Consider the following 72,089-nt stretch of genomic DNA (forward strand, 5'->3'; position numbering starts at 1 on the left):
TTTAAAATATTAAATTAGAAAATAATTAATGAAAAATTGTACATGTAAAAAAAAAGGGATAAAAAACTATCTTATATTTTGATGTACCATAATTTTTTTTATAAAGGGTATTATTTATTGAAAAATTATATTTATTAATTTTCATAATTGTGATACTACAGAGATAAGCTGGCTTTCCATAACAAAACTTACGCTGAGGGTGACACAAGGGGTTGAGAAAAGGATTCAACCTATGAGTTTGTAACTACTCTTGATAACGAATCAAAATAAATTCCAACTATTCGTTCGAAGTGAAAGACCAAGCGCAGATCCAGCCTTCGAAAAAGATTGTGGTCATACCCACCCGAAAATTGGCCAAATGCTAGTCGGAGTATGAACTTAAACCTTGCGTTTCTTTTTCGCGAAAACGTTGTGTCATTGAGACCAACCAAGATTTTACTCTGCAAAGATTAGAAAACGATCTCTATGCGGGTGAGTTGTCAGTATTTGTAAGAAAATTTTGATGTTAGGTTACAAATCTTAGTCGCATGCTTTAACGAGATGAGCTACCAAATCTGGCCAGAACATCGTCTATGATGAAATACTTCGGTGCGTTCCGAATCACGCTCGAATCTTGTTAAAATTGTGGACACGCCCATTGTGAGCACAGCGATGCGATGGATCACGCTTATCTAAAACTCGATTTAATTTATACAAACAAATTATTTAAATGAAAAGGAGATATGAAATCGAGAGAAATATCATAAAGAAGTTTTACTGTGTCACCAGGCGATTTGGCCACAATTGGACCTCAAAGACCGACCTCCTGCGTCTTTACCAGTGACCAATGGGAAGGTAGTGCATGGGGTCTGGAAATCGAAAATATTGTTTATACTTAACGTAGCATATTTTATGGAAAGCCAATCAATTAAAAATTGTTTATGCAATCAGGATGTAATCCTCGATTATCAAAATCGAATATTTTATTGAGGGTAACTTGCTGATTATATATTCCTCTGTTGTACGCAACACATGAACTTGTCAAATTCGAAGAAATGTAGAAAGAGACTGACAACATTGTGGACGAGTTCATGAATGAAATAAATTAAAAATGACATTAAAAAATTATTTTTTACCAAATGCATAAATATATGTTATTTGACATTGTAAGTAGTTTTTATTTATTACACACAAAAAAAATAATTTACCGAATTATAATTATTTTCAAATAGTAATCATAAATTTGTGATAATAAAAATATTTATAAAATTACTATTTTTCATGAAAAAATTCAATCATACGAATCTAATTATAAAAAAAATAGATAATACGAGAATTTGGTTCGAAGTTATTTTTCTACTTCTATATATTGTTTGTAAATATATTTGTCAGTAGTTTTAATAATAATAAATAAATAAAAATATTAAATTAATTATTTATTTTAAATTTTTTGTAGTTTTTCTTTTCATTCATTTGTTCCCACCTAGATAAAATATCAATATTTCGGAGTTAGAAATAATTTTTCGTAAAATTCTTTATACAAAATCTCTCCCTTGGGTAATTAAGATTATTATCAATATAAAATTAATTATTTACTTTATGTGTTACCCCAGAACTTTCGACTGGTTGAACCAATTTTGATGATTCTTTCTCTATTTGAAAGCTGATGCTTCCCGTGAGGTCCCATTTAATTTTCCAGTTCTGACAATGGCATCCATGAGAAAACCATAAAAGTCTTAACTTTGCATTAAGTATGCACGACAAGAGGACGAATAACTCAATATCACGCCAACCGATTTCGATGATCCTTTTTTTAGTGACAAATTAGTTAGTGTACTTCAGATTTACTAAAAATCACAAAGTAAAAAAAACTTTTAACAAAAAGAAAACCGACTTAAGAAGAAAAACTTTTCCAAAACAAATTAATATGCACTAAAAAGTAAAAAAAAAAAACGATAATATAATGTAGTTAAAATTATTGTTATTTTTTGGAGTTGGTGTTAGCCAAGCTAATGTAGCAAACTGTTCTATCATAGTTGTTTCCTTGGCTGACACCGTCGGTGTTACGAGTCGGCTAAACACTAAGAATAGGCGAAACACCACAAGTATAAGCTCCGTTCTTGTTCCTCGCCCGACATTGTGCTACTTCCAGTGTGGAGTAGGCTTTTTTGGTTGGGATAGAAAACGATATGCCGTCAGCGTTTGAGTTGAAGATTTGCTTTCTTCTTGGAGACTAGTAAAACTATTGAAAGGGATAAATAAATGTTTAGTTAAGAAAATAACAGTATTTTATTACAAATGTTGCAACAATGTAGAAAAATATAAACAAATAATACATAATTTTATTTAAATAAAAATAATTATTAAAAATAATATTAAAATAGATTTCGATTAACAATAATTTAAATTAACACCCCTCCCCCTCCCATCCATTTTGATCTCATCGTGAATTTGTAAATCGCTTGTTTTACCAATCACTTTTCGTTAGGTATGTTTGCATATTAGTATCATTGTCGTCTTACGAAATCGAGCAATATCATACAATTTTTTTATAAACAATTTCATCTAGAATTGTTTTAATCATCAACAATTTCCATGGTGATATTTTAACGCCTATAGCATCAGAACGCTTGGAGTTTTTGCATACGGTTAGATTTTTCGCTTCAGAAAAATATTAAATGGCATAAGATTCACATTTTCTGCCTTGGGTTAGGATAAAGTGGCTGCCTGGGGATGAGATACACTTAGACTATAGGTCCATTGTGCCACCAAACAAGGCTTGATCCATCCCCGGCCACTACTCCGTGAACCATTTGGAGCTGTTTAGGAATAGAAAGAGTGCTTGAAGTCAATGGACTTTAGGTCGGATAGGTCGTCAAAGACAGACTGGCTCAAGCAAGTTCGTCTCCTTATGACAAGAACTGGACAGTAACAAGAAGATGAGATATCGTCTCCTAATCTTCCCCACTGTGGAGTTCAGTCTGCCGCCCAGTCGGTGTCCTGTAATAGCCACAACCGTTTTGATAATAGAGACCCTTGAAAGCGAAATAACATCTTCGGAACGCCTACATTTTCTGCCTACTATTAGTATGAATTTCAGCATTATATGGTTAGATTTTGTGAATGCGACCACCCTCAAAGTAGGTGTACAACTTAGCGAATGGAATATGGCCGTATCTTTTTAACCAAAACCGTGCCATTTTTGTGTAAGATTAATTTGGTTTATTTTCCGAGTGCTTACTTAATTCTATAAACCACGGTATATTAAAGACAAAACTTTAATCTCCGAACTGATTTACTGAGTGAAAGTTGTTGATTATAAACATAAATCATAAAAAGAAAAAACTAATGTTTTCTGATTTATTATTTTGATAATTCTTTTTATAGGTCACTTAACTATTTATCTTTATATGACCGACCCACTGCATAAAGTCATTGTAGATCGCAAGCCCACGCCTAAAAAGATGTGTTCTTAAATTTTTTTTTACAAAAAATATAATTCTAAATTACCGACTTAAATCTATAATTTTCTTGTGAGCGACGCTAACCATATCTTTAGATAAACATATATTCATTTGCGTCGACTTCAAAGCGTTATTTATAATAGTTTTCAAATAACCAGTTAACGCAATCGCACCCAAGTGGCAAGCGAACTTCACTCTTTCTTAATTTCAAAAAGAAAATAACCCAAAGTTCAATCGTTTTAAAATAAACTTTTTCGTTGTCATTTTGTAAGCCATAATAATCTAAGAGGGACATGCAAGTTTTACTCCTCGCGAACAAGCACGTGAATTTTTTGTTGAAGGAAATAAAGATTCAGCTTACTCAAACAACATGCAAAAACGTGGTTGATAATTTGGGAAATTGTTATAAATAGTGTTAAAAACATTTTGATTTTGTCAAATCATCAGCTAGAAATCCGAAAACATCTGCTTTCCAAGACACTACCAAGTAGAAGGATTGATCGGATACAAACAACATTCCATTTAGATCTTCTGTCCCCGGTTGCTCGATTGTTTGAGTGAGCTTAAATCTTTATTTTTCGCACCTGAAAATTTAAGTTTTGTTTACTAGTAATGCAAGTTTTACTAGTCCCCCTTAGCCTAAGAGGGACTTAGAAGAGAGCCTAATTGGCCGAGCGTCTAAGGCGTGTGTATTAGATTGTTTGTCCATTTAGACTTAGGTTGCGGGTTCGAATCCAGGCAGCGGTAGTGTGAACAATTATTAATGAGGACGGTAGAATTGATCACATTGTCGTCGTTTCGATAAGAACGAAGTAACCGACTCCACCCACATCAAAATGTAATTGTAAATATGTATGTAATTAAATAAATAAAGATTAACAAATAATGATGCGGGTGGCCTCTGTTATAGGCGTATATGTCAGATAAACGGAGGTTAAACCCCATTATTATTAGTTCCTCTTGCTCTATAAGTTTTTTAGACGTGGGTTTTCGGTCTATTACGAAAAAAATAAAATAATAAATATTGTCATACCGTATGAATTATATACATAAAAAAAAACGAGATCATTTTAATGTAATATATTTGTTTGTTTATAGACCAAACAAACACCACTTAATTTTAATTATTTTCTTTGCAAAACATTAAAGAATCATAAAAATTGTCTTTTATTATTGTTGCAATCGTGACAGCAACGATTCAGGTCTTTGATAATTATTAGGTAAATGTGTGACATTGAATTCTAATTTCTGAAGCATAACACTACTGTTACTATTATCTTCGTTATTGTTATTTGTATTAATGACACTTCTACGTTTTCTACCAAGTACCAATGGCATTACCATGGCCATTGTAGCTGGTACCATACCAGCACCTACTGCCGCCAACACAGCTGTCGTATCTGGACCGTTCGTTGCAGCTTGTTGATTTTGTTGTGGTGTACGATGCACACGAATATGTTTTCGAGTATTATTCAATTTTAATTTTCGTATAAATGCACGTCGTGATTCATCAACTGTCTCAAATGTTGAGTCAACTTGTAAAAGTCCGCCATGTGATGTTGTCATATTTACATCTGATCCATTTAACGGCGGTAAAACTGTTAATTGTAAACTTTTCCGTGCTGATAGTACGCCAGGATTAATATCCAAAGATCGTTGACGATTTTTCGGATATTGATAACCTTTTGTTGTGGATAATAAAACCCATTGTCCATCACCGACATCCGGATATGTTATCGGGCGACTTTGAGAGGGAGACGGACGTAAAAAGTCTGCATACGAAACTTGAGTAGGTCGTTGTTGTGGTAAAGCTTGAGGTCGCTTTGATATTTCATTATATGGGATGAATCCTAATGAATGGGTTGGAAAATTCCCTGGTCGTCCGTCTGTTATAATTTCCCCACTATGATCTTTCGTACAATTTCGACTATCTTTTGTAGGACGTCGAACATTATCGTAAAGTGACCAAGGATAATCGGATCCATAATCAGTATTTCGATCCCATAATGGTCGTGATGGTACATCACTTGCCCAATCTTGATGATTATTTGATTGTCCATAATATTTATCATAATATTTATCATCAACGTTATTATACGTTGGTCGTAACGGTGTTGGATCGAAATTCGTTTTATCACCGTAAGTACTTGTTGGTCGATGATTACTGCTACTTTGCCATTGAATATCAGGCCATTGTGGTGGCGATGCTGATGAAAGTGGTTTTATATTACTCTCCCATTTGGATACTTTACTTTTGGACCATGGTACAGCGTCTAATGTTACCCATCCGTTACGATCATCATATGGACTATGATTACGTTTCTCTTCAATTGAATCACTATCATCTAAAATTAATTTCGATTTTTCATCGACATCATAATCATTTTTGGTTGGACTTTCAATTAAATCCACTTTTTCCATTACAACCGATTCACTACTCGTATCTTTATTGAATGGAAAATCTGGATTAACACGTTTTGTATATTCACTTAAAAATTTATTTAAATCCGTTGCTGTAAAATCATTTTTCTTTTTTTCATTATCATAATTTTTTTGGCAAGCAATTCCATAACATTTATTATTATTATTATTATTCGAAATTATCGGTTCATTAAGGGTTGTTTTCGTTTGTTGTGTTGTGGTGAATAAATTTTGAATTCGATTTGAAAATTTATATTTTCGTTGTGAATTTTTTGAACGATTTTTAAACACTGTACGATGTTCTTTATTAAATGGTTCTGTTGATGTGGAAATTGTCTGTTGTTGTTTCCATAATGGTTCATCCGCTTCAATTATTTTGATTGGATCGGATCCAGGTACTTGTAATTCATATGTTTTCGTTGTTAATTGTAAATTTTCCGTTGGGAAATCATCTGAACGATCAATTAACGGTGGTGGTGATATTGTATAGAAAACTGTTTTTGTTTCGATTAACATAATATTTATAATAATTAAAATGAATATGTATTTAAATTTCCACATTTTTATTCAAGAATTCAGAAACCAAAACACACAACACAAATCGATTCAGACAAATCTTTAACGTAAACTGAGATAATTCTTTTAAAATTCTCCCTTAATATAAAATTTTTAAATTATGTTGCTGTTTTTTTTCATGCTCCCTCTCCTTCAACTTGACGCGCCCCTATAATAATAAATAATAATTGTTTTAAATGCATTTAAAAAAAAAAAACATTTCTCTTCATCTCTGATGCAAAAGAGTGGTAGGTACGTATGTTTTTGTTTTGCTTTGTTTTGAAAATCTCTTTCTCTTCAATATATTTTGTTAAGATATTTTTTTTTTAAGTTAAAGAGTTAACCTCATTTTTCATTTAGTTAAACATGGCTAGTAAAGCGATTTTTATTTGTCGAGTGTGTTTAACTTTTAAATAATTTTATGCTTCTTGATTTTTAATATATATTTTCCAAAAAATATAGACTAAAGCATTGTATCGATGGTGACCAAGAAGGCTACTTCCCAAAGGACGTGCTATGGTGAAACAGCAGGTATAGACTGATAAGCTCATTACCACTACTTGTGTAACGCAGTCAGGTAGGTTAGATTAGGTTACGTTAGAGTGGCTGTCCTGGGTTGGGACACACTTAGACCATAAGGTCCGTTGTGATACCGAGAAAGGGTTGGTCCATCCCCGGTTACTACTCCATGAACCATTTGGAGCTGTTTAGGAATAGCAGGAGTGCTATGATGTCAACGGATTTTGTCGGAGAGGTCGTCAAAGACAGGCTGGCTCTAGCAAGCCCGTCATCTCATGACAAGAGCTTGGCAGTAACAAGAAGATGAGACATCGCCTTTCTCCTCCACACTGTGACAGACCTTGCAGTAGTCATGATACACTGCCAGTAGTCGTGATACACTGCCAGGCCCAGGCGTTCAGCATGTCTGCCACTCAACCAGTGTCTTGTAATAGCCGCAACAACTTTGCGAACAGAGGCCCTTGGAAGTGATATAAGATCTTCGGGACGCCTGCGATTGTACTCAGACCATATCTGTCTTGTAGTACCACAAGTACGTTCCTCCCTCCATCTAAAATTGGCCCTTTTTAAGATATCCTCTTTGAAAAGAACCTTGCAGTTTGCAAATATCCAGGAACTCCCGGGTATTTATTGATGCTTGTGTCCGGCAGCCTTGTGCTATTTCTGATAAGAAATATATAATGAGGGAGAAATATGACTTCAGTGATGGAGCTTCACTACTCTTTTGAGTTTTATTTTTTAATTATAAGCATAAACATGCATCTAATATGTTATATTAGATATTTGTGATTTGATAACATATAAAATTATTGTAGTATTTACTTGTTTGTGCATGTGTGGTATTAATTAAAAAATTCATATTTTAATATTTACAATAATTTAAAAATGTGACAAAATGAAAAGAAATGATACAGATATTTTTTTCTATTAACAACAAATTAGATAGGCTTGATAGTTCTGAAAATATTTATCTATCGGATTTATCGCTACCTAATTTGACTATACGCAATAAACATAAATTGAATGACAAGGTAAATCGAGAGCGCAACAATAGGTAATAACATGCATTCGTAAGAGCAAGTAGATTGTGGTTAACAAAACAGTCGGGGGGGTGAGGTTGAGGTTACTGAAGTGACCTGTTTGTAATGGAGTGATTATCTAACTACACCTAAAAACAATTTTTCAATAAAAACAAGAGTTGAGTTTTCAGATTTTTGAACAAAAATTTGATATAAATACTCCTCTGTACTCTGTTCCGTTATAGTGTCTAGATCTTGATGAATAAAATTTCTGTTCCAAATTTTTGAGAGGTTGTTTCTGCAAAATGACTGACTGCAGTATTAAGAAACATTTGATACAAGTTTTGATATTAATTCGAATTTGTTCTTCTATTCTTCTGGAAAAATAGAAAAGATATAAGAACCTTATACAATATCTAAATACCTAAATACTAGAGAAGAATTTATTATATTCATGCATCAAGTAATTAAGTTTTTTTCTTTTTTTTTTTTAATTATTCTAATTATTTATGAAAGTAACAAATATTATTTATTTCTATCCATTATTTTCTGGTGACAATATGCATATCATAATTTTTTAAAACTCAGAGTGACCAACAAAACTGTATCACTAAGATCATATTTTCCCCTCATTAAATGCTTCTATAGTTTTGAATTGTATAGAGCAGGTATGAGCGAGTTATTTTAAGTCGAAGTCACCATTGTTATAACTTTATTGTGTGTCATAAACTTTATTGTGTGTATCTTTATCAAAGTTCGCATTACTCATAGAGAAGGATGCGAGACGGGTATACAACTCTTCTACCTATCTCAGTTTCTCTAATAGTCATGAGATAGACAGAAAAAAATATTGTCTTTCCGTCTTACTCGTATTTTTGGTTGTCGCTGGTTAGGTTGTCACTGTCTTACTCGTATTTTAAGTGAGGAGTTCGACGGACTTCTGTAAGTCCCATTTGCTCATGCCTGATTCTGTAAGTGCCATTTGCTCATGCCAGAGGACGTAAAAGTGAGGGGAAGGAAAGTGAAGTGAAGGCTATAGCACTGTAGTCTTTCTAGAGGATATAAAACCCTTACCCGTCACCTTCAACAGAATGCATAAGTCTATACTTACGGAGGAAATAGGAATAAAAAATATTCACACGTTGTGAAAATAAGGTTATTATCAAAATATTAATAATAATAAAACAATTTGTTGACTCAAGTATGACAAAAAAAAAAATTTCGTTAAAAAATGTGAACGATTTAAAAGTGATTACTTGCATAAAATCATGTGAAAGTATATATTTCTTCACTATCCACTTTTTTTTTTTAAATCCAAGTTCAATTACGGTTTTTTTTATGGGAATTACCTTTAAATTGTACCTAAATGCTCGCTTTATATGTTGTATATGTTTATTTAATCGTCAAAAACACGAAAAATATGAATTAAAGATTTTCATTTACAAAAAATATTATAAAATAATGGAATAATTTCCTCCATAAGAGGTTTAAGTGTAAAGCCTTGCCCGACTTCACTAAAAAAGCGGTTTTTTGTACTCGCAACACTAATCTTCCACGCAAGTACAAGCGAGTTTCATCACATTCTCATGATTACTTGTGTATTTCAAAAATCTCTACAGCTTGCATGTTTTTTATTTCATTTTTTTTCTGAAAAATTTTTAAAAATTATTAAGAAAATGGTTTTTGAATTGGAAAAATGGATTTTCTAAACTGTAAATTCACACGGCAGTGACGTCAACACCTCCATATCGCACTGAAAAATGGTAAAATAATATGCATAATGATAAATGGTTTCTTTCTCGGCTGGCTTACACAATATTATTACGTAAATTTCCATAGAAACCGATTGGGCCACAGCCTCAACGGAAGTTATTACGTCTCTACCGTTTTATTTATTCAAAAATATAACTTTTTTTATTAATAATTAAATGGAATTATTAATTTTCATAGTAAAAGTAAATTTTAATAAAATGTTGATATCAAATTATTTATCGATATGGTATAATTATTAAATAAAGAAATGCACTTGAACTTTAATAGTAATAAACCATCTCTTTAAAAGTGTTTTTAAAAATGTAGGAAAGTGTTATACCAATCATGCATAACAATTCAATTGAGATTTAAAAATGGTTGTTTTCATGGTTGATCAGATAGTACTAGAGATGTAACGAATATTCGCATTAGCATATATTCGCCAAGAAACGATCTGCTACTAATAAAAAATTTCTAATATTCAAAATTTTATTTTGGCTTCAATTATATATTTTTGCATTTTATCGAATTGTCCAAGGAATTGGAGCTATTGCTTTTGTATTGATAGTGGAATTTTGGAAAACTTTCTTCAAATTGCTCCATTTCCTTCGACAATTCGAAAACAATTCGCAAAATTCTTCAAATGTTCATCGATCCTACCTAGTAACTTTATATATATATAGATAAATTTTAACGATGGTTATTTATGACAACTATTAGGTAGGATCGATGAACATTTGAAGAAATTTTTCCATTTTAGCGAATTACCGAAGGAAATAGAGTAATTTGAACAAATTTTTAATTCATTAAAAAAAACATTAATTTATTTTAAAAAGTGAAAAAATCAAAAAACTAATAATAAATTTATAGGTCAAATAAATAAATATATATCTGATTAATTAAAGTTTTTTATAATGATTGATAAATTAATAGTCATAAATCTTTTAAAAAAATTATTTATTTTAGTTAATTATCTAAATATTCAATTTTGTCCTTCAAAAACAGAAATACAACAAGCACCAACGAAAGTTTATATGAACATGTCAAAAACTTTGTATTTTCAAGATATTCGATGATAAAATTTAAAATAGGAATGGGAAAAACCACAATAGAACAAGCAGCTCCCAATTGGCAGATGGGCTGGGAAACGCTTTGGAATGGGAAACCTAGAAAAAGAGACCAAGAAACAAGAAAGAGGTGGATTAGGGAGCTCCGTTATGAGAGAAATACTGCTTCATAATGTTTTGATGAAGTAATGACTGTTGATTTAACCAATATGACGTCACCAAAATGGATGACAGCGTTTTTGACAAAATAAAAAAATGTTTAAAATTTAATTTAATTTTATGGCAAGAGTTTTTTGTGGCTTTTTAATAGGAAAATCAACATTTTGAAGTACCTTTTCACACATAGTAGAATACTCTATTAGAGCTAAAAGTTATTAAAAAATTGAACTATCATACTTGAAACCTTTAAATATCTCTTAGGAGACAAAAAAAATTGCTTGGGATTTTTTTAAGATTAAAACTTGTTAAAAGTGGTAAAATTACATATTTTTGACGAATCATTAGGGGTTTAGAGATTGCATTTTTTGCGGGTTGTAAGCATGAAATACGTAATCACTGACCCATAAAACTGCTTGATTTTCATTTTCTAAACCAAAGTATCAAATCATTTCGTTTGACAATCAATATAACGGAGAGTCGTGTGACTGAGAGTCCGTTGACACTTTCAAAATTCCACTTTACTGAATGTTGGTTAACGGGTACCCTGTTTTATTAAATGTGGGATCTTTCTGTTAGATTAACAAAAGTTATTTATATCAAGACCGATGTTATGAACTTATTTATGATTCAGGGGCGTATGAGATCACGTCGATTATCAGTGTGACTTTTTCTTTTGAGTTCAACAGACAAGTTAAGTGTATTAATCCAGAAGAAATCGGCGTATGAAAATTGACCTCGAGTAAATTTGTTCCCAGGTATCGGATCGATCAGGACTTTTTAGATTTCATTTATGATGGTGTTATAAACAAGTCTACCATCTGTGAGCTGGGTGCGAATATTTGATCCCCCCCCCCGCTTTAAATTAGAATTAGAGTTCCTCTAATATTTTTTTTTCGAAAATCGTAAGCTTTCCGAAAAAATGCTTTGATAAAAATGCTTTTGCTATTGCTACATTTAATCGAACGAAAACACGCTAGCAACAGAAAAATGCTTCAGCCAAAAGTTGTCAAGGGTATTCGCTAGTTTCAAGGTCATTTGACCTTGATCTTCAGCCACGATCCTTAAATGATCTTGAAAATTTACCCGGGCTTACAAGTTATTGACACAGACGAAAGATCTTTATTATCCTTGATAACTTTCGTCTACAAATTTTTGAAGCTAGCGTATTTTCTTTTGATTAAATGTTAAATGACATATATTTAAATCCCATTTTCTCCGAAAGCTCAAGATTTTCGAAAAAATGTTTGTTTTTTCTGAGAAACAACTTACTAATTTCTAGTGTTATTCTAACTCTTACGTTTTAGGATCTAAATTGTCAAGCTGATTGATTTGTCGGTGAAAAATCTACATACAAAACAAAGTGGGTTCAACTTCGATTTGTCTTGGTTGGAATCCGGGTTAGCCCGTTTAACAAATGTATAGTTGTTAAATTTGCTACATCGAAAAAAAGCAAATCAAAAGAATGTTTCTGAATTCGCTCCTGCACGTCATTGACATCTGCACTTTAAAATTTGATAAGAATTGGTTTTTTTTGTTTATTATTATTAGATAATTGTAGAATAAGAAGAAATAAAAAGCCTTATTATTAATCAAAATTTGTCAGTTAAAATAATAAAATTTTTATTTTTGTTTTAATATTTAAATATAACATAAAGTTTTTTTATTGTTACCACTTTTTATGTTATCAAGTTTGTGTTTTCAGAAGGTAAGCCTAAAAAAAATTTTTATAAGAATAATGAGTGAATGTCAAGGATAGATCGGGTGTTTTTCCCTATATTCGTGAGTCATTTTTCGATCTTCACCATATACTGAGAGTTTGCCGTTATTTATTCGCAAATTATTCGTAAAATATTTTTATTTGGCTCAATTATTTAAAAAAAATTGAGCTAGTCGGCTAAATTAATGTAAAGTTAGCGGAGTAATTGCTGTTTTATATTATGGTAAAATTTCTGAAAACAGAAATTTTTGATACCTCAATTATTTGATTAGCTAATCAACTCCTGAAAATTAATTGATTATAAATGAATCTTTTCAATATTTAATTTATTTAAAAGGTAAAATTTGCAAAATTCGGGATATTTAATAAAAAAAAAAAGGGCATATTATTATGGTAATTATTTAAGTTTCTGAGAAAAAATCTAATAATTTCATAGATTTCATAGAAAATTGAAATTGCTTGATCGTATGATGTATCGTTTTTTGAGTATTTGGCGGTCACTGATGTCGAATTTGATTTGAAGTAAAACCAACGATATTATTTTTTCCCGGAAAATCTGTGGAAAAATTCTTGTTTTCTAACATTTTCTTAATATTCGATAGGATTTGAACGGGCATAGAAATTAATTTATCAAAATAAAAATATTTTATGATAAGAATTTTTATAATACCTATTAATCTAATTTTAATTATTTTTGATTTTTGGACTGCGAATTTCTTGATTGAAAAAGCTTGTACGGGAACTTTTTTAAGCTCATTTTCAAAAAAAAAAAAAAAAGCAAACTTTTAAACAACAACATAAACTAATATAACCTGAACTATTGCCACTTTTTTGATAAAGTTTGAGCATAGTTTAACGCAATTTCTTTACAAATAAGTCAGAAAAACTCAAAAATAATTTCCTGGAAAGTTTTTTATATTCCTTACGACAAGTATTAAATATGGTAATACCTACAGTAATTAATTTTTCGAACTCTTAATTTATCTAAATTTTCATGAAATCTCTCTCTGAAAAAGTTTTCTAGGAGAGTTCAAAAACTTGTAAAAATGTAGTCTTCAAACTGCTTTTTAAGTTTTACATGGATCTTTTCATACTTTTTCAGAATGCTTTATTACTATTCTAGAATTGTTTTTCGGAACTCTTCAAGACTAAATTTGATTATTGACAGAAATATTTCCTTCAGGGTATGTATCCTCGATTATTACGTTCTCCAAGTCTAAACCTCCCACTATATTTTGATCAGAACCTTTTCCTATTTTTGCGTTAATAATGCCAAAATGATTTACCCATTTTTTATTTGACATTCCTGGTAGAACAACAAAAAGAAGGATATCCATCAAGTTAGTAATTGTAGGCTTGATGCCAGTGCCTCAAAAAAGCGGTTTTCTCTTGGGAATGTCTTTATGAATTGCTAAAATGGACTTCCAATATAATTAAATCGATTTGCCTAGGAGAGTACGCTGTATACAGAATTGTAGCTCAATTGATCCAAAGACTAATTACACATTTGTTGAATTACACCCTAAAATTAAAGCTGCATTAACTTTAACATATATTTTGTAATTTTCCCACAGGTCTTGACTCAATTGTGCACCATGGAGTTATAATAAACTAGGAGTATCATAATATTTTGATTTAAAAGCTGTAAATCAAAATGTTGAAACTAACACCAAACGAAAAGCCTTTATCTTTAAAAAACAATGAAACAGTTCATGAAATTTATTATTTAAATCAAAATGAAATTTGTGTTCGGCAAACACGTACTTTAAGTGGCTATCAATATGACGAGTCAACAAAAACTTGGATACAAAAATGGACTGAAATAATATTCAAAACACCAGGCGATGATGACGATTATTCAATAAAACGTTATCCTTGGTTGATAACGGATCAATTACTTGCTGATAAGAAGATACTAATGCTAAGACATCCAGATGGTGTGCAATTACACGAATTACATGACACAGGTTTCAAACTTTTAACAGATGATGATAATTTTATATTATCTGATTATAAATATATGCTATTTGGAAATTTTTATGATGAAAAAAATTCAGTAGGTGTTATGACCGTGTTAAATGATGGAGAAGTTAAATTTTATATCGTAAACAAAGAAAGTTTTAAAGAGGATAAAGATGACCCGTTGCTTCCATTAGATTCAGAAGATAATAAAATAGAATTACCCAATAATTGGCATTCAAAAACAACACAATTTTATGTAGCAAAATTCCAAAATCAAGATGTGGTTGCATTGAAAACAATATCTGATGAATTAGAATTCTATCAACTAACAACAGAGCCGAAAATCAAACAATTATTGAAAACAACACAAATAAAGGGTGTTAAAGACTCGGATCGATTATTTTTTGTTAATTTAACAAACCAAAAATTTCAAGATATTGTTACACTGACCCAAAATGGTTTGCAAGTTTATCAATACGACGCAAACAGCGAAGATTATAAACTACTTGGTAATGACGTTGGATTTACTTCGGATCATGGTTGGACATCATTATTTTCGAAATCAATACATTTTATGGATGTAAATAATGATCAAAAAGATGAATTAATATATACGGGAAAAGATGGTTTAACTGTAATCACGTTTGATGTAACAAGTCGTAAATGGAAGGAATTGATCAAGCCACTGTCAATAAATCGAATTCAACGTTATGGTCAAATGATACCAATTTTAAATCCTAATGTAGCAAAAAATCCAATAGTTTTTACGAAAAGTGCAGATGGTTCAGTACAATGGGCCCAAGTATTACCAGCGGAACAAGTAATACCTACTTCTACAACCGTTGCTCCAGACATAACTACTCCACCTTCAATAACTACCGAAACAAAATTGCCTGTTCAATTGCGTAAAGAATTACGGGAAAAACCAATTTTACGTCTCGCTGAATATATCGATGAGGATTTTATTAAGAAAGCTATCGATATCGGTAATGGACAAGTTGATTTTAATATACCTTTGGTGGATACTGTGGAGTTAAGTGGGATACCGTTAAAGTTGCCATTGAAATATAACAGTCAGGTGGTATCATCTGGTGAAGTTGGGATTGGTTGGTCCTTTCCCATTGGAAAAGATTTTATTTATGTTGATTATCAAGGAAGTATCTTTTTAGAAGATGCAATTTTTTTTTTAGTCATAGAAGGGCAAAAGGTACGTTTGGACTTGAAGTCCGATACGGATGATAGCATTCTAAAATTTGAGCCTTCACAAGAAATTGCTGATGAAGAAATAACTATTGAATATAATAAATCAACAGAAACTTGGATACTAAATGGTAAAACTTATCGGCGTGTTTACGGCAAAGCCAATACTGAAAATGCAAAAGATTGTTTACGATGGAGTTTAAGTTATCCAAATTGGCGTGATGCCGGAACCAGTGACAAGGGTTTCGAACCAATTGTTATTTCATGGTATTTAAATGAACATATCGATAAAAAACGAAATCGTACCTTATTCTATGATTATATGATTGATAATAAACTTTTTGGAGATAATTCGTACAGCAGTGCAATTTTCTTGACAACAATTCGGAGTGACGCTAACTTTAAATTAACTTTGAATTATGAGAAAAAAACAAAAGATGAATATACAATTTCAAATCCGAAAAATGATGATGGAAAAATTGAATTTCCGGTATTGTTAAGAGAAGATCGTTATCTAACGAAGTACACCATACAAGCCGATAATTATCAACAATCTATTCGATTTCAATATAAATTAAATGATAAGAAACGATTATTAACTGCAATTGAACAAGAAATCTATGCAGAAACTGAATCAATTTTTAAATTTAATTACGAGAATGTTTTAAATACATTTGTGTTATCCGAGATTACGTTGGCACGGGGCTCAGTAATGCAATTTAAATATAATTCGAATTCTGTTTTACCTGAAATCCCAAGAGATCGTGAAAATGTTCGTACGTATCGAACAAATAGTGAAAATATTAAATTTAGCTACAGCAATGATTATGCTGTAATGGCCTACAATACAGATTCATATGTACATTTAACAATATTAAATCCTGAATTAACTACAGAAATCGAGTCTTTAACATGTCCTGGAACCAAAATTAAAAACTACGAAGTGCATTCCTACAAAAATTATATTTTTGTTTATGTTTTTAACGACGATATTCAGAGTTTGAATGTTTTTAAATATAAAGATGAAAAATGGATGCGAGATGCAACAAGATACCAATTCGATAAAAGTGTATCCATTCAATTTGGTGATGTACTAATTGTTGCAAGTGATATTAAAAGGCAAAAGATAAATTTATTTGATACAAAATCGAAAAAATGGAAAGGTCCAAAGGTAATTACTGATCTGCCTTTCAAGGCATTGGCTGTACACAAAAAATATGTGGTCATGTACGATGATAATCATATATGGATTATGTACAATAAATCGGATAAATGGCATCGGGAAAAATTACATCATTTACCAGGACTTTACACTCAGACACAAGAAACTATAGAAAGATTTGATGTTAAGTCTGATACACAAGAGAAATTTATCAAGGATTTTACGGAAAGTTGTTTTAAAATCATGAAAAACATCATAATTCTCAATGCACTTCAAATAACTAATAACGACCAATTAACGGCCAAACTGCACCTATTAACAATCAATGCAAATCTTAAAGTTGCAGATGTAAAAACTTACGAATTTAAACGAGAGCACATTCTCGATTTGTCATACAAATTGGATGACCAAAACAAGACTAGTAAGTTTCATTTAAAATACGGCGAGAATAATGGAAAATATCGTTTAAAGGTGTACGATTTTTCTGGTGAAATGATGGATGAGTATAAAAAAGAATATAAAAATAAAAATAAACTAAAAGATGCTGTTGACGAACAGATAAAAAAATTAAATGAAGCAAAAGGATTTCAAAAAGTATTATATGAGCAATATCTGGTTAACTGGCAATCATTGCTTGTGCATGCGACATATCAATTCATTCAGCATGGTATTAACGATACCATACAAATGACTGGTACTGGATGGGAAGAAAAGAAATTAGATGAAGATTTCACAATTGATTTAGGCCCAAACTTTCGAATAACAAGTGTAGATGATGAGAGAAAAAATTTTACTATGTACAAAAACGGAGAAGCTGTAAAAGAGTTTAAATTGTATATGGCAGGATTAATGGTTAATCGATTCCCAATGTATTTAGCTTACCAGCCTCGCGAGCACGACGTAAATATTATAGTTTTTAAAGAAAATGGAAAGGAAATAGATCAAGAAATCTGTTTTGAAAAGGAAGGTTTAATCAAAGAAAGCAATTATCAAAATTTAATAACAAGAGCAAACACAACGTTAGTTGAAAAAAATATTGAGCCACATGAATGTTTAATTCGACCAATTGCAACTTTAATTTCACAGAAAAAGCAATATTATGTAAAAGAATCAATTTTAAATCTTGGTGAATTTGAGCGAAAAATTGTATACCGCCAATCATATAAATTTGATTCGAAAAAATCAATATATACGCAAACTATAACGATGATTCCAACTGGTAACAAGACTAACGCAGGATGGTCTGAAATCAATTATTCAAAAAATGTCCATAAGGGTACAGTAACAAAAACTCATTATTGGTATAATTTAAATGATATTAAAGTAGAAGAATCTGAAGAAGTAATTCAAGAAGATCGTCAAGAGAAGCAGAAAAAGGAAAACCCATTAAATTCAACGTTGTTAATGGATCGAAATGAGAAACTTGTAATTTGTGATTTGCGTCCTTATAATTTAGCAGACGAAATGATTTCATATTATGGCTTTGAGTCATATGAAACAAATAAATATTGGAAATTTAATCAAAAAAATGTTGTTGAAAATTTAAACGCATTTACTGGTCAAAATTACTTGGTAATAAATAGTGGATCCCGACTCGAAGGTACACTTAAACCACAAGATCAGCACATAACATATTTAGTAAGTTGTTGGCTACGAGCAGCAAATGTGCTTAAATTAAATGAAGCAACATCAATCCTAAAAATGAACTTACGAACCAGCGAAGGCGAAAATATATTTACAAGTCTTGGGCAAGTTAAACAACAGTCAAATGATTGGTATTATCTTGAGTTAATTATTGATTTTGAGACAATCAAACAAATGTACAAAAATTACATCGATTATTACAAAAATAAAACTTTACCAGCGTTAAACGATGTTAAATTTGAAATAACGGTCATTATAGAATCTGATTCCACAATTGATTTGGATCATATTCGATTCTCACCATTGACACATGATTTTGAGGCAAATGTGTACGATCCAAAAGTTGGAGTACCAATTGCCACAATACATGAGACTGGCTTAGTAACACGATCAATTTATAACAATATGTATAAAAAAATTGCGACCATTAACCAAGATGGTGAAATTGTGGAATTGATTAGCTCGAGTGAAACGGGACGTTTATTTCCTACACCTCAGGGTGTACAATTTAAAAATCCTTACCCAAGTTATCTAACTTTCGTGCCAGAACAAAGCTCGTACGAAACATTTGCACGTGGTTGGGAAACAAAAACACCAAAAGCTTGGCATATTGCAAGTCCTGGACAATTATCACATCTTGATAACGAGGAGTCACATCAATTAAAAGCAGTAAATCAAATTGATACAAATTCAGTTACTTTACGATTTTTCATGGCTTTGCTAGACACAAATAGTTATGTTGCATTAAGTGTGGGTACTTTGGGTCAATTAAAATTGACTAAGGATGGAAATTTTTCCACAATGATTCTACCAAACAAACATAAAATTTCATCGTTGCCTCAATCTGGGGAAATAATTATTATGGTCGAAGAAAATTTTGTTACAATTTGGTTTGATGGTGTTTTAATTGTGGATGAATCTTTCGAAAAAGTTTTACCCGCACAAACATTGGTTTTAGAAGCTCATGGTGAAATCTTGATTGAAGATTTCATGATTTTAAATCGTCCACATTTGCAAGTAGATTATTTGAATGAATTAGGAGAAAAAGTTCAAGAAATCAAATATGAGACCCCACAATCAGTATTAGTCACTCAAATGTTATACGATGCCCTGGGTCGAAACGCGATTACATCAAAAACAACACGGCTACAACGCCAAAATAATCAGAGCCCATTGCTGATATATCATAAAAATTTCGTTACGAATATCAATCCAAAAGATTCAAACTCTGTTTGGCATACAAATCGTTTAGATGGCAAAATACACGAATTAAATCCGGCGGATAAAGGCGCTGCATTTATTCGCACTGAATATTGGGATAATCCATTAAACGATGAAAAAAAATTAGGCTTACCTGGTCCAGAGTATTCAACTAGTGGAGCTTATGTTACATCGATAGCAAAACATTCTAATCATTCTTTTATGGATAATCTGTTTCCGAAAAAATTGGGTTACACTCAAAATGTACAAATTAGTTCGAACGGTGCTGAAACAGTAACGGTTTATGATCAGCAACGAAATAAAATTGCAATTTACGTGAATGTACCAGGATTTGACCATTTATTAAGTACCTATGAATATAATGGCAGCGGTAAACTAACAAAAATCCTTCCACCCGTATATCATGAAAAAGTTGGTACTGAATTAAAAACTACCGCGTATCAACCGGATAAGTTAACTAAAGAGGAAAAAAATTGGCAAGAAATGTTGGCAACAACTTTGACTTATAATGAACATGGACAAGTACTCCGTAAAAATACGCCGGATTTTGGCCCTATTGACAATTTATATGATTCAAATAATAAATTACGGTTTATGATAACCTCAGTCAAAGAATCCAATTCGTTAGAAAAACCACAAACTGTATACTTTGACCATAACAATCTTGATCAATTAATCGCTACCGGCTTCTTCAATCAAACTTTAGGTATTGAAGAATTAAAAAAATATACCGAAAGTGTTTTCTTACCAAATACCGAAAAATTTCAACAATTGGATTACAGTGATTATCATCCAGATCCACAATTACGAGGTCGAATAAAACATTGCATTACATACAACGATGATGGTGAAACTATTTTGGAAAAACTGCGATTCGATTCGGATGAACAAATGGTTGAACGAAAAATACTATCAGTAATGAATGATATTCAATTGGACATTAAAAAACAATATAAAAATGGTAAAATTCAACGATTAAGTTATCCAAATGTGAATAATAAAAGTTTGGATTTAGATTTTACCTATAACCGTTTAGGTCAACTTATCGAGTTAAAAACACCCAATTTATTTACTGCAAAATTCACTTATGACTCAACAGGTGATTTGGCTAGCGAATCATTTCAATCGAGCATGAATAGTTTGACACGAAAATATAGTTATAATTCGCCCGGTTTTCTAACACAAATCACTGATCCATTCATGACGGAGACAATGACTTATACAGAAAAAGGTTATGGGCATGCTGGATACGGAGATGGCATCATAATGGAAACACATTTCACTAACAATTGGACGAAGAACGCGGATATGCGTTGGTTCCAAATTAATGAGGACTCAATAGCATCGTTTACAAATGACTCAAAATTATGTTTGAACGCACTCAAAAAGTATGGATACCTCGACAATCAGAACAAGCCAATTAAGTTATATATAATCGATGCCGAACCATCAATGCCCCTCTTATGTGGAATGGGTAAAATTGCTGACCTGTTATCAACAGTAATTGCGCAAAACTATGTGCCCCAAACTTATGGCTATAAGTTTTCTTATGGCAATCATCAGGAATTAATAAAAGCAAAATATTATACAGATGAAATTTCCAAATTAATTGACCCACTGCAAATTGATAGTTTTGCCAAATTTATTCCTGAAATATCAAGCGAACAATCTGAAAAAATTTGGGAATTATTAACAGAAGCAAAGTATATTTTAAAGGATCAACCCCGACACCATTCTAAAACTGCAATTGGCAAACGAGGCAAAAGTTTCTTCAGAGATGAAGAATTGAAATCGGACCTTAAGAGTTTAAATGAAAATTATATGCTTTATTTGGAATCAATTAAGCAATTTATTATCAAGCATCAATTTGATCAGCAAAAAGCTAATGTTGATGACTTCACCGAAGCATTGTTGAGATGGGAGGGAGCAGAAAAGTCCTCGTTGCTCATTTATAATAAGTATAAAGACATTGGGAATGAAATAGGGAAAATGCTAAAAAATAAGGAATACTTTAGCACAAAATCCTTACATAATAATTTTGGACAAATTTTAAGTCAGTTTTCAAAATACATTCCTAAAATTGTTTCAATATTATGGGACCATTTTACATATGGACTGGGTGGAACTCCATTCGATCATGAATCATATGAAATAGATGGAAACGGAAATCATAAATTTTTCGTTTCAAATTTTGATAAATATAAAATTAATTACCAAAACCATACAAATAAAATCGATAAAATTGAGATTTCCAAAATACCTTATGAGATTGAACACGATGCAAGTGGAAATATCATCAAAGCTAAGCATAAAGGTATCGAAAGTATCAAATATCATCCAGTTACACAACGAGCAACGTCCATTCAAATGACCAATGGACTTACCTTACGCTTTTATTATGATGCTGCGGGTGAAAGAATTCTTAAAAAAGTTTTCAATGCAGACGGAAAATTACAATACGAAGTACGATATGTTCGAGATACTGAAGGCCGAGTTCTCATTGACCAACGGAAAAAGTATTTGGGACTGCAATCAACAGAAGAAACTTTAACATATTATTTTTATGGACCAAGAGGTTTAGTTGGATATATTCGTGATGACAACTATTATCATGTACTTACCGACCATGCTGGATCAATACGACTTATTATCAGAGCTATTGATAATGAAGTGATTACGGCCTTTGATTATCTTCCATATGGTAAATTAATGCGAGCATTTGGAGATAAAACTTTTATATATCGATATACAGGACAAGAGTGGGACGAAGAAACTGGTTTATATAATTATCATGCTCGATTATATGATCCAAGTATTGGGCGCTTTTATCAACCCGATCCAAAATCTCAATATTTTAGCCCATATGTGTATGCGGGTAATTCACCAATATCCACTATTGACCCCGATGGTGAATTTGCATTGATAATTACATGTATTGTTCTGGGTATAATTGGCGCTTATTTAGGTGCGGCAAAATTGAATAATCGATGGAATCCAGCAGACTGGGATTGGAAGGATTTGGGTACATATAAAGGTTTAGGTATTGGTTTTTTGGTTGGAGTTACGTTACCGTTAACTTTTAAGGGTTCTTGGGCGGTATTTGGAGGTTTGCTTGCAAGTAAGATCGGTTCCTTAGCTTTAGGAATTTCAATACATATAGCTTTGGCACTTACTGGTTCCTATATTATGATGGCTGTTGAAAACGGTGGAAATTTTAATCCTAAAAAATGGGATTGGAGTAAGCCAGCCACATACTATGGTATGCTTGATGGAGTCGGACTTTTACTTGGATTGTTTGGTGGTGTTGGTAGCTTGCACAAGTATGCTGGTGAAAAACTAATAAACCTTGGCGGTCGTTTGACTAGAACCCAATTTTTAATACTCAGCTATTCTACAGCTATAGGCGTGGCATATGCTCATGGTGTAATTGCAAATGACTATAAGTATGCATTTTGGGAATGGGATTGGAAAAATGCAAATACCTACCTTTCCTTAATTAGCGGATTTAGCTTTGGTTCAGGAATACCACAAAATATTAATAACATGCATCGAGGCTTTTTAAAGTGGAGAGAAAACAGTAGAAGCCTTACGCAACTGTCTTCATCCAAAAGACAAATGATAAAAGCAATCTTAAAAAACCCTAAACATCCATTATATAAAGTTACTGCATCTATTGTCATGGGTTACTATAGGGCTGCTGCAGCTAATGGTAATAATTTTGATTTTACGAAATGGCGTTTTGATACATTTGCAACATACGAAGGTATTCTCAAAGGTATTTTCGACGGTAAAAAATATGTAGCATATGCAGAGCAAGGCATTACACTTGTAAGGGAAAATATACATAAAATATCACCAAATAGATTAATTAATAAATACATAGACAAAAATATGCGACGTATTTTCGATTACATTGAGAAAGTAAGAAAAACTTCTAAATTCTATAATTTGGTTGAGAAGAATTTCCAAAATCCCGATAAAGAATTAATTAGTAAATTGTCAGATGCGTTAAAACAAGATGTTGAAAAGTTTTTGAAAGAAGGGTATAAAAAGTGGAAGAACGGTGAGACCAGGATACCAAAACCTTTTGAAGAAAAATTGCGAGAACAAGTTAATAAGCAATTTCCTCCGAGAGCTTTAAAAGATTTTCAGAAAGAAGAAGATGCCATTGATCGGCAACAACAACAAATAACTACTGATCGCCTTCTTGATTTTTTGAGTTGTCGTAGAGAATCAGTTACTCGGGAAAATATTGTTAGTATTGTATGTCGACCATCTACTACGTTAAAATCTGATGTTAATACAAATATTGCGAAAATGAATGCTAAATTTGAGACAAATTTAAATTCTGATCGTAAACAACCACGGATTGATCGATCTATACCTGATGCACATACTAATTCGTCAATCAATACCATTACTACTGAATTTATTGATACAGCGGAATTCCTTCCACAATATGTAAGATCAAAAGGTACTCGTTTAGAATTTTGGCCTCTCAATTTAGCCAAAAAAGCAGGTACTGTAGCCGTTTCCCTATTGGCTAGTTGGACCAATTACGATAATAAACCTTCTGAAAATCCAACATTGCTTGAAATGGGTGACAATTGGGTACAGAATGCAGATACAAACGGACTTTTAACATGGGGTATATATTTTGCAAATAAATTGACTGGATATCGACCAAAACCAATTCCACTGGATCAGTTTGATGAAATGGCAAATACTGAACTTCAAATTCGATCTACAATCATTGTGGATCGTTTCATGGATACTTTACTAGAATTTGTTGCAGAAACAAATAATTCCAAAACACATGAAATGTTTGAAAATACTGTTACATATTGTGAGGCAATTAAGAATGTGCGCCAAAAACTATCTGTGGGAGATATTCAAGGAATACCAGACATGTTGTTTAAATTATTGGTTAAAAACAATATGGAGAAATTTATGAGCGTTGAATTATTCTCTAAAATGACAAACGATAACACAATGTCCGAATTCTTAGAATTTATTAATCAACAGGAACATGAATGGCTTTCACGAAAACAATCACCTGCCAAATTATCTGATTATAATAATAAATATCAACGCCCTCAGCAAGTTCCTCAGCATTGTTTCTTGCCAAAAAATTTCCCAAATGTCGAATGTCCAAATTCTTTATTCATTGACCAAGTCATTGATAATTAGTTTACGTTTAAGTGTTCAGTTAGTTTACCACTTTTCTTCTACTCGGAGATCTTTGTATAAAGTACTATTTTGATTTCACCAACTCATGCTTTTTTAATTCTATGACTTCTTCGGAGCAATTCTTTAGCCATCGTGGTGGCATGAGATGAAACACGCCATCATTTTAAAAATTATTCTAAAATTACTTTTAAAAAGTTTCAAGTAATAATCTGTGTCCAAGTTGTTAATAATTGTAAAAAAAAAATGTTTATGAAAAAAACGCTGAGAAAATTATTAAAGTGTTATTTATTTCTTTCTGTCTATTTTATACTAAATTTTATAAAACTAACATTTTTTATATCCAGAATACATTTAATACTAGTCCCTACTCGGCCGCCTCTGAACGATTCAAACACTCTCCAATTATTAAGGCAAAGTAATGGTTGGGTATACAAGGTGTTCAATAATTAACACAATAAAACTTGATTTCCTTAACAAGCTCATAAAGACGAACGAAAAAGCTCTTTATCAAATTTTGATCTGAGGTCAAATTTCCGAGATAATTAACCAAATCAATTAATAAATTTATCCAATGACAGAGCACTTCGAACATCGAAAAGCTTTAACATAATAAATACCAAAACAAGAACAATTATTGCTGTCTTTATCGTTGCATTTATTCATTTAATCAAATTATCCATCTCACTTTTAATAATAATTACGATGGTATGTAATAATAAGCATAGGTTTCTGGGTTAGGTTTCTTCTTCCAGAAGAGTTATTAAGAAAAATTTTAATAAATCAATAAACTTGATGGTTTTTTATCGTTATATTCGCGATCAGCGTACTCAGAAACTTACCGTACCGAGTAACAAAATTAATGATTTTTTTACCCATTATTTGGGGATTATGATATAATTGTTCGTTATTCCGAATTCCCAGAAAAACGAGTATATGGTAATTGCACTCTACATTCTTTTTAGAAAAAAATTTCCTACAATTTATTCTGAAAATTTCTTTAATTAAATCATTTAGTTTCAAGGTATTATTGTTAATAAATATGTATATGTAGGGTCTTTATTTTTGTAAAATTGACTTTTTTGAGGAGAGATTGCAAATTTGAGGAGAGTTAAATATATTAGGCTTGTTTCAACGATTTCTAGACAAATATTGTTATATGACACTATCTGCACTATTTAATTAAAACAATGACATAAAATTGTTACCAAAATAAAAAATGAAATTTTTATTAAAGTCATCTAAATTCTAAACAATAGAAATGAAACAATAATATTATAATAAGTTGAAAGAAATCTTCAAATAAAAATTGTTTTTATTCTACAGAAAAAAAAAAAATACACTTTCTCACTCAAGTGCATTTAAGCGTTTAATGAATGTCATTACCATCAGATAAATTTTATTGTAGGGGAGCGGAGGCTAATACCGTACAGCGGCTAATTCCGTACATCACTGTTTATCCTGTAGGAATTGAGCTGCGTGCGTTTTCTTGGTGTCAATCATTAGCTCAGTAGTGTTAGTGTAGCCTCTTAAGTTACTGTGTTATTAAGGGTAATAATTTTTGTATAAATAGATGTTATGTGATTTGGCGCTCGTTTTTACAACTTTTAAACATCAAAAATAAGATGTAAGTACCTATTTTTATTAAATTTTAGAATGAAATTATTATATTTCGGACTATAAATATCTTTATAATAAGATTTTGATCAAAGAATCCCTTTATTGAATTTTTTTTTAGGTAAATACTCATTCTTGAAATTTGAATTCGGTTTCGGGAATTTCCGTACACTGTACGGTATTACCCGCAATGAAGCATTGCATGAAATTATTTCTCCAGAAGCAGCAGTAAATGCAAAATCAGAGATATCACATGAACTCATTTCACCAGTAGAAGCAGTAAATTTAGAATCAGAAATACGAGAAGTTCATGAATTGTGTGTAATATGTAATGAATTTGGTAAGGATATAGAATTATGGTACAGATGTGTGTCATGTGACAAATGGGCACATGCTTTGTGTGTGGCGCAAATTCTGCGGACGATTATATCTGTGTATTTTGTGAATAAATAAAAGATTACCCACAGTTAATTAAAATTATTTTTTATTTGTGAAAAAATACCTTTTTTCAGGCTTTTTAGGTTCTTACAATTATGTACGGAATTAGACGCAAGTCTCGGGTAATTCCGTACAAATAACTTTATGGAATAATTTGATTTTGACACTGTCATATTGGACACTGTCAATTATGGATTATTTATATAAAACTAGACTAAATTTATGATGGCTTGATACATAAAGCATTGTATTCTATTAAGTAGGTTCGAAGATATACACGTTTAAAGTTAGGTGTACGGCATTACCCTCCGCTCCCCTAAGTATTTTAAAGTCACCAAAAAAAACAATTTTATTTTTAAATAATAATTTATGTAGGCTAATTAAGTTCAAGATTAATTACTAATCCCAGTAAAGAAGCGTCTTGGAGATTTGTTAAAAACTGTATACGTAGTCCTGAAGCTTGTTTATTGAAAATGTGAAAATTTTTATTTAGGTGTTCATAAAATCACCTAATTAGTCAATTTCTGGTTGTCCCTCCACCTGTCCGTCTGTCGAACGAAAAGAGATATCAAGCTGAAATTTTTATAGCGTGCACATGACGTAAAAGGTAAGACTAAGTTTGTAAACGAGCAGCATAGGCCAATTGGGTCTTGGGTCTGTAGGGCTCATCTTGTAAACCATTAGAGATAGAACAAAAGTTTAAATATAAAAAATGTTCCTTATCAAAAAATCAAAAACTTTTGTTCTAACATTTTTTTCTAAACATCACTGTTTACGCAAGATTGCACAAATTAGATGCAAATTTTATAGTATGTATTAATATGGGAAAATGGAGGCACTTCCCCCGTCTAATTTGTAAGGATTTTGAGAAAAAATTCTCTTTAGTTTGAAGTAAGTATATTTTTTCCCTAAAATATGAAATAAAAAATAAAAAAAATGGTGTAAGTATAAAATTTATTCCATAACCTTCCTTTCCAAAGTTATTAATAAAATATTTAAAAATAAGAGCAAAGAGAAATTTTGACCTATCAATAAACTTGATGATATTTGAAATTTATTATCAGAACATATGGGTAATATTGCTTCACGACATTCGATCATGTAGATAACCAGATAAAGGTGCCTAAATTTTCCACCTGCCAAAGATCGGGTAGTAATTCCTATAGACGACGTCGATACCAAGGCGTACCGACCTCCAGGTGCGCTCTGAATCTTTTTTATCGTCATATTCGCAATCACCGACCTCACTATAACGCACGAGTAACAAAATTAAGGACTTTTTACACATAATTTAAGGATAGTGATTGGATAATTAACGAAAAATATATATCAAATTGATCGTTTTGAAAACGGCTAAAGATATCGAAATTGTTTACTCTACATTCTTTTAGGGAACAAAATTTCCAATAACTTTTTTTAGAAAAATTTTTTTTATAAAATCAATTAGTTTCAAGATATTGTTAATTAGCATATAAATATATTAATATATTTGACCGTTTTTCTCGATTTTCGGGAAAATGGCTGACGATATCAAAATAATAAGTTGATAGTTTCCGAGATAATGATCAAAAATCGTTTTTTTAAGTATACATAGCGTTAATTAACGCAACCCCAGAACTTCTGAGATTGGACGTTAGTAGGATCTTAAACTAGATGCCGAAACCTTCCATTTTTTAGTTGTTTTTTTTTTTTTTACCTTTGAATAAGTTCATGAAATCTGATGGTAATGACACTTATTTAACGCTTAAATGCACTTAAGTGAGAAAGTGTATTTTTTTTTTTTGTAGATTAAAATAATTTTTATTTGAAGATTTCATTCAACTCATTATATTATCGTTTCATTTCTATTGTTTAGAGTTTAGATGATGACTTTTATAAAAATTTTGTTTTCATTTTGTTAACCCTTTTATGTTGTAATTAATACATTGTTTTAATTAATTAGTGCAGGTAGAGTCGTATAAAAACATTTATCTACAAATCGTCAAAATAAACTTCATATACTTATTTGAGAAAATCTCACAAAATTTTCCAAAGTCAATAAAAACTGTAGGGCAAGGTTAACATAAAAAAAAGTCGGCTGCTGATCACTTTGCTAATAAATAGTAGGATAAGTTAACCCTTCAAATTGCCTTTTGAGCCAACATCATTACTCTTGTGATGAGAGAAGATCTCACGCTATTACGCATGCGCCAAGAGTAAAATTTTAAACAAGAAATTCTAATGAATTATTATTCTTTTTCAAAACTCTGTGATAAAAGTACTTGATATTTGTACCTAAAACAAACAAAAAATAAACAATTTTATTATTTATAAAAAATCATAAACTTTATTTACTACTTGTTTTTGGGTTACATTGTTTTATAATACATTAATTCATACGAAAGAATAGTATATTAAACTTACTTACTTATAAAATACAGGTTGTTCCGTAAGTACCGCACGCTTTTATTGCATCAGATAGAAAATAAAATTCTAAGACGAAAAGTATCAGTCGGAGTCGAGTAGTTTTAATTTTTAGTTACAATCCTTCTGATTGGCTGGTTATTTTAATTAATAGCTAACTATCCGTGCAAAGGATCAAAAAATGGAAGAGGACTTTTCGTCTTTGAAAATTATTTTTTACCTGATGAAATAAAAGCGTGCAGTACTTACGAGACACAGCCTTTATTTATCTACTTAGAACATATTAGTACGTTTACTTAAAAAATATTAGTACAATAATTACGGTATTGAAAATACAGTGTATCTGAATATTTATGTATAATTTTTATGGCGGTTGGAAGCTACGGAGATAACCGAAGTATAACGAATCCATCCGAATTGTGATATTTTTAACCGACTTTACTGAAGTTACCGACTATTCACTATCCTGTAAAGCATGGGATTTTGTGACGGTATAATGTGTTTTGGTAAAATCAAAATAGTATACTAGACCACAGATCTCCGAGTAGAAGAAAAGTGTTCAACTAATTGAACACTTAAACGTATACTAATTATCAATGACTTGGTCAATGAATAAAGAATTTGGACATTCGACATTTGGGAAATTTTTTGGCAAGAAACAATGTTGAGGAACTTGCTGAGGGCGTTGATATTTATTATTAAAATCAGATAATTTGGCAGGTGATTGTTTTCGTGAAAGCCATTCATGTTCCTGTTGATTAATAAATTCTAAGAATTCGGACATTGTGTTATCGTTTGTCATTTTAGAGAATAATTCAACGTTCATAAATTTCTTCACATTGTTTTTAACCAATAATTTAAACAACATGTCTGGTATTCCTTGAATATCTCCCACAGATAGTTTTTGGCGCACATTCTTAATTGCCTCACAATATGTAACAGTATTTTCAAACATTTCATGTGTTTTGGAATTATTTGTTTCTGCAACAAATTCTAGTAAAGTATCCATGAAACGATCCACAATGATTGTAGATCGAATTTGAAGTTCAGTATTTGCCATTTCATCAAACTGATCCAGTGGAATTGGTTTTGGTCGATATCCAGTCAATTTATTTGCAAAATATATACCCCATGTTAAAAGTCCGTTTGTATCTGCATTCTGTACCCAATTGTCACCCATTTCAAGCAATGTTGGATTTTCAGAAGGTTTATTATCGTAATTGGTCCAACTAGCCAACAGGGAAACAGCTACAGTACCTGCTTTTTTGGCTAAATTAAGAGGCCAAAATTCTAAACGAGTACCTTTTGATCTTACATATTGTGGAAGGAATTCCGCTGTATCCGTCTGTGCATCAGGTACAGATCGATCAATTCGTGGATGTATACGATTTGAATCTAGATTTGTCTCAAATGAAGCATTCATTTTATTAATTTTTTCATTAATACCAGCCCTTAGCGTAGTAGATGGAAGACATACAATACTAACTATCTTATCCTGAGTAACTGATTCTCTACGACAACTCAAAAAATCAAGAAGGCGATCAGTAATTATTTGTTGTTGTTGCCGATCAATGGCGTCTGCTTCTTTCTGCAAATCTTTCAAAGCTCTCAGAAGAAATTGCTTATTAACTTGTTCTCGCAATTTTTCTTCAAATTGTTTGGGCATCTTGGATTCACCATTCGTCCACTTTGCATATCCTTGTTCCAAAAACTTTTCAACATCTTGTCTTACTGCATCTGACAATTTACCAATTAATTCTTTATCAGGATTTTCAAAATTCTTCTTAACAATATCGACAAATTTAAAAGTTTCTATGTTTTTCTCAATGTTATCGAAAACACGCCGCATATTCTTATCAAAGTATTTATTAATTGTTTTATTTGGTGATGAATGCTCTAAATCATATGAATCTTTATATATAAACTCCCTTATGGCTGTTTTGGCTTGGTCTACCTGAACCATTCTTTTTTTGCCTTCGAAAATACCTTTGAGTATACCTTCGTATGTTGCAAATGTATCAAAACGCCATTTCGTAAAATCAAAATTATTACCATTAGCTGCAGCAGCCCTATAGTAACCAAAGACAACAGATGCAGTAACTTTATATAATGGATGTTTAGGGTTTTTTAAAATTGCTTTTATCATTTGTCCTTTAGATGAAGACAGTTGCGTAAGGCTTTTACTGCTTTCTCTCCACTTCAAAAAGCCTCGATGCATGTTATTAAAATTTTGTGGTATTCCTGAACCAAAGCTAAATCCATTAATTAAGGATAGGTAGGTATTTGCATTTTTCCAATCCCATTCCCAAAATGCATACTTATAGTCGTTTGCAATTACACCATGAGCATATGCCACGCCAATTGCTGAGGCATAACTGAGTATTAAAAATTGGGTTTTAGTCAAACGACCACCAAGGTTTATCAGTTTTTCACCAGCATACTTGTGCAAGCTACCAACACCACCAAACAATCCAAGTAAAAGTCCGACTCCATCAAGCATACCAGCGTATGTGGCTGGCTTACTCCAATCCCATTTTTTAGGATTAAAATTTCCACCGTTTTCAACAGCCATCATAATATAAGAACCAGTGAGTGCCAAAGCTATATGTATTGAAATTCCTAAAGCCAAAGAACCAATCTTACTTGCAAGTAAACCCCCAAATACCGCCCAAGAACCCTTAAAAGTAGCTGGTAACGTAAAACCAACTATAAAACCAATACCTAAACCTTTATATGTACTCAAATCCTTCCAATCCCAGTCTGCTGGATTCCATCGATTATTCAATTTTGCCGCACCTAAATACGCGCCAATTATACCCAGAACAATGCATGTAATTAACAATGCAAATTCACCATCGGGGTCAATAGTGGATATTGGTGAATTACCCGCATACACATATGGACTAAAATATTGAGATTTTGGATCGGGTTGATAAAAGCGCCCAATACTCGGATCATATAATCGAGCATGATAATTATATAAACCAGTTTCTTCGTCCCACTCTTGTCCTGTATATCGATAAATAAAACTTTTATCTCCAAATGCTCGCATTAATTTACCATATGGAAGATAATCAAAGGCCGTAATAACTTCATTATCAATAGCTCTGATAATAAGTCGTATTGATCCAGCATGGTCGGTAAGTACATGATAATAGTTGTCATCACGAATATATCCAACTAAACCTTTTGGTCCATAAAAATAATATGTTAAAGTTTCTTCTGTTGATTGTCCCAAATACTTTTTCCGTTGGTCAATGAGAACTCGGCCTTCAGTATCTCGAACATATCGTACTTCGTATTGTAATTTTCCGTCTGCATTGAAAACTTTTTTAAGAATTCGTTCACCCGCCGCATCATAATAAAAGCGTAAGGTAAGTCCATTGGTCATTTGAATGCGCGTTGCTCGTTGTGTAACTGGATGATATTTAATACTTTCGATACCTTTATGCTTCGCTTTGATGATATTTCCATTTGCATCGTGTTCGATCTCATAAGGTATTTTGGAAATCTCAATTTTATTGATTTTATTTGTATGGTTTTGGTAATTAATTTTATATTTATCAAAATTTGAAACGAAAAATTTATGGTTTCCGTTTCCATCTATTTCATATGATTCGTGGTCGAAAGGAATTTTACCCAGTCCATATGTAAAGTGGTCCCATAATATTGAAACAATTTTTGGAATGAATTTTTTAAACTGATTTAAAATTTGTACAAAATTATTATCTATAGATTTCGTGCTAAAGTATTCCTTATTTTTTAACATTTTCCCTATTTCATTCCCAATGTCTTTATACCTATTATAAATGAGCAACGAGGACTTTTCTGCTCCCTCCCATCTCAACAATGCTTCGGTAAAGTCATCAACATTAGCATTTTCCTGATCAAATTGATGCTTAATAATAAATTGCTTAATTGATTCCAAATAAAGCATATAATTTTCATTTAAACTCTTAAGGTCCGATTTCAATTCTTCATCTCTGAAGAAACTTTTGCCTCGTTTGCCAATTGCAGTTTTAGAATGGTGTCGGGGTTGATCCTTTAAAATATACTTTGCTTCTGTTAATAATTCCCAAATTTTTTCAGATTGTTCTATTGATATTTCAGGTATAAATTTGGCAAAACTATCAATTTGCAGTGGGTCAATTAATTTTGAAATTTCATCTGTATAATATTTTGCTTTTATTAATTCCTGATGATTGCCATAAGAAAACTTATAGCCATAAGTTTGGGGCACATAATTTTGCGCAATTACTGTTGATAATATGTCAGCAATTTTACCCATTCCACATAAGAGGGGCATTGATGGTTCGGCATCGATTATATATAATTTAATTGGCTTATTCTGATTGTCGAGGTATCCATACTTTTTGAGTGCGTTCAAACATAATTTTGAGTCATTTGTAAACGATGCTATTGAGTTCTCATTAATTTGGAACCAACGCATATCCGCGTTCTTCGTCCAATTGTTAGTGAAATGTGTTTCCATTATGATGCCATCCCCATATCCAGCATGCCCATAACCTTTCTCTGTATAAGTCATTGTCTCCGTCATGAATGGATCAGTGATTTGTTTTAGAAAACCGGGCGAATTATAACTATATTTTCGTGTCAAACTATTCATGCTCGCTTGAAATGATTCGCTAGCCAAATCACCTGTTGAGTCATAAGTGAATTTTGCAGTAAATAAATTGGGTGTTTTTAACTCGATAAGTTGACCTAAACGGTTATAGGTAAAATCTAAATCCAAACTTTTATTATTCACATTTGGATAACTTAATCGTTGAATTTTACCATTTTTATATTGTTTTTTAATGTCCAATTGAATATCATTCATTACTGATAATATTTTACGTTCAACCATTTGTTCGTCCGAATCGAATCGCAGTTTTTCCAAAATAGTTTCACCATCATCATTGTATGTAATACAATGTTTTATTCGGCCACGTAATTGTGGATCTGGATGATAATCACTGTAATCCAATTGTTGAAATTTTTCGGTGTTTGGTAAGAAAGCACTTTCGGTATATTTTTTTAATTCTTCAATACCTAAAGTTTGATTGAAGTAGCCGGTAGCGATTAATTGATCAAGATTGTTGTGGTCAAAGTATACAGTTTGTGGTTTTTCTAACGAATTGGATTCTTTTACTGAGGTTATCATAAACCGTAATTTATTATTTGAATCATATAAATTGTCAATAGGGCCAAAATCCGGCGTATTTTTACGGAGTACTTGTCCATGTTCATTATAAGTAAAAGTAGTTGCCAATATTTCCTGCCATTTTTTTTCCTCTGGAGTTAATTTCTCCGGTTGATACGCGGTAGTTCTTAGTTCAGTACCAACTTTTTCATGATATACGGGTGGAAGGATTTTTGTCAATTTACCGCCGCCATTATATTCATAGGTACTTAATAAATGGTCAAATCCTGGTACATTCACATAAATTGCAATTTTATTTCGTTGCTGATCATAAACCGTTACTGTTTCAGCACCATTCGAACCAATTTGTACATTTTGAGTGTAACCCAATTTTTTCGGAAACAGATTATCCATAAAAGAATGATTAGAATGTTTTGCTATCGATGTAACATAAGCTCCACTAGTTGAAAACTCTGGACCAGGTAAGCCTAATTTTTTTTCATCGTTTAATGGATTATCCCAATATTCAGTGCGAATAAATGCAGCGCCTTTATCCGCCGGATTTAATTCGTGTATTTTGCCATCTAAACGATTTGTATGCCAAACAGAGTTTGAATCTTTTGGATTGATATTCGTAACGAAATTTTTATGATATATCAACAATGGGCTCTGATTATTTTGGCGTTGTAGCCGTGTTGTTTTTGATGTAATCGCGTTTCGACCCAGGGCATCGTATAACATTTGAGTGACTAATACTGATTGTGGGGTCTCATATTTGATTTCTTGAACTTTTTCTCCTAATTCATTCAAATAATCTACTTGCAAATGTGGACGATTTAAAATCATGAAATCTTCAATCAAAATTTCACCATGAGCTTCTAAAACTAATGTTTGTGCGGGTAACACTTTTTCGAAAGATTCATCCACAATTAAAACACCATCAAACCAAACTGTAACAAAATTTTCTTCGACCAAAATAATTATTTCTCCAGATTGAGGCAACGATGAAATTTTATGTTTGTTGGGTAGAATCATTGTGGAAAAATTTCCATCCTTAGTCAATTTTAACTGACCCAAAGTACCCACACTTAATGCAACATAACTATTTGTGTCTAGCAAAGCCATGAAAAATCGTAAAGTAACTGAATTTGTATCAATTTGATTTACTGCTTTTAGTTGATGTGACTCCTCTTTATCAAGATGTGATAATTGTCCAGGACTTGCAACATGCCAAGCTTTTGGTGTTTTTGTTTCCCAACCACGTGCAAATGTTTCGTACGAGCTTTGTTCTGGCACGAAAGTTAGATAACTTGGGTAAGGATTTTTAAATTGTACACCCTGAGGTGTAGGAAATAAACGTCCCGTTTCACTCGAGCTAATCAATTCCACAATTTCACCATCTTGGTTAATGGTCGCAATTTTTTTATACATATTGTTATAAATTGATCGTGTTACTAAACCAGTCTCATGGATTGTGGCAATTGGTACTCCAACTTTTGGATCGTACACATTTGCCTCAAAATCATGTGTCAATGGTGAGAATCGAATATGATCCAAATCAATTGTGGAATCAGATTCTATAATGACCGTTATTTCAAATTTAACATCGTTTAACGCTGGTAAAGTTTTATTTTTGTAATAATCGATGTAATTTTTGTACATTCGTTTGATTGTCTCAAAATCAATAATTAACTCAAGATAATACCAGTCATTTGACTGTTGTTTAACTTGCCCAAGACTTGTAAATATGTTTTCGCCTTCGCTGGTTCGTAAGTTCATTTTTAGGATTGATGTTGCTTCATTTAATTTAAGCACATTTGCTGCTCGTAGCCAACAACTTACTAAATATGTAATGTGCTGATCTTGTGGTTTAAGTGTACCTTCGAGTCGGGATCCACTATTTATTACCAAGTAATTTTGACCAGTAAATGCGTTTAAATTTTCAACAACATTTTTTTGATTAAATTTCCAATGTTTATTTGTTTCATATGACTCAAAGCCATAATATGAAATCATTTCGTCAGCTAAATTATAAGGACGCAAATCACAAATTACAAGTTTCTCATTTCGATCCATTAGCAACGTTGAATTTGATGGGTTTTCCTTTTTCTGCTTCTCTTGACGATCTTCTTGAATTACTTCTTCAGATTCTTCTACTTTAATATCATTCGAATTATACCAATATTGAGTTTTTGTTACTGTTCCTTTATGAACATTTTTTGAATAATTGATTTCAAACCATCCTGCGTTAGTCTTGTTACCAGTTGGAATCATCGTTATAGTTTGTGTATATATTGATTTATCCGAATCAAATTTATATGATTGGCGATACGCAGTTTTTCGCTCAAATTCACCAAGATTTAAAATTGATTCTTTTACATAATATTGTTTTTTCTGTGAAATTAAAGTTGCGATTGGTCGAATTAAACATTCATGTGGCTCAATATCTTTTTGAACCATCGTTGTGTTTGCTCTTGTTATTAAATTTTGATAATTACTTTCTTTAATTAAATCTTCCTTTTTAAACTTGATTTCTTGATCTATTTCCTTTCCATTTTCTTTAAAAACTATAATATTTACGTCGTGCTCGCGAGGCTGGTAAGCTAAATACATTGGGAATCGATTAACCATTAATCCTGCCATATACAATTTAAACTCTTTTACAGCTTTTCCGTTTTTGTACATGGTAAATATTTTCCTCTCATCATCTACACTTGTTATTCGAAACTTTTGGCCTAAATCAATTGTGAAATCTTTTTCTAATTTCTTTTCTTCCCATCCAGTACCAGTCATTTGTATGGTATCGTTAATACCATGCTGAATGAATTGATATGTCGCATGCACAAGCAATGATTGCCAGTTAACCAGATATTGCTCATATAATACTTTTTGAAATCCTTTTGCTTCATTTAATTTTTTTATCTGTTCGTCAACAGCATCTTTTAGTTTATTTTTATTTTTATATTCTTTTTTATACTCATCCATCATTTCACCAGAAAAATCGTACACCTTTAAACGATATTTTCCATTATTCTCGCCGTATTTTAAATGAAACTTACTAGTCTTGTTTTGGTCATCTAATTTGTATGACAAATCGAGAATATGCTCTCTTTTAAATTCGTAAGTTTTTACATCTGCAACTTTAAGATTTGCATCGATTGTTAATAGGTGCAGTTTGGCCGTTAATTGATCGTTATTAGTTATTTGAAGTGCATTGAGAATTATGATGTTTTTCATGATTTTAAAACAACTTTCTGTAAAATCCTTGATAAATTTCTCTTGTGTATCGGACTTTACATCAAATCTTTCTATGGTTTCTTGTGTCTGAGTGAATCTCCCTGGTAAATGGTATAATTTTTCCCGATGCCATTTATCCGATTTATTGTACATAATCCATATATGATTGTCATCGTACATGACCACATATTTTTTGTGTACAGCCAATGCCTTGAAAGGTAAATCAGTAATTACCTTTGGACCTTTCCATTTTTTCGATTTTGTATCAAATAAATGTATCTTTTGCCTTTTAATATCACTTACAACAATTAGTACATCACCAAATTGAATGGATACATTTTTATCGAATTGGTATCTTGTTGGATCTCGCGTCCATTTTTCATCTTTATATTTAAAAACATTTAAATTCTGAATATCATCGTTAAAAACATAAACAAAAATATAATTTTTGTAGGAATGTACTTCGTAGTTTTTAATTTTGGTTCCAGGACATGTTAAAGACTCGATTTGTGTAGTTAGTTCAGGATTTAATATTGTTAAATGTACATATGAATCTGTATTGTAGGCCATTACAGCATAATCATTGCTGTAGCTAAATTTAATATTTTCACTATTTGTTCGATACGTTCGAACATTTTCACGATCTCTTGGGATTTCAGGTAAAACAGAATTCGAATTATATTTCAATTGCATTACTGAGCCCCGTGCCAACGTAATCTCGGATAACACAAATGTATTTAAAACATTCTCATAATTAAATTTAAAAATTGATTCAGTTTCTGCATAGATTTCTTGTTCAATTGCAGTTAATAATCGTTTCTTATCATTTAATTTATATTGAAATCGAATAGATTGTTGATAATTATCGGCTTGTATGGTGTACTTCGTTAGATAACGATCTTCTGTTAACAATACCGGAAATTCAATTTTTCCATCATCATTTTTCGGATTTGATATTGTATATTCATCTTGGGTTTTTTTCTCATAATTCAAAGTTAATTTAAAGTTAGCGTCACTCCGAATTGTTGTCAAGAAAATTGCACTGCTGTACGAATTATCTCCAAAAAGTTTATTATCAATCATATAATCATAGAATAAGGTACGATTTCGTTTTTTATCGATATGTTCATTTAAATACCATGAAATAACAATTGGTTCGAAACCTTTGTCACTGGTTCCGGCATCACGCCAATTTGGATAACTTAAACTCCATCGTAAACAATCTTTTGCATTTTCAGTTTTGGCTTTGCCGTAAACACGCCGATAAGTTTTACCATTTAGTATCCAAGTTTCCGTTGATTTAATATATTCAATAGTTATTTCTTCATCAGCAATTTCTTGTGAAGGCTCAAATTTTAGAATGCTATCATCCGTATCGGACTTCAAGTCTAAACGTACCTTTTGCCCTTCTATGACTAAATAAAAAACTGCATCTTCTAAAAAGATACTTCCTTGATAATCAACATAAATAAAATCTTTTCCAATGGGAAAGGACCAACCAATCCCAACTTCACCAGATGATATCACTTGACTGTTATACTTCAATGGCAACTTTAACGGTATCCCACTTAACTCCACAGTATCCACCAAAGGTATATTAAAATCAACTTGTCCATTACCGATATCGATAGCTTTCTTAATAAAATCCTCATCGATATATTCAGCGAGACGTAAAATTGGTTTTTCCCGTAATTCTTTACGCAATTGAACAGGCAATTTTGTTTCGGTAGTTATTGAAGGTGGAGTAGTTATGTCTGGAGCAACGGTTGTAGAAGTAGTTATTACTGGTTCCGCTGGTAATACTTGGGCCCATTGTACTGAACCATCTGCACTTTTCGTAAAAACTATTGGATTTTTTGCTACATTAGGATTCAAAATTGGTATCATTTGACCATAACGTTGAATTCGATTTATTGACAGTGGCTTGATCAATTCCTTCCATTTACGACTTGTTACATCAAACGTGATTACAGTTAAACCATCTTTTCCCGTATATATTAATTCATCTTTTTGATCATTATTTACATCCATAAAATGTATTGATTTCGAAAATAATGATGTCCAACCATGATCCGAAGTAAATCCAACGTCATTACCAAGCAGTTTATAATCTTCGCTGTTTGCGTCGTATTGATAAACTTGTAAACCGTTTTGTGTCAGTGTAACAATATCTTGAAATTTTTGGTTTGTTAAATTAACAAAAAATAATCGATCAGAGTCTTTAAGACCCTTAATTTGTGTTGTTTTTAATAATCGTTTGATTTTCGGTTCTGTTGTTACTTGATAGAATTCTAATTCATCAGATATTGTTTTCAATGCAATCACATCTTGGTTTTGGAATTTTGCTACATAAAATTGTGTTGTTTTTGAATGCCAATTATTGAATAATTCTATTTTATTATCTTCTGAATCTAATGGAAGCAATGGGTCATCTTCGTCCTCGTTAAAACTATCTTTGTTTACGACATAAAATCTTATTTCTCCATCATTCAACACGGTCATAACACCCACTGAATTTTTTTCGCCGTAAAACTTTCCAAATAACATATATTTCAAATTAGATATTATAAAATTGTCATCTTCTTTTAAAAGTTTGAAACCTTTGTCTTGTAATTCGTATAATTGCACACCATCAGGATGTCTTAGCATTAGTATCTTCTTATCAGCAAGTAATTGGTCCGTTATTAACCAAGGATAACGTTTTATTGAATAGTCGTCATCATCGCCTGGTACTTTAAATATTATTTCCGTCCATTTTTGTATCCAAGTTTTTGTCGACTCGTCAAATTGATAGGCACTTAAAGTACGTGTTTGCCGAACACAAATTTCATTTTCATTTAAATAATAAATTTCATGGACTGTTTCATTGTTATTTACAGATAAAGGTTTTTCGTTTGTTGTTAGTTTCAACATTTTGATTTAAAGTTTTAAGTTCAAATACTCCTAACTCCTATTTTATTCTAACTTCATGGTGAATAATTGAGTCTAGACCTGTTAGAAAATTACAAAAGTTAAAGTTAATACTGCTAAATTTAGTGTGTACCTTGTACAGTTCAATTAGTCTTAAGTTAAAATTAGCTACAATAAGGTATATAGGATTATTTTCTAGGTGAATCGATGTAATTATACTGGGAGTTAATTTCAGCAATTTCGAGAGCATTTCTAACGGAAAACCGCTGCTTTCGAGGTTTCAATCGCTTTACGACGTAAGCAGAATAAACAAAATTTAATTTTGTTCTATCACATCCAAATTTTATCATATTTTGATAAACCAAGTATGTAATCCTACTAACTTTGGGTCCTAATATATATCAAGAATGTGGAGTTCTGCTCCCGGATTTAAGGAAATAAGTGATAGCTAGCAAAAAATTAACATCACAGCTGAAAAGAATGATCCAAAATTAGTGGGTTTCAAAAAAACTTCTAATAAGATCAGATCAAATTGGCCTGTGTTATCAAAAAAATAGAATTTTTTAACTCAATGACGTCATCAGAATCCAAAAAATTTAATTTTGCTCTATCACCTTCAAATTTTATCCAATTTTGATAAACCAAATATGTAATCCTACTGAATTAGGGTCATAATTTTCAAATTTGTGGTCGAAATTAACCTAGTTCTAATATGTTTCCAGAATGTGGAATCCTGGTCCCGGAATTATGCTCATAAGTGATAGCTAGCGAAAAACTGGCATCATAGCTGCAAATAATGACCCAAAATTAGTGGGTTTCAAAAAAAATTCCAAAAAGATCGGATCAAATGCGCCTGTGTTATCAAAAAAATAGAATTTTTTAACTTTATGACGTCATCAGAATCCAAAAAATTTAATTTTGCTCTATCACATCCAAATTTTATCAAATTTTGATAAACTAAGTATGTAATCCTACTGAATTTGGGCCATCCTTTTCAAATTTGTGGTCGAAATTAACCTAGTTCTAATATGTTTCCAGAATGTGGAATCCTGGTCCCGGAATTATGCTCATAAGTGATAACTAGCGAAAAACTGACAACACAGTTGAAAAGAATGACCCAAAATAAGTGGATTTCAAAAAAAATTCTAATAAGATCGGATCAAATTTGCCTGTGTTATGAAAAAAATCAATTTTTTTAACTTTGTGACGTCATCAGAATCCAAAAAAATTAATTTTGCTCTATCACATCCTAATTTTATCAAATTTTGATAAACCAAGTATGTAATCCTACTAAATTTGGACCATAATTTTCAAATTTGTGATCAAAATTTACCTAGCTCTAATAGGTTTCAAGATTTTGGATTCCTGTTCCCGGAATTAAGCATATAAGAGATAGCTTGCAAAAAACAAGCAACGCAGCTGAAAAAAATGACCCAAAATTAGTGCGTTTCAAAAAAAAAAATTCAATAAAATCGGATCAAATTTGCCTGTATTATCAAAAAAATCGAATTTTTTACGATAATTTTTTAAGAAGATATACAAGATTTTAAAGCCAGAAGTGTCAATTTTGCTTGGAAAGCGAATATCTTGGTCCAAAAAATTCATACGGAGACTTTTTATAGCTCATTTTCAAGAAAAATAAACAAACTCTCTTTATTAAAATAATTTTAAAAATTTTGGTACGCTTCTAAACTTTATAGAAAATTTTATTTCTTTAATAATTTGGTTGCAAAATTTCATTCTCGTTACGCAACCAACTTGCCATTTTTAACATTTTCAGAGCCAAAAAAACCGACTGATTAACATCCATTCTTTATTCAATTTAAAAATTTTTTGAAACTTACCTTCTGAAAGCACAAAATCGTTAAAATACAAAAAAAGTGGTAACAATGAAAAACTAAATTTTATATTTTGATATGAAAAACAAAATTTTTTTTTAATAATTTAAATTTGGATATTAAAATATGTTAATTAATTTTCAGGCTTTTTATTTCTTCCTATTCCACAATTATCAAATAAAGATAGTAATAGAAGAAAAAAAATACGAATTATTATCAAATATTTCCATTATCAATGTCAATGGCGTGCAGGACCGAATGCAAAAACATTTTCAGAAATGCTGAATTTTCTTGTATTCGATGCTGCAATAATTTTGAATTTATTAAAGCATCCATTTGTCTACAAACTTCAACCCGGACACCAAACCAGACAAATCTAAGTTGAGAACACGTACTGTGATTTGTAAGATTAAGAATTTTTCAAAAGTAACCAGGAAAATTTAAAACATTTAAGATTTTCCAAAAATCAATTACTGTAGGTTTTATCATAATTAATACTTCTCGTAAGGAATATAAAAATTTGCAAAGCAATTTTTTTTTTGGTCGCTTTTAACATCTAGGTCATTGTAAGAAAATTATTTAAATTTAAATAATTTCCTTAACTGAATAAAAACTACGAATAAGGTTCATACGGTAAAGTTATTATTTTTTAATTTATATTTCTCCCAAAATATTTACAATGTTCTATGGGCGAGAATTTTATTTTAATTTGCTCTATATCTAGGCAACCGTAACAACGTATAGACATGTGCACATTGCATAAAAATATTATTTCATGTTTTCAAAAAAACCAGATTTTTAAAAATAATTTTTTTGAATTTGTTCCAATTAAATCCGACAAAACCTTTAAATCAGTTTCGATTGGAATGAATAAAAAAAATTTTCCATTCATCTCTCTTAAAATTGGATTTAAAATTTTGAATTGGTTCCAAATGGAATTATTTGGAAATTTTGTTCCCTATTGAATCCCATTTGTTCCAATGAATTTAATTGGAAATTTTCCAATTTATGTATCGGATTTTTTTATCAGGGAAGGTTTTCTGACTTATTTATTCGCATTTGAATTTTTGCGTTTGATTTTTGCCGTATTTATTTTGTTTACATTAAATGTTTATAGCAAAAATTATTTGTTATTTTATAGGTGATCTTGCAAGTCAAGGTCAAATTTACGCCTTCTGTGAGATATACCTACTGACTTTCTAGTACATGAACTACTAATTCTCTCATAAGCCCCAGCAAACGCTCATGGCAAAACATAAAAGGAAAAAATAATTACTTGGGTCAAATACGAGATTATACAAATCTCGTAGTAGCCCAAGTTGTTTTGAACTTTCGTGAGTAGTGTGACAGTACTCTTGAGCTGTTATGCGCACTTGAATACAATCGAATATCCTCGAATTTTCCCATGAAATTCTAGCCAATGACTAGCGTTGCGTGTACTAGGCATTCACTGAATGTCTCTCTCCAACATATTTACTTGGGTATTTTTCCCAAAAATTTATGGTTAGAGGAAAGAAATTTTCAGCTGGATTATCCAAATGAAACCCCTTGTACGCTGTATTCGTACGGGTAACATTTTGATAGACAAACAATTTTCAACTTAATCTCGTACGCCCCTGAATTTAAACTGAGTTCATAACATAAATATAAATAAATAAGGATAAAACTTTAAAAAAATCTAATAAATTATCAAATTAGTACATATTGGAAGATTTTTATTTTAAACGATATTTTTTCTAAGCGGGGCTGAGTACGGTTACTTAGTAACGATAGAAATAGTATTACTTCAATAGTCTAGTAGACAAATTCAAATTGGTGAATTTATGTGCTGAACAAGTGAAAACAAACAATTGACTGAGTTAATTGTTGAAATACCATGCATAGTCAGTGTTGATTTCTTTACCACATTACACATACAAACATGTATGTACATCAAGTATAGTACATATTATAAAATTTCCGCCTAATTGGCGCCCTCACGGGTAAACAGTGATGTTTACGAAAAAATATTTCAAACAAAAGTTGTTTAATTTTTGATAAGGAACATTTTTTATATTTAAACTTTTATTCTATCTCTAACGGTTTACAAGATGGGTCCTACGGGCCCAAGACCCAATTGACCTATGATGCTCATTTACGAACTTGACCTCACTTTTTACGTCCTGAGTACGCTGTAAAAATTTCAGCTCGATATCTTTTTTTGTTTTTGATATATCGTGTCCATAGATGGACAGTGCAACTATTATTTTACAAAAATGTTTAAATACAAGCTCCTACATTTCTCGGGAGTGATTTCTTGAATCGTTTCCCTGATTATCAGTTCAAAATGGTCTACATTTCTAAACGATCATTAACATTCCTATCCAATTTTCTCAATTTTTGGACATTCTGTACATTCGATATCAAAAGTGAATAACGGAATGTTAATATTTTCGAAAGCAGGGATTTATATATTTCGAAAATCAAAGCAGATATCGAAAAATTTTAATCTTATTTTTCGTCTACATTCATGAAGTTATAAAAAAATTCATTATCAAAGTTGAAAGTAAGGTATAAATTACTTCAACCACTAGTCTAAACTTGCCTCAGCGCTCGTACTACCTTAATGGTGTTTCTTTTTGTGTAACGCCTCAACAACCTTAAGTCGGCCAATCTTTTTTTTTTTAAATTTTCTCATCGTTGCAAATATATAAAATCTCTGACTTAATCTATATAGACTTTTGTTTCAAAGATAAATTTTTCATTCCGATTAGTAAGCAAAAATCAAAATAAAAACTTTTTTTATAATAGTTATTATTATAATTTATCAAATAATAAATACAAAAAAATTTATGACATAAGTTTTATTTATTTTATCTGACCCCTAAATTTATTTTTAGTTTTTTGTTATTATTGCATTTTAAAATAAATCAATGATATTTTAATGACATAAGTAAGAAGTTCTTAAAACGATCGGACTATTTAAAAACCTCAACCGAGGCCAGGCATAAGACCATAAGACCATGACATTAAAGTCACCTTTAAAATGAGTACCTTAAATTACAAAAATATTATTTTTTGGCCAATCTAAGGACGTTTCAAACCAAGCGCTGCACGTCGTCCTATGCATAGTATCATTATTTTTTTAAATTTTAACCATATCCCCGGTTCTATTGGTCGTATCAAGACGAATTAAATAAAGAAATATTTGGTTTTTCACGTAGAATAAATTGGCATGAAATTGTTACTAAATAGTCTAGCAGCTATGGCCGTATAAACAATTAATTTGTTAATAACAAATTTCTCAACCCCCTCCCCCCCTGGAGTGACGAGCAAATTGAAAATTCGGATTTAGCGGGTTAAAATACGTCGAAATACACTCCTTGTTCGGTGGGACCTGTAAATGCATACGATACCCATTCAGAGCCTACACTAGAGACCATAGATAAAATAATAGTAATATCTTTGCCAGAGACTATATCAGTAAACTTTACCGACATATTCTCTGGCCTACACTACATTCAGAATTGTATCCAAACAATATGCTAATAAAATATAACGAATATAACATGATCTTCTATTCTATTCACAAAGGCTTGTCTGTTATATTAGAAAAACAAGAAAATAGAAAAGTTATTTCTCATTTTAACTTTTGTTTTTTCTTCAATATTTATTTCCTAATATGTTCAAACATTGTTGAATTTTGTAAGAAAAAATGCATATTAATTACGAACATTATTTTCCGTCTAGTTTTTAGTTTGTAAATCTAATCTAATTAACAAAGTTTTCGAAATTTAAGCATTCAAAAAACGCGCCATTATTTGAATATTTTTAAGGTTATACAATTATTTGACTAACGTGAACTACGTATAAAATAGAATATCCAACTTCATGTTGTAAATCGTATGACAAGCAGTTAAACAACCTTTCATAAAAGTTTTGATATTGTACAAGTCATCGTTTAATCATGATGGAAGGAATCGAGATCATTTTACCCGAAAAGGTAATTATTTATTCCGATCAAGTTTTGTTTTTTTAATAATATTGATACATAAATGGTCATAGTGTACTATGCAAACATGATCTTTTATTTCACAGGATGAAGGAAGTCCTGCCGAACAGAAACAAACACTTCAAGATATGGATTTAGAAGACTTATATACTAAATATAAGGTAATTAAACTCTTTTAATTACAAATTTTAAGATCACTAAATTAAATTGTCTTTACAGAAATTACAACAACAGTTGGAATTTCTGGAAGTTCAAGAAGAATACATTAAAGATGAACAACGAAACTTAAAAAAAGAATATTTACATGCTCAAGAAGAAGTTAAACGTATACAATCTGTTCCGCTTGTAATCGGACAGTTTTTAGAAGCTGTCGACCAGAATACGGGTATTGTTGGATCGACAACAGGCTCCAATTACTATGTTCGTATTTTGTCTACAATTGATCGGGAATTGTTGAAACCTTCTGCTAGTGTTGCTTTGCATAAACATAGCAATGCTTTAGTGGATGTTCTTCCACCAGAGGCAGATTCCTCAATTAGTATGCTTCAAGCCGGTAAGTAATCTTGATAAAAATAATACAATGATATCGGGGTTTCAATGGAAATACACGTTTTGAGTGTCCCTGATTCCAAAAAAGTGGTTTTTAAAAAATGTTGCGTCCGTCGGTATGTCTGTTACCAAGCTGGGACCTTCAATTTTCAACCGATTTTTCTCAAACTCGGTACATAGGTTCAGTTTGGTCATAATTCCAGACGATTTTGTCCATTTTTTTTCCTAGGCTTTTTTTCAAGGGTACTTCCCTCTAGGACAAAACAGGATTTTTGGGGTTTTCTCAAAAACGTCTCTAACGGATTTCGATTAAACTTGGCATAAGGCTAGACCATAAGGTGTTCCTAGGATTGGTATAAGCCACATATCCGAGAAAATTCGAAAAGGCCCACACCCTAAGGGAAAACCTTTCCAAATTCAGGAAAATGTGATTTTCTAGGGAGAGGCTGAGGGGACCGCAGTGAAATTTCGTATCAGGGTTTATATCAACAAGGCCTTAGATTTGATATAACTCCTCTCTGGGCCCCTCCCCGTGGAGCCGGAGAGGATGAAATCGTCAAAAGTGGTCAAATCAACCCTACCCAAAATTGTAACTTGGTAATCTTTGCTTAACCTCACCCTTACCAAACTACGTCCTTCTAAATATTATATTAAATCCAATTAATACCTAAGCCTGTTCCCCATTACTTGTTTTTAAAATATAATAAAGTCTTGTCCGATGTTTCGGACCGTTTATTTTTCTTACGAATCTTAAATTTTAGATGAAAAACCCGATGTGCAATACAGTGATATCGGAGGTATGGATATGCAAAAACAAGAAATTCGAGAAGCTGTCGAATTACCATTAACTCATTTCGAATTATATAAGCAAATTGGTATCGACCCACCACGAGGTGTACTTATGTATGGTCCACCAGGTTGTGGTAAAACTATGTTGGCTAAAGCTGTTGCTCATCACACTACTGGTAACATAAACAAAAATAATTAAAGGTCATAAGCCCCTGCTGAAAAGATAGAGAGTTGAAGATTTTTAGCAAGGGCTTGTGGTCTATAATCCTTAAAACGTTTTTTTTTTGTTGTTGAAAATATTGGATTGAATTTTAGCGGCGTTTATTCGTGTTGTGGGTTCGGAGTTTGTTCAAAAATATTTGGGTGAAGGTCCACGTATGGTACGTGATGTGTTTCGTTTAGCTAAAGAAAATTCACCAGCTATTATATTCATCGATGAAATTGATGCTATTGCTACAAAACGTTTTGATGCACAAACAGGAGCCGATCGTGAAGTACAACGTATTCTTTTGGAATTGTTGAATCAAATGGACGGTTTTGATCAAACTACTAACGTTAAGGTATCTTGCTCGTATTACTTTTTGTTTAGATGTGAACTTCTCTATCCTTCTTTAACAACTTGTTTAAATCTTTATCTTACTCTACTTTCTTTTAAAACTTACACTTTTTCTACAGCAGCGCCACTAATTATCGTCTAAAAGTTGTCTATTTGGTAATAATTTTAATTTTATCTGTTTTTTAAATAGGTAATAATGGCTACAAATCGTGCGGATACATTAGATCCAGCTCTACTTCGACCAGGTCGTTTAGATCGTAAAATTGAATTTCCATTACCCGATCGTCGTCAAAAACGTTTAATATTCAGTACAATAACAGCTAAAATGAATCTATCGGAAGAAGTAGATTTAGAAGATTTTGTAGCACGTCCTGATCGTATTTCTGGTGCTGATATTAATGCTATTTGTCAAGAAGCTGGTATGCATGCTGTACGTGAAAATCGTTATATTGTCTTACCAAAAGATTTTGAAAAAGGTTACAAGAATAATATTAAAAAAGATGAAAGTGAACATGAATTTTATAAATAAAAAAATTCACCGATTTTTAATATTAGTTTTTTTCTTTTCTTATTTGCGCATAATAATTAACTTTTGTCTATAAGTTTTTTAATTAAAAAATTATGGAAAAGAATGTTTACATTGTAAGGTAGTTTGTATTCTCTAACGTTTGAAAACAAAAATATAACCTAAAATGTATATGTTTAAATGTTTTTTTTTTCTTCGGAAAACCTAGAACCTGTCGCAGTTTGTGATAATCAGTTTCAGAACAGCTGGAAATTTACGTACAACCGCATCTTTTTTTTCTACCCCCCATTGGTTTGTTCTACCCCCAAAGACACGTTTGATAGTTTAGTAAAATTGGAAAAAATTGTGGTTCAGGCTGTATTTAATATAGAGAAAATTTAAGGTGTTTCAATACCAAAACGAAAGTGTTTTCAGGAGTAGGATTCATTTTTAGAAAACGTTTTATCCACAGATTAAAGTTTTTCATTGAAAACAGATCTGCAATTCCCTGACAATTTTTACTATTTTAGTTCTCTGAAGGTGTCTTACTTCAGGTGGCTCCACACGACAGATTATATGTTAAAAAATAGTTTACTCTACGTGTCTTACTCCAGGGGGCTTTTTGAATAACATTTCATTTTCAGTAGAGTTGCCTATCTATTTATGTAATAAACTAGAATCTGTGGTTTTGTCCGTCTTTTCAGGAAAAACTGAAGCATTGACTGCAAAATTTGACTCTTCCTGACATCTATTGGCGACGAAATAAAGTACATTACCGGGACATACAATTTCTTATTTGTGTGGAGACATTTTTAATGACTTTTAATAACTCGTAAATTTAGTAAAAAATATATATTTTATTCCTTTTGTTTTTCATATTCTCATAAAATCACAATCATTTTCTTTTAACTAACCATGATAGAATAAAGTTTTGTGTTATTCTAACATCGTGCTAACATCATTTTTGACATCAAACTTTTTATAAATTTTTTTGTATTTCAAAATAAAAATTTTATCAAATATGTGTATTTTTTAATACAATTTTATCAATCCAAAATATTATTCATATTGAAAATGTTAATTTAAATATCACGTTAAATATTCAAGTTGAAAAATATGTCACTTTTTGCCCCATTTCTCTCATTCAATGACCATACATCGGGATATATGGTACCTTTTCTTCTGGTCATATCCCTTCTTTTTTCGCGGACAAGGCTTAAAGATCAAAATAGTTTTCACATTATGTATGTTTGTCCTTGTCTGTTGCCAGATTCCTTTTCTTAGATAGTTTTTTAACACTAAGATGTCAATGCCACGAGTAAAAAATTGTAAACCATATTTGTTCGAGTCAGCTAATTTTTTCATTGAATGGAAAGACAAAAGATGTCGCTTATAACAGCACTTACACCGTTAAATATAGCTAACATATATAGTTCTTTTTTCTGCTAGATAGAGTATTTTTTAGCATTAAAGTCTCTTTAGAACAGTGTGTGAGGCAAGGAATGACAACAGGCAGGGGCAATCATATATGATGACGTAGGAACTATTTAAGAAAATTATCATAAATTTCTGATTTTAGTTAAAGAATTATAAATAAATTAACATTTCTAATATCAATTTTTCTTTCGGTTCTGTTTTTTTACAAAAAAGTATAAGTATTCAAAAGTATTACAAATTTTTTTTTCTAAAATATTGCCCAATTTTATAAACCTTATATACAAAACCATAAAATCGAACTACTGCCCTATTATATTTTTTCCTATGGTCCCAATTTTCTATCGATCTAAAAGTAGTTGTGTTTAAAATCTTATGTATACACTGATAGGTAATAAAATTTGTATTTCTCTTTTATTGCCATTTATTGATACTTATACTTTTACCCAAATTTAAATTTAGGAATCAATTTCCTAGAATTTCTTTTAATATTAATTAAATTTTTGTGTATTTCTTATAAATTTTCTTAAAAATTATTACTATTTTCCACAAGATATTATTATCTATTCCGGATTGTGGCCAACTGATTGCGTTCCAAAATAAAATCGATAGGTTAGCTCTAATAACGGAATACTTAATTTTTTTTTAGTCTTAAATTCAATCGTAGATTCGACATGCCGTAGTCGTTTTAATCTCTTTACACATTGCGTATCATTCAAAGACAACTTCTTTGTTCAAAACAACGGTGAATTTAGACTTAGGCACAGGAGGGACAACATTTAAGGAGCGCCGAAATTAGAAAAGTAAATTGTATATATTTTATTACAAAAAAAGAGCGCTTTGTGATGCTTTGGGCCTAGGGATGATACCCTACCATCAAATCCGGTACTAGGTCGAAACATTCCTTTCATATTGAAAATATTCTTGAAAGTTATACCCTCGAATAATTATCAAACCAGTCAGTTCAAGGTTCAATGTTACATAAAAATATGGAAAATAATAATAATAATTGATATTTTATAATAATCATTTTTACAAATAATTGATTTATATAAAAAGTACTTTTTATAATAATTGCTAATAAAAATATTAATTTTTTAAATATTTAGAATTGATTTTACTACACGTTATTTAATATTTAGAATTGATTTTACTACACTTTATTTGAATTATATAATCCACCATTTTTTGTAAATTTTTTACTATTCTTACCGTATATATATATTTTTTTTATACAATGTGTTTACATTTTATTAAGACAAATAAAATTTCCTGTACTTTTATAATATATGTATATTTTTTGTTTGTACACATTATTTTTTTAAATATATTGCTGAACTATTTATTAAAAATTCTTTCATAAGATATGATTGGTGTTTTTTCTTTAATTTATACAGAATGGCCCGTAATAACTATTTTTAGGTTTCAAGAGTAACAAATTTTCAACTTCCATCTTCTGTGCAGTCTATCTTAACAACGAATCGTAGGATTTCATTTTGTTCACCATGACTAAATAGAGACTTTCATGCCCCTTCAAATAAGGTATCACAAAGTAGGAAGTGCCATTTAAAATTTCAAAGTTGGGGTGGCTAGAGACTAAGGGACGAAACCTAGAATTGTCTAGGTATCATTTTTGAACTTCCTCCTCGATATCTAAATCGACGTGTTGTCACAATAATCATATCAGGTCAAGAGCTATTAAGGGTGGATACTTTTGAAATGAACCCACTGTATATCCATTTCTGAATGTTTAGGCACCTAATTTTTAAAAAATTCCACACGAAATTCTAAGAAATGATATTTATCACTCATGATAGTAATAAATAGTTATTTGTTCGCACCCTGTATATGTATATATGTTTTTTCTTCTTCTTAATCTAAATTAGTTTCTATATAATTTTTTGTTTTTTTAAATAAGATAACAATATTTGTATTTTTAAGGTAATATAAAATAATATGTATATAATTATATAAATATATTTGCATGTAATTAACGGTATCATAAAATTTATACTGACCAACAAACAAAACAAAAAATAATAATAATAATTAATAATAATAAACAATATTATATTTAATATATTCTTAAAAATTAATAAAATATTATTTTTTAATATAAACATAATTCTTTTAAGGTTTTTGTGAAACCAATTATTATTTTGAAAGTGAATTCCAAAAGTAACTAGTGTACGTTTAATTTTTGGAAGCTGTCATTTTCCAAATTGTAAACAGGGAATAACAATATTGGACCCTGGATACTGAATAGTAAATCAAGTTTTAGGGCGAAATAAAACGATACTACTGACGGGGATTGAAAAAGTATGCCGGGAAAAAGCCTTCTTTCGTCATCTCATTTTAACTTGCATCGTTTAACTTTCTTTTTCTGATTCAAATTACCATAGACTAGATTAATTTAGATTTCAATCCTTTTACCTAAAATAAAACTCTATATTTTATCATCTTTGGCCAAGTTTATATAATACTCCTTTTCTTTTTTTCTTTTCTTTATATCGTTGCCACTAGTCTGCCTGCAAAGTTAGAAATCGATTTAAAATTTTTTCTGCAGACACACAGACAACAAGTTAAAAAAAAGGCAGTAAAAATAACTTAACTGTTTAGAATATTGTACAATCTCAATAATTTTGTGATGTTCGATGATCCCATGCCCATCTGTGGTGTATTAGAATAATGGAATTTCTACACATGTTGTTTGTACCTACAGTAACCTTTACAGAGTGTTTGAGCCTAAAAATTTCTATTTTCTCCAAAAAAAAGTATTCATTTTATTCTAAAATAATTTTTTGGCAGAAAATGGGTTGCATTCAAAGAGAACACATAGGTACTATAATTTCCACAAACCCGGTTGCAGAATACTTCTATTTAAGGCAATATTCTGGTCTAGAAATTTTTAAAGGTAAATATTTTCGGAGTTACAGCGAATTTTCTGGTAACGAAGTTCGAATTGATCGCTCTGTACTGCCAGCTACTGCTGCTTCAAAAGAAGGCAAAACAACTCGGCTAGCAGAAATAGCTTTGTAAGAAATTACATATGAATTAGAAGAAAGATGTTTGAGCATAGACCAGAATACCCCCTTCCTTAAGAGTTTCAATTTACATTAAAAAAATAATTTCAAATTGGAAAAGATTAATAGAGCCCTAGAATAGGAACTATAAGGCCACAATTGATTTAAATAAAATAAAATTCTAACCACACTAAACCTAGATATCACTATCTTTTCTCTCAAATCAAGTCCAAAATTATTATACAAAAATATTTAGACTAGACACCTTATTACCTACAAAAATAACAATTATTTACAGTTAACATTCCCTAAACTTTACGTTATCGACCCTTCAATAACGAAAAACATCGACATCCAATCCCCTTATATAGAATTATTATTGAAATTAACAATTTTTATTTCTGGCATAGCAAAATCACTTTTGGAAAACTCTTTCTCTAATCGATGAAAATTATAATTTTCATCATAATCATAAAATCCCTTAATCTAAATTTGTAACAATAAATATTTTGATTAATGATATTAATTAAATTAATATAAAAAAACGAATAAACATTTTTGTTTTAAGTAAAACATATTATTCTATTTTATTTAGGGGTCGAAATTACGCTGAGCCTGAATGTCTCACTGTCAATTTATGAGAGTCTTCTTCATCTTCATCTTCAAAAAGGTTCGTTTCCATAATGCCACAAGTCAAAAATACATTTGTTGAAAGTGAACTAGTGACTTTTTTAAAAGTGGGTTTTATACTTGTGAGTAGTACACGTTTAAAAAATAAGCTAGTGTAGCGCCACTTTCTCATAAATTGACAGTGACCCATTCAGGCTTCCGTACGAAATAATTATTATTTGAATAATCAAAAATATACGATATTATTTAAATATAAATATATATAAAGGTAGATTTTAATAAAATAGAATAAAAACTTGTTCTTTGCACGAATTGGCTAGCTTTCATTAAATCTCACACATAATCTTTAATAAACTTTGGTACATTCATGAAAAATAATTAAGGCTACTTACACGTATCAAATATGGTATTATTTATATCATTTTATCAACATCAGGCATCAGTTTTGTTTTTCTTTCAATTGGAGTTTATTCTTATCTGAAAATTTATGTTAACTGATATTTTACACGATTTTAAAAACATTCTATCAGTTTGTTACCGATGTTTGTTTCTTGTTACCAAACTTTGATCTTTATTCGGAAAATATATTATCTATTTTAAGAGATAATCAGTCTGTAAGAACTCAACGACGATTTCGTAAATCTCAATCGCAAGGAAGAACTTTATCTCTTAAAACTTTCGAACAACAGCAAATGAAACTTCAGATTGCGTTCGTGTATTTCAATAGATTGAAAACTAAGCGATTGAAGTAAGAAAATTTTCGGCCTCGAAGGGAATATGATGTTTCTATAAAATCGTGTAATATAAGTTTTAGCATAACTATTAAAATTGACAACATTTAAAAATTGTTTAAATTAAAACTTGTTTTCGTTATTACAACAAATAAAATTGTAAATATTTCCAAACTTAATATCCAATATACTTATTACGTATACGATAAAATCGTCTAAACACTCTAAACCTCTCCAAAGTAAAACAAATTCTTTAAAAAGGCCATAAAATTTATAATCTATGCATGAAATACTCCCACAACTAGCACCCAGCTATTTGCTAGAATGAATCCCCTATTTTGAAACATAATTTTTTTATAGTGGTAACTATTAGTTAAATATAAAATTTTTTATTTGTTGTAATAAATCCTTTTTTTAAAACCTTAATAAAATAAATATAGTCCAAGGTTTTACATATAACTTAAATTAGGTTATTTCTTGTAGCATATTATTTGGCATCATTTTTACTTCACAATTCTTACAGATATGTTACTAAGTCACTAAGAAATATAGCTTTTTGTTTATCAACTTCGAGCAGATCAGTCTATTTATTTGAGAGTCGGTTGTTGAGGAAGAAATACGTAGGTATTCATATAATAAGATATGTCCTTACTAGTTTAATCACTGAGACTTGAATATTAGGCAATAGTTCCCTTTCTCATTCTAACTATCGAACTATGTTTTAGCTTGAGAATTATGAAAGAGAAAAACAATGTAATACACCCAACTTTTTTTTAAATGGTCCTCGACACTCTCTTGAAGTAGCACAAAGTCGAGCGAGAAACGAGAATGTGATATTTGTAGTGTTTCGACTGTCCTCGCTTCGCCTTGTCCGACTTCGTTAAAAAGACGGTTTTTTGGACGCGATTCAGGCACCTAGACAAATACACACGAACTTTATCTCCACATTATTGTGATTACTTTTGTAGTTCAATAACTATTTTGGATTATATCAAAGAGTATAAGATAGAGGAGAAGGAGAAGGAGAGGAGCTCCCATTACTGACAATGTTAAAAAAGAGTTTACCGAACGCCTCTAGTGATTGTGTCCAGTTGTAAACGCTCTACACTTCCATAATTTTGTTTAAAAAAAATTCTGTTAGCCGAGCGTAGTTTCGATCTATGGACCTTTGGGTTATGGGTCCTGCAGCCTTTCCCTAAGCCACTATGCTCTGTGTAATACTATCGTAATAACATCTACTGATTCTTTTGTAAATACAGTACACAAATACCAGATTGCATTCGTGCCTGTATACGCGACCTTCTTCTCCGCTAACTTATAAATTTTTGGTTTATATAATCACATCGCGCTCGAACAAACCGCATATGATGCCCTTAAATCCTCGAAAGAGTTGGGTGTATTTTTTATAGAAATTTTTATTGTCTAAATCTTTCTTTCTTTGGAAGAATTATGAATTTGTTTTTAAATTAATCTAATGAAGGGGAGTTCGTGTACTTCGACGATAAGCATCGAAATCAAGTGTTAAAAAGAAATTTTATCTATTTGTTCTAAGCCAGCCTTGAAGTAAATTATTGGTACAGGACATTTTAAGTAAGAAATAACCTAGTTAGTATATATCGGATTTTCCATTTTCGATGTTATTTTAAAAGGTACCGATCGCCATTAGAATGTCATGCATTTTGATATGTGGAAAGTAAAAAAGGCCTGGTTAACGAAAATGGTGAAATATTTGAATGGTTTTGAAATTGAAAAATCTCTCATAAAGCAGACGTAATTTCAAACCGTAGATGATCTGAAACTAAATATCATTGATGCTTTTCAAGAGATAAGTGTGGAAATGTGTCTCGCCATTTTTGTTAACCGGGATGTTTTTACCAGTCACTTGTCCACAATACATGACCTTCTAGTACAAAACATCAACGACATCGAAAATGGAACACCCATTTTCAAAAAACCTTGCATAAAGACCTAATATTTGGTAATATAAAAAACTTTTTGTGTAAAAATATGAGAGCACAATGGATTTATAAATTATGCTATGGAGGATTACCGCCTAATTTAACAGCAACTTCCGCCAATGTTGCCAAATTAAATAAATCTGGCGTTGTTGTGTGTACAGTTTGGGTTGTTGTTGTTGGTGGTGGCGGCGATGTTGCTACAACATGTGTAATACTTTCCTTACGTGCTTTCCGTTTCCGTGATCCAGTCACTGTTGAATGTGTATTGTTATTTGCCTCCATTTTATTATTATTTGTCGTGGCTATTTTATTATTATTATTATTATGAATAAATTGTGTCTTTGGTGTATGACTAATTTTTTTACGTTTTTTATTCTCTTTTTTCTTTTGTTGAAATTTCTCTAAACTTAAACTTGGTAACGCTTCAATTTTCTCATCTAAATTAAAATCAGCAGCACGAAACATTTTTTTTGTAATACTATCATCCGATGCACCAGAATGTGTACGTTGTCGTGGAGATTCATCGTCAGTATGTTGCTGCTCCTCCGTGATATTCTTATTAGCCGTTCGATCAGATAGTTTTTGTATTGTACAATTTAAGTTTACGTTGTACGATAATTGATGATGATAATGACTATGATCATCTTCTTCAAGGTCACCTGGTGATTTATTTTTAATTAGATATGAAGGAGATCTCATTTGACTGGAAAACATCATTTTACTTTTTTTACTACGTTTATTTACTACTAAACGACCTTCGGTCATAAATTCCGCATACCGTTTTCCCTTACATGATCTCCCCGATTTTCGTATTAAGTCAAGATTATTTTTTGGTATTTTTTCAAGGATATAGTCACTATCGTCCGAGTTACGCATACTATGCTCAACTATACGATCGATTAACTCCTGTTGCGTCATACTTTCAGTTGAATTTGGCACATCATCATCAGCCCATAAATGTTTTTTATCATGTCTCGAAGATGTCTTAATTTTATGTAAGCGCTTTAATTTTCGGTCTTCCAAAGTTTGTGTGCTCGTTAACGCATGATTACGTAAATTTGTAAATGGTGAGGAATTTTGAACTACAGGTGATTCTGAAGAAGTTGAATCTATTTCATTGACGTATCGTTTGCGAATTGGTTTTGGTGGTGACGGATCGCCATCGAATCGATCACGTTGAGGTTCGTTCATATTTTCGTTATTGATGGAATTATAGTTTGGATCGATCAATGAACTTAAATTACCTAATTGAGTTTCATCGGCTAATTTTCCTGGTGTAAAATCTGACATATTTAAATAACTATGCTCGGATTCTGAATGATTTTCGTAGCCATAATCAAAACCCATGCTTGAATTTGGCCGTGAATAATTTCCAGGGCGTGTATTTAATGTTCTTAACGGTGGTGCTGGCAATTTGTACCATTTAAAATCGGGATTGGCATTGAAGAAAGCGTCTTTATACTGAAATAAATAGGAAGAAGTATAATTAAAACAAATTAATCCCTAATTAGGTTGTTGCAAAAGTTTTGTGCGTTTTAATGTCATGTTAATGAACTCACTGTTCGACGTTGGTTTGCGATGAGCCCGGAGTGGTCAACCTAAAATAATTTAGAGCGTAGGTTTGAGGACCCTGGTAAAGACTGATCAATCACAAACGGTGCTTGGGATGGCGGGAGAATTGTTAATGGTTTAGAAACGTATTGGAAAGAACAAAAAGATTTTCTGATACTTCTGAGACTTTATAATGGTTTACTAAACGACGAATCAAAACTGATTAAGTCTTGGAACGAGTTAAAAATTTTCATCTCAAATAGAGTTATGGCATGGAATAATTAGGACTTTAAGGCCTCGATTATTTTATTGAAATTAATTTAAATTAAAAAAACATTCTTACTTGTTTAGCTAACGCTGTATAACATGCTTTATCATCTTCCTCCAAACCAGCCCACCATTCTCCCAAAATCTTTGTAACACCACGATTCTCTAACGTTGGATATTTTTCCCGGACAACAGCACGATGCCGTTTACAAAATATTAAAAAGGCATTCATTGGTCGTCTAGCATGATGTGATGGTTCTAACGATTGTAAATTCTGTTGAACATTTGTTTCTGATAAATTATCACTTTGCGATTCAGATTCATCAATTACTGATGATTTATTCTGATCATCATCTTCCATTTTATCTTCGTCCTCCATTTTATCATCATAATTTACTTCGTTATTATTATTTGTTTCTGTTGGTGCGCCTGTATTTTCAAAATCATCATCGTACGGACATTTTGTAGTATCTTTGGTTTGGTATGCTTGGAATGTGATTGAAATATTGTTATTTTTGAAATCATGCATTTCATGTTTACGCTCCTGAGGCGTTAATATGCGTTGATGTTGTTGTTGAGTGTAATTTTCGTTTAATAATTTCATTTGTTGTATGTTTTTTAGAATATGTTCATTTGATGTATGATGTATTTCAGCCATTTTGGTTGTGGTCACATTATTCATGTGTTTATTTACCTGTAAAAATAAAACATAATGATTAAGGTGATTGTAAACCTACAGTATTTTTAAAAAGTTTTGGTTGATTGCACGGTACATACATATAAACCAATTAAATGCTTTGTAGTCAAATAATGTGTTATTTTAGCTTTACAATACCACATAACTACAAAAATATATAATATATTGTGTGCAAGTGCTGCTTATAAATTTGATAATATAGATATCGCTCTTCAATCATCAATACTCTAACTATACTCGTCTCTATTCACCACATGATGGATCTTCGATGAACTCATAATTAAATTAAAATTTTGCGTAACCTGATAACGGGTTTATTTTATTGCTACCGCGGCGCTGAGATTTTAAAATTATTCTCGGATAAAGAAATTAAATCAAACTTTTTTGATCATTCTGTACAATAGAAATGTCAAAAATAAATCCTTTGTAAAAACAAAGAATGAAAATTATTTACATTTTTACAATAATTTTTATTAGTTTATGTATATTTTTAGGAACTCTTGTTTTTGGAAAATTCACCAAGCAAGGAAAAGTCACACCACAAGTACAAGCAAATATATTTTCAGCTCTTTTAAATCTCTATGATGACATATTGCATGATATTAGAGGTTGGCAATTCCTAAATATTCCAGGACGTTTTTTGGAATTCGGAAATCATGTAAGGAGAAGAGTTCTACCAGTATGGTTAGGGGGTGCAAGTCCTCCTCAAACCAAGAAAAAGAAAAATGTCAGATTTTGGCAAAGAGTAAATGTGATTTAGTATTATGTGTTATGCAGTTTTTTTGTAAGAAAATGAAATAATTTTTTTAAATAGATTTTCTCCCGCAAACTATTTATGTGGTCATTTATTTATAATTTGTAAGAAATAGTGTGTACATCCATGTTAACTGGTGTCTGCATTTTAAAATAATCCTTTCGCGGGATTGGCAGTTTCCTAGGAAGTAAAACTTGGTTGAGTAGACGCCGTGTTTCTTGAAGTGTTTTAGGTCTCTGATTATGAATATGTGCGTCGATTTTACGTAAAGAGGTTCTTGCAGAAACTGCCCTGCGCTGTTATAATTCCAAATCGGTAAAAATCTATTGTATTTGTGTTACACGTACAGAATCCAAAAAATTTAATTTTGCTCTATCGCATGCAAATTTTATCCAATTTTGATAAACCAAGTATGTAATCCTACTAAATTTGGGTCATACTTTTCAAATTTGGGATCAAAATTACCCTAGCTCTAACAGATTTTAAGAATGTGGAGTCCTGGTCCCGGAATTAAACACATAAGCGATAGCTAGCGAAAAATTGACATCACAGCTGAAAAGAATGACCCAAAATTAGGGGGTTTCAAAAAAAATTCCAATAAGAGCGGATATAATTTGCCTGTGTTATCAAAAAAATCGAATTTTTTAACTTAATGACGTCATCAGAATCCAAAAATTTTTATTTTCCTCTATTACATGCAAATTTTATCCAATTTTGATAAACCAAGTATGTAATCCTACTAAATTTGGGTCATACTTTTCAAATTTGTGATCAAAATTACCCTAGCTATAACAGATTTTAAGAATGTGGAGTCCTGGTCCCGGAATTAAGCACATAAGCAATAGCTAGCGAAAAATTGACATGACAGCTGAAAAGAATGGCCCAAAATTAGTGGGTTTCAAAAAAAATTCCAATAAGATCGGATATAATTTGCCTGTGTTATCAAAAAAATCGAATTTTTAAACTTAATGACGCCATCAGAATCCAAAAATTTTAATTTTGCTCTATCACATGCAAATTTTATCCAATTTTGATAAACAAAGTATGTAATCCTACTAAATTTGGGTCATACTTTTCAAATTTGTGATCAAAATTACCCTAGCTCTAATGAATTTCGAGAATGTGGAGAACTGGTCCCAGAATTAAGCACATAAGTGATAGCTAGCGAAAAATTGACATCCCAACTGATGCCTCGCCCTAGTTACGGACTAGGCACCTACATACTATGTACAAGTATTGTGTACTGTTACATGTCTGCTGTAATATAGCAGCATGTTTTTATGAACTTGACTGTAACAAAAATTATTATATCTTATAACGCAGTTCTTCTGTAATAAAAATATTGTTTTTGAATTATTCAAATAAAACTTAATATATCTGAATATTTCAAGAGAAATTCATGGATTGTGATAAGCATTAATGGAATTACATTATTGATTATTATATATACTTTTTTTTTGTAAAACCAATGTGTTATAATTAGCCTTTAAATTGTTATTTAATATACACAACGGAAAACCTGTTGAAAAGTCTACTCTTACTTTTCTACTCCTGTAAGTAGATAAGCAATTGCTCTATTTATACAAAATATCTATTTGAAATAACACTGTGAATTCTTGGAGATTTATCTGGGTTGCTTTTTGGGTCTTATGGTTACATGGTTGGAAAAAATAAAACATCGAACATTACAGAAAATTGTATATTATACTAATTTCCATATTAAAGTTAATTTAAGACAAATTCATTAATTATTTACAGTGGCATTAACTACAGGGTGCTTCAATAACATGATACCACTTCTAAGATAGAACATCTATTGCTCCAGCTTTAATACGGGTACCTAATTGACCCAAAATCAATTGGGTTACCAAGTTTAGTTAAGTAACCATAATAAACATTAACGTCTTATAGACCTTTTCATCGATTTGCTTTTGTTTGGGATAGATGTCAAAAAATTATTCAACCTAAGAAAGTTAAATATATTTTATCTTTTTTAAGCAGCGCTTTTTGACAAGAATAGAAGATATAAGATATGTCTTTACTTGATTAAAAATAGTCCGAAACAAAAAAGAATCATTTTGTAAATGAAAAGCTCTATTGAACAACTCTGTATAGACTTTTTCATTAAAGAAAAAAGATTGGTGCTTCAAAAAAGAAAATCGAACTAATTTGGCAAAATGTAGTTACAGTCCGCGTAGTTTCGATACCTGTATGAGCGAATGGGAGCGGAAAATCGGAATAACGCCCCAAAATTACGTTGTTCAGTTCTATGCATGCTAGAAAGATGGAATTTTCAACAATCGACTCGGAATAAAGACAAATTAACAGAAAATTTCGAAAAATTTAACTACACAAATCGCAACAAGACTTTCCGGAGGGTCGTTTGACATTTCATTTAGGAAATGACTAGTAATGAACTACTTTTATGAAATGACCTGTAATATTAAACCATGTATATGTAATATGCAAGGTATACTAAGTTTAGTCCCAAGTTTGTAACGCTTAAAAATATTGATACTACAAAATTTTGGCATAGGTGTTCATAAAATCACCTTATTAGTCCATTTCCAGTTGTCTGTCTGCCTGTCTGTCGTCTGTCTGCCCGTCTGTCATCACGATTATTCAAAAACGAAAAGAGATATCAAGCTTAAATTTTTATAGCGTGCTTAGAACGTAAAAAGTGAGGTCGAGTTCAAAAACACACTTTCAACAAATGAATGAAGAAATTGATGGGTTGCATTCAAAGAAATAAATTGTTAAGAAATAAAATAATATTACCGATCCCTTTTTTGTTAAAATGCTTATTCGGCGGCCAATACATACTTGATAAGTTTTAACAAGTGTACGTTATATTAATAGCGTACCGTACAACCATATTAAATATCATAACTTTCAAATTAATTATCAACTACATGATACCTCCTTAACCTTGACAAAATGTTTATATTATGTTATGTGTATCGTTTATTAAAAATTTTAAAACAATACACCAAAATTTATAAAACATTTGTCAATATACACGAAAGCGAACACTAAAACAAAAATAGGCAAGTGTCAAACAGTACAAAACATCGCGAAGTGAATACAATCTATTCATTATGCAATGTTATCTACCCATTTTGATACTTGTCTATGTTTAGTGTGTTGTTTATTGTTCGCTTTCGTGTTTGAATCCATACGGTCAATCCATCTTGTAAGCCGTTAGAGATAGAACAAAAGTTTAAATATAAAAAATGTTCCTTATCAAAAATTAAACAACTTTTGTTTGAAACATTTTTTCGTAAACATCACTGTTTACCCGTGAGGGCGCCAATTAGGCGAAAATTTTATAATATGTACTATACTTGATTATCAGTTATGTATGTGTCACATGTTTGTATGTGTAATGTGATAAAGAAATCAACACTGACTATGCATGGTATTTCAAGAATTAACTCAGTCAATTGTTTGTTTTTACTTGTTTTTTTTTTAAATTTTCTGTATTGATTTATTGCTTTGAAAAGAATACATAGAACATAATTTAAATTACTAAATACTAAAATTATCGATATCATTCAAGCGAAACCATAACCTTCAAACAATAATTGGTAACGTTTAAGACAAAACAATAAATGAGACAAGTGAGGTTAACAATTAATTTGTTCTGTCCTAATTATTATTTGAGTGTCATACTCAATTCAGGGACACAAGACAAATTCCAAAATAGATCGCAAATACATAATGGAATTCCGAAGGCCTATTTCGAAAAACAAGTTTTAGGAAAATTATTTATATTTGATTCAGATATTTTATTGATACAAGTGAATTTACAAAATTTAAAAAACCCCCGACAAACGCGATTTAATTCTTGTAAACAAAAGTTGTTTATTTTTTGATAAGGAACATTTTATACATTTAAACTTTTGTTTTATCTCTAACGGTTTAGAAGCTGGGTCCTACGGATTGACGTATGTTGCTCATTTACGCACTCGACCTCACTTTTTACGTCCTGGGTGCGTTGTAAAAAATTTTCATCTTGATATATTTTTTCGTTTTTGAGTTATCGTGTTGACAGACGGGTAGACAACCGAAAATGGACTAACTAGATGATTCTATGAACACCAATACCAAAATTTTGTTCGTAGCATCAATATTTTTAAGCGTTACAAACTTGGGACTAAACTTAATATACTATGATATATTTCATATATACATGGTATAATAACTTTGTATTTCTTCTGGACGGTTGATAAACAGGAATGCAATTTTTCGATATACATTTCGAATTTTCGGACAGATCACTTGATAATATTATCAACGAACTCTGGCCTAAACTCACCTAAAAGATTCTTTGACGACGATCAGTAACAACCATATGTGTTCTTAAGTATGACTCCAAAAATTTAACGCTATCAAATTTCTCATTATTAATTTATTCACATGAAATATTGATTTTTTATTCTTCGACTTATATTCAGTTTTCTTTTTATTTTTCAATGCCCTGGAGTACGATAGAAATTTAATCATTTGTATCGGTTTCTGCAGTTATTTCAATTTTATTTTATTTTCGTTAAATTATATCTACGTAATAAAATAATTTAATATGTATACAGGGCGAAATTTTTATAGCGTACTCAGAACGTTAAAAATGAGTTTGAGTTCGTAAATGAGCAACATAAGTCAATTGGGTCTTGGGTCCGTAGGATCCATTTTGTAAACCGTTAGAGATAGAACAAAAGTTTAAATGTAAAAAATGTTTCTTATCAAAAATTAAACAACTTTTGTTTGAAACATTTTTTCGTAAACATCACTGTTTACCCGTGAGGGCGCCAATTAGGCGGAAATTTTATAATATGTGCTATACTTGATTATCAGTTATGTATGTGTCATATGTATGTATGTGTAATATGATAAAGAAATCAACACGGACTATGCATGGTATTTCAACAAGTAACTCATTCAATTGTTTCTTTTCACTTGTTACTTGTAGCTTTAAGAAACGATTGGCATCGAAATTTATTTACATTTACTTCATTTTAAGGAGCACTATAAAATGCTTAAATGCAAAACATCAGCTGACGACAGAATTTTCATCTCTGTAAAGATAATTTCAGAATTTTTTTAAGTCTATACGGCTTTCGAATTTATTTTAATCTTTTTTTTATAAAACGCTGAGGTCGTATCACATTCAGTTAGTGCATTTAAAAAAACAAAATAAGCTTCTTACACATTGGTAGGGTTTGTTTAAGGCTTTTATTAGAATAAAGTTTTGCGTATACCGTACCTTTAAGAAAAATACTGAAATACTTTGAATAGAAAGTGTTCTGTCAGTGCGCCCCCCACGGATAAACAGTGGTCTTTACGAATAAATGCTTCAAACAAAACTTTAACGGTTTACAAGATGGGTTCTCCGGACCCAAGACCCAATTGATCTATGTTGCTCATTTACGAACTTAAACTCACTATGTCCTGATCTTGGTAGAATCAGACAAGGTATGCTCTTTGTGCAGGTAGGCGTAGGGTGAGGGAATGCTCTCCGTAATCTCTCTCACACGGTACCCAGTTACCGCCATATTGATTGATTGTTCACATTCGAACTGTCAAGTTGATTTATTTGTTTAATAATTTTTTTACATATTTACTGTCAACAAATATGACATAAGCAATATGGCGGTGACTGGGTACCGTGGGAGAGAGTAAGACAATGTCCCCATCCTACTCCTGCCTTTCATAAGATCATATCTTGTCTGATTCTAACAAGGTCCTGATGTTTTTATGCCCTGACGTCATTGTTCGATATCACCATAGAGAATGCATATAAAATACATATAAAACTTTGTTTTGCTAAAAGAAGATGGACAACAATCTTTGAATGCTTATAACTTCTTCGTTCTTTAATCAATTTTAATTTCATTTTCAAATTTTGTTATGGTATCAAGTCTAATTTTACATTTTTATGCATAATATGGAAAAATTCGACATCAGCCATTCTGAAATCAGTTCCCTGATGAGACAGAGCCGACATCGACTATACTTTCTTGGGAATATCTGTCGATTAAAATCGGTTCTATTCCTTTTAGAATCAATCCAAACTTGAGACAGGCGATACAGCTTTGGCAGTTTTTTTGGGAACTCGGAATAGGCCAACAATTGAGGACACGGTTCTGACTAACTCTTATGTAATTTTCGGCCTTTCTGAAATGACTCACTAAAACTACTCTGAGCCGTTAGACTTATCAAGAAAGACTCATAAATAGGAATATTAATCACCAATGGATTGTAATAATTTAAAAAAAAAAATTCATCACTTTTGAATGCCATTGTATTAACTACCTACTGACTGACTCGTTGTTGTTGTTAAAACGACTTCTGTTCTTTTTTTAAACATTTTATTTAACTAAAACAACAAAAATAATAATTTTGTGAACTATGAATGTTTTGAGTGTGTTCCACATACCTACAAAAATTTTTACTTTAAAATTATGATTTTAAAAGTGAAAACATATTTGAAATATTTTCTACGGATAGCGGTACCGATAGAGGTGGTGTTGTATACACTTATTAATGTTGAATAATGACAGATAAAAAGCTTTAAATATCAATGCACCACACAAGTCATAAATACACGGTGATAATTTTTTAGGACCTATATTAATTTCTAGCAAAAAGTTTATGAATCTCAAGAATAAAATTTACGCAATTTACTGAATCTGACACTTTCAATCCTTTACCTTCATGGGCGTAGTAATTTAGGGAGTTTGAAATTTAAAAACCCCGCGTTCTACGCCAATTGATTAATGATAAACTTAATATTTATTTGGGCTTATTATACCGGGAGCGGACCGCAAAATCACTTGATCCTAACTCCCAAAAGAACTTGGTGCAAAGGCAAGTTTAGCTAAATCAAAATATTTTCAGCTGTACTAAAGTGATATTTACGAGGTATGGGAATGTATAAGACTGAACATTCTCATGTGCAGCGACATTACTATCTCCGCCAATAGTCAAGCAGTGCTTAGATCCTTCAGCTCGGTCTACCTTATCTCAAAAGAAGCGGGACAAATGAATATAAACAAATTTGTACTGGGAACTTGCTGGAAATAACAAAAGAGTGTTGAACACAAGCACCAATAGACACCCGGGAGTTGCGTTTGCGAACTGCAAGCTGCTCCTCAATAGATGAAGGGGGAAACGCTCTTGTGGTTCTATAAAAAAACAGTCAGATATGGCGAGAGTAAAATCGTAGGCGTTCCGAAGATCTCATATCGCTTCAAAGGACCCCTAGAAGCAATGTCGTTGCAACTATTAATGGACACACTGAGCGCCTGAGCCTGATAATGTATCACGGTTATTGTAGGAGTTGTCACAGTGAGGAGGAGAAAGAAACAATGCCACTTCTGCTGGTCTTAAGCAGCTCCAAATGGTTCATGGAGTAGTGGCCGGGGATGGACCAACCCTTTTTCGGTGTCACAATGAACCTTTTGGTCCAAGTGACTTCCATTCCAGAACAGTCTATCTAAGCTAACCTAACCTAACCACCTATTAAGCTATGTTGGTTCTACCATATCTGGTAGAACGTTTTACAGACTTATAGAGAGATTTCCAATGATTGATTTTAAAGTTTTCATAAGAATTTTAACAAATTCGACTTTGATTATATCCTGCTTTCGCAGTGTTCGACGATGAATTGATTTTATTGATGCTTCAGAATAATTCAAAGCCTACTGGATTACTAAATAAATTCAACAATTAGCCAAAGCCAATGCAAGGTTATCCAACTCATATAATATTTCATATGCAGAAATATAAAATTTGGTTTTACCAATTATGACATCAAGTGACCTTCATCAAATTATTTGAAATCAACTTTATAATAGTAGACAGAAATTACTAAAAATCTTAATCGTTTGGCCCAAAAAAAAGATCCCCGTGTATTAAAAGGTAACATACTTTAAAATATCAAAACATATTTCATTACCAATTAATAGTTATACAAAAAAAAAAATCTACAAATTCGTTTTCAATGTCATCAAATTGAAATTAAAATGAAGAAATATATTCGCGTAACTTAAATATTTCTATTTTTCCAATACTAAAAAAAAAATATTGCAAAATCAGTGCAATAAATAGAATTTAAAAAAATACAAATGCGCGCATCATACATGAATGTTTAAAAATATATGTTTATTTCAACCTTTATTAGTATTACAAATATATCTTATTCTTTTTACTAACATTCTACTGCGCATTTATAAACATTTTAAAACAAATATTTGTAAGTATTTATTGTCCTACTTTAACTTTCTCACTTATTCACCGCGTCCATTTCTTTTTAATTTCCATTTCGCAGATGTCAATAAAATAAAATCAAATTCTTTAATTTATAACACACTAATATTAATTAAATTAATAAAAAAAATTGTATAAATATTAATTAAATTGATTGAAATTGATTAATTATATTTATTAATTAGAAGAATTTTCAGAAAATTCATTCAAGGACATATGAAAAAAAATTCAATGTCAGATTGAAACTTATTTATGTAGTTTGTCAATGAAATTTCAAATAATTTCTCAATAAAAATATAATAGATGATGAATGATATATTAATGAATTTAATGAAAATTAATTTTCTTTAAAATAAATGAAATATTATTGATAAAATTTAAGTTAAATCACTTACATTGTCTTCTGTCTCCATCACTACAATAATGTACCGTCATGACGTCATACAGTTTTTTAATTATGACTTGATTAACTAAAATCACAAATGACACTAAATTTTATTAAAATATTAGTATTATTAATGATATTTAATAAAAAACTATACATTTTATTACATTAATTTTATGAAATTATTGTTTAAAAATTGTCGATGTATACTTTATTTGACAAGATGTCTGTGTTTTTGTCAGCTGATAGCCGGGTGTCAGCGCAATGAATTGTATACACTTGTATACATTGTATATGCGCAATGAACGTAATACTTCTGTGTTTTGATTATTGTTCAAAATATGGCCCAGCAGTTAGACTAAAAAAAATACAACTTTGCAATGCAAACTAATCCTTATGAAAATTTTATGATTGGAGGATTGAACTTAAGGGAAAACTTAATTTACAAGATTTTAGTATAGTAAATTTCAGCCTTCATATTGGGAAAAACTTTTTTTGCCTATTCCTCAAAACTTTTCTGAAGTATAGTAGACGATTTCAGTCGATGTCTCACAAATTACTCGTCCAAATGCCTGTTTTTTGTGCACTCTGGGAAAAAATTACTCAAGAATATTTTTATACAAATAAATAATTTCTCGATTTTTTGCAATTTTCTAAAGGGATTTCAAGGGAGTCCTTTAAGAAAAGGGACTTCCTTTTCCCTTTGAAGAAGTCAAAAAAATCACACAAAAATTTTGTTTAGAATTTTGTTGAAACTTACATTACAGGGATTACAGGGTAGCTTTGACCCAAAAATTCAAAAATCGTGTAGTTTCAAGATTGGGTTTTTGCAATATCACCCAAAATCCTATACGAAATAAGCTATTATTCTGGATATATCTCGAAAAAGAACAATTTTATTCTTTAAAGGATCCGAATTTTTATGTTTATGGGGTCCCTTTGACTAATAAATCCAACGTATTGAAAATTTGCTTAATTTTGCTATTTCACGAATAATTTTTAAGGAATTGGCTGAAGAAATAGCTCCGGGATATCATCTCCCGTATACGATTTCAGTATCTCAAAAACTAAGTACTCGAGCGCCAAAAGGATTCGATTTTTGAATTTTTTGGGTCAAATTTAACCTCGAAGATTATTTTTAACAATATCAGAGACAAAAATAATTTCCCGATTTTTTGCAAATTTCTTCCCTTCCAAAAAATCTAGAAAATTTTCAAAATTGATCCATAAAATACAATATAATCGGGCTTATTTAACTGTTGGGTGAGATTCGTCTAAAATTCAATACGAAAAGTTTTTATTTCGAATTGGTTCCAGAAATATCTCAAAATATCGTCATTTTAATAGAAATTTGATCCTGTTTTTTGTTTTGGGGGTATTATTGTCCTAAGATCAACCGTTCTAGAGATATTAAAACTCATTTTATATCTTCATCCACAATTATTTCCAATCATTAAAGCCCAATTTAAACTAGTTTAGACCTCTATCGACCGGACTATATAAACAAGGATACAAATACAGTACTAATATAGGGGCGTGCTATATTTGGAAGATTTTTCATTAAAAAAAAATCGTTCATTTAGTTTCAGAATAAACAAGAACATTTATTAAAATTTGTTTTTTTAATACATAATTTTTGAAAAAAAGAAGTATATTTTTTTGGCTAATTCAAGCTAAACATTCATTTCATTTATTAGCATTTATATCACTGATAATAAGTATAACATAAATATATGTAAACAAAATGTTTGATAAATTATTATTACTTTTATTTAAAATAAACAAAATAAATAAGTACAAAGTTATTTAACGTTATCATAAATATTCATCTGATAAGATTATCTAAAATTATTAATATTTTTTGTATAAAATATGACTTTTTTTCATTTATAAAAATTGATTTGTATGATTTATCATAAATTAATTTTTATCATATACATCCATTTAGGTATGATTATGATGCATTAAGTAGACATTAATATGAGTTAATTAAACTTTACTAGTAAGCTAATTAAATAAAATATTTAAATTAAATGCACTTACGGTTTTTTTTATTTGTAAAGTTGTCAATTTAATATTAAATTTTACACAAGTTATGATTGGTTTTTTGTGTTCAAACACGAAAAAAAGCTGCTTTTCTATGGCTTTTCTTGTGAAACTTTATTTCAAGAACTTATGAGTTCAATCATTGCGCAATAATGATAAAAAATAGTAATTGTCATGCGTGATAGGGTGACTTAAATTGTGGCTAGTTTTCCCCTAAATATTTTTTTTTTTTTTTTGAGAATAAATTGATGAAAATAAATTACCCTAACCCCGATCCAAATTTGTTAGTTTAGAATTCGATTTAGGCTTAGGCTTAGCCTCAAATTTTTTATTTTATTTTTTTTCTAGTTAGAATTTTCAAATACTTATTCAATGATACCCCACTTTTTATTGCCAGTTTAATGTTTATATGTTTGGTTCTTTGTGACTCTCTAGAGATCAAACGCTAGCCGATTTTAATAATTCTTACCTCAATCGAGTCACTATATTGAATTTTCATTACTGCCATATTACTTTAGATGAAGAACTCTCGCTTTACAAATAGATAAGTGAAGTTGGTTTTTAAAAATCTTTATTCAAATGCAAGATATGAACGTTTAAAATTCCTAATTAAACAAAGAGAAAGATACCCACTAGTGACGTCATACGTGGGTATCGCCATAGAGATTACATATGTTTTGCTAGAAAGAGATGGGAAACCTTTGAATGCAATCTTGGACTGCTTATAACTTCTTCGTTTTTCTTTCGACAATTCGACATCAGGATTATCCCTTATTGAGGTAAGAATCATCAAGATCGGTCCACGCGTTTAGTCTCTAGTGTATCTGAAAGGAACACACTTGCATATACAAACTGATAAAAACAGCAGCATCCCTTTGACTCTCGCAGTCGGATTCAATTATATCAGAAGTTGAGCACGCTATAAAAATTGAAGCTTTTTTTCGTTTTTTAGTTATCGTGATCACGGACGGACAGACGGAATCAGAATTAAGTTATGTTATTACCAAGAATTTTTAAATTTTATTTTATTATAATTCGATAATTATATAAAACCAATATGTTACAATACATTTTCTTAAAATAAAAGAAAAAACAAATTATCACTTTTCATTCGTTCAGTATAATTCAGTTGCCAAAAAAATTAAGAAAATTCTTGTGTTTCAACATCTGCTGAAAATATTTCTCTTTCATTTTTAAGCAACAATCAAAAATATTGTAAAAGCAAAAGTAACTTTGAAAAACATCCATTAATTAGTATTGAATTTTAAATCGAATATCAAAAATGTTGTATTTCGATTGAAAATATTAAATTTCGATTTAATCAACAATCTGACGATTGTT

The 72,089-nt window shown here is 31.0% G+C and overlaps 4 protein-coding genes across 4 annotated transcripts; 2 read left to right on the forward strand and 2 right to left on the reverse strand.

Annotated features, from left to right (window-relative positions):
- The first annotated feature begins 12,588 nt into the window (after positions 1–12,588).
- On the forward strand, positions 12,589–25,238 carry LOC123294238. The gene is made up of 4 exons (XM_044875354.1): positions 12,589–12,640; positions 14,227–16,415; positions 16,473–16,757; positions 16,812–25,238. Exons 2-4 carry the CDS (start codon positions 14,307–14,309, stop codon positions 25,029–25,031), a joined length of 10,614 nt encoding a protein of 3,537 aa, XP_044731289.1. The 5' UTR covers positions 12,589–12,640; positions 14,227–14,306; the 3' UTR covers positions 25,032–25,238.
- LOC123293619 lies at positions 19,246–40,857 on the reverse strand. The gene is made up of 2 exons (XM_044874497.1): positions 29,743–40,857; positions 19,246–19,256 (listed from the first exon to the last, which is right to left on the reverse strand). The coding sequence occupies exon 1, from the start codon at positions 40,777–40,779 to the stop codon at positions 30,073–30,075; it is 10,707 nt and encodes a 3,568-aa protein (XP_044730432.1). The 5' UTR covers positions 40,780–40,857; the 3' UTR covers positions 19,246–19,256; positions 29,743–30,072.
- A 5,619-nt stretch (positions 40,858–46,476) lies between these two features.
- LOC123293626 (26S proteasome regulatory subunit 6B) lies at positions 46,477–49,196 on the forward strand. Its single transcript, XM_044874506.1, has 6 exons — positions 46,477–46,596; positions 46,692–46,766; positions 46,825–47,158; positions 47,916–48,119; positions 48,259–48,503; positions 48,690–49,196. The coding sequence occupies exons 1-6, from the start codon at positions 46,561–46,563 to the stop codon at positions 49,026–49,028; spliced, it is 1,233 nt and encodes a 410-aa protein (XP_044730441.1). The 5' UTR covers positions 46,477–46,560; the 3' UTR covers positions 49,029–49,196.
- A 5,499-nt stretch (positions 49,197–54,695) lies between these two features.
- On the reverse strand, positions 54,696–70,764 carry LOC123293621 (HMG box transcription factor BBX). The gene is made up of 4 exons (XM_044874499.1): positions 70,746–70,764; positions 68,713–68,787; positions 58,675–59,292; positions 54,696–58,241 (listed from the first exon to the last, which is right to left on the reverse strand). The coding sequence occupies exons 2-4, from the start codon at positions 68,728–68,730 to the stop codon at positions 56,859–56,861; spliced, it is 2,019 nt and encodes a 672-aa protein (XP_044730434.1). The 5' UTR covers positions 68,731–68,787; positions 70,746–70,764; the 3' UTR covers positions 54,696–56,858.
- Between the last annotated feature and the right edge of the window lie 1,325 nt (positions 70,765–72,089).

The sequence above is a fragment of the Chrysoperla carnea genome, chromosome 2 (assembly GCF_905475395.1).
Source record: "Chrysoperla carnea chromosome 2, inChrCarn1.1, whole genome shotgun sequence".
Classification (NCBI taxonomy): Eukaryota; Metazoa; Arthropoda; class Insecta; order Neuroptera; family Chrysopidae; genus Chrysoperla; species Chrysoperla carnea.

Bases quoted from the DNA above. Each gene is read 5' to 3' on its own strand.
- LOC123294238 (XM_044875354.1), top strand. From the start codon at position 14,307: ATGTTGAAACTAACACCAAACGAAAAGCCTTTATCTTTAAAAAACAAT. The intron at 16,416-16,472 runs GCAATTGAACAA...TTTAATTACGAG, and splicing joins ATAAGAAACGATTATTAACT to AATGTTTTAAATACATTTGT. The intron at 16,758-16,811 runs GTGCATTCCTAC...GACGATATTCAG, and splicing joins CCAAAATTAAAAACTACGAA to AGTTTGAATGTTTTTAAATA.
- LOC123293619 (XM_044874497.1), bottom strand. From the start codon at position 40,779: ATGTTGAAACTAACAACAAACGAAAAACCTTTATCTGTAAATAACAAT.
- LOC123293626 (XM_044874506.1), top strand. From the start codon at position 46,561: ATGATGGAAGGAATCGAGATCATTTTACCCGAAAAG. The intron at 47,159-47,915 runs GTAAGTAATCTT...CTTAAATTTTAG, and splicing joins AATTAGTATGCTTCAAGCCG to ATGAAAAACCCGATGTGCAA. The intron at 48,120-48,258 runs GTAACATAAACA...ATTGAATTTTAG, and splicing joins TGTTGCTCATCACACTACTG to CGGCGTTTATTCGTGTTGTG.
- LOC123293621 (XM_044874499.1), bottom strand. The intron at 58,242-58,674 runs GTAAGAATGTTT...TATTTATTTCAG, and splicing joins ATACAGCGTTAGCTAAACAA to TATAAAGACGCTTTCTTCAA.